General features: G+C 35.7%; 1 protein-coding gene and 3 non-coding genes across 4 annotated transcripts; all 4 read left to right on the top strand.

Annotated features, from left to right (window-relative positions):
- Positions 1–9,633: 9,633 nt before the first annotated feature.
- LOC120580770 (small nucleolar RNA R71) lies at positions 9,634–9,740 on the top strand. Its single transcript, XR_005646528.1, has one exon. It is a non-coding gene; the product is annotated as a small nucleolar RNA R71 (small nucleolar RNA).
- Positions 9,741–32,807: 23,067 nt separating this feature from the next.
- LOC25479861 (probable indole-3-acetic acid-amido synthetase GH3.1) lies at positions 32,808–35,990 on the top strand. The gene is made up of 3 exons (XM_013587709.3): positions 32,808–33,346; positions 33,583–33,684; positions 34,356–35,990. The coding sequence occupies exons 1-3, from the start codon at positions 33,027–33,029 to the stop codon at positions 35,698–35,700; spliced, it is 1,767 nt and encodes a 588-aa protein (XP_013443163.1). The 5' UTR covers positions 32,808–33,026; the 3' UTR covers positions 35,701–35,990.
- Positions 35,991–52,082: 16,092 nt separating this feature from the next.
- On the top strand, positions 52,083–52,188 carry LOC112418368 (small nucleolar RNA R71). The gene has a single exon (XR_003008596.2). It is a non-coding gene; the product is annotated as a small nucleolar RNA R71 (small nucleolar RNA).
- Positions 52,189–61,476: 9,288 nt separating this feature from the next.
- On the top strand, positions 61,477–61,583 carry LOC120580761 (small nucleolar RNA R71). The gene has a single exon (XR_005646519.1). It is a non-coding gene; the product is annotated as a small nucleolar RNA R71 (small nucleolar RNA).
- Positions 61,584–72,089: the final 10,506 nt, after the last annotated feature.

Raw genomic sequence — 72,089 nt, 5'->3', positions numbered from 1 at the left:
ACATAATCATTTTAAGCGAAGGGGGTTGTAGCCTGCTAAGTCGAATTACGACATTAGTGAAGAGAGCGTTATGCTCTGATGGTACCACATGCATATTGCATTTGTTGAGTCGTTGTTGTTGCATTGTCAAGTCATTGTTGTCGCGTTGTTGAGTGAAGTTTTGTTGATGAATTGTTGTTGAAGTTATGTGAAGTTATGTTGCTGATGTACTATTGTTGATTTATGTTGTTAAATTCTTTTAATGAATTTTATGCTTATTATTATTGAATATGAAATCTCACCCCTTCTGTTTGAATGTTGCCTCTACGTGGGTAACGTGCAGATAACCAGGAGTAACCGCTGATGTGAGTTGATTCCTCGTGTCGTCTTAGGAGTCGCTCTGATACGTAACAGGATGGGGATTAATCGTATTTTATTTTCCATTGTTACGTATTCTTTCTATGAATTTATTGTTGAACCATTTTTAGATGGAATTAATTATGTTGATGACTTTGAGGCTTTTAGTGCCAAGTTTTGTAAGATGAATAATTATTTCCGCTGGGATGTTGTTTTAATTATTTGAAAGAAGTTATTAGATAAATAGTGATTTAAACTCTATTTGTTTTAATTGGATATTTTGAAGAATGAAATGCGACATCCTGTTTATGATGCACTCTGCTTATTTTGTATTATTTATATGTTGGGAAAGTTGTCCGGTTGTTATGGTTGTCACAGTCAGTTCCAGCGAATGCACGCACACAAATACCAGATCCAACACTTGCTGAAGCGGAAACAACCACTTCTCCTGAATCAATCACAATGGGAGATATTGATCCACCACAACCAAGGCCTAAGCTGGGAGATTATGGGCTAGCAAACCATCGTGGTCGCCTAACTCATACCTTCCAACCTGCAAATCTGGTAGCTTTTGATATCAAGACTGTAACGCCCACTTTTATTTAATTAATTATTTAATCGAGTCTAGACGAGTTATATTATATTTATATAATATATGTGTGATTTATGATGATTTGTGACGATTTTTATGAGGTTATGAGACTTATTTTGTTGTTTAATAAAATAAGATTTGAAAATAAAATAAAATATTTCGTTAAGGGCTGTTTTGAGATTTTAGAGAGTTTTGGGGGAGAAAGTGAGATAAGATAAGATATTAGGAAGAGATATAAAAAGGAAAGACCTAGTGTTAGAAAACATTTTGTACGTACGATCAAACTTTGGAAAAAGGAGGAAAAAGCCTTAGAAGGGAGAAGACAAGGGAGAGCTGCGATTTCTTCAAACTAAGGTAAGAGTGAGACTAATGATTCAGTAGTATTAATCCTTATGATTCTGATCATCAAATTAACAAGTTAGGATTGAATTAGAAAGTTTATGAAATTAGGGTTAATAGGTGATTTTGATGATCCAATGATGTTAGGTTGTTAGATTGATGCTTAAAATGTCCCTTGACCTTAGATTATGAATAGGATGAATTCTGGAACCGAAATTTGGCTTTAAACCATGTGAGATGTTGAATTTTCTTGAAAAACTACATTCTGCCCGAGCCTATATTCATCACTCGCCCTCGCGAACGATGATCCTCGCCTCGCGAGGGATGAAGTTCATCGCTCGCCACGTGAGCCTTTTCCCTTCGCCTCGCGAGTTGCAAGTCGCAGCTCGCCACATCGAGCAACCTTACTCGCCATAGCGAGCATGACCAGAGAGCATGTTGAATTATGTATTTTTGACTTTTGAGTTGAACCTTAGATGCTTTTGAGTGCCTAAAGATGTTTATTAAAGATTAGATGATGACTTAGAGTGAGATTGAACTTGGTTTAGCTTAGAACAACTTTAGTTAGGAATCTGGCTTGTACTCGCCATGGTGACCAAATGCTCTCTCCTCGCGAGCACTTCCAGAACTGAGTGCAAGTTAGGATGTTGCGATCTGTGTCGCATAAATTGATTAGGGATGGACTCTTAGGTAGTAATGTGACCTATATAAGAAGTTAACTGCAATCTGTGAAGCTGTTATGAAATGCTAAGTTGATTATAATGTGATTTAATGATTAATTGCATTACTTGAAATATTATTGAATGATCATGATGTTGTGGAAATGAATTGATATTATGAAGTTATGCTATTGTTGTGATCTGCCTATGCTGCTATTGTTATGTAACTAAGTTGCATGAGTCATTATAAGACGAATAAGATGATGTTGAACATCCAAATTATTGGATATATATATGAGATGATGATTAAGATGTTTTATGAGATTGAGTCCATGCATTAGCATACATTTGTTAGGGGCTCATGCCCTGGAGCTTTGTACTCACCACGATGGAGCATTAGCTCAAAATAATGTTGAGGGCTTATGCCCTGAAAGTATATTAATACTAAAATGTTGGGGGCTTATGCCCTGTATTGGTACCACATGCATATAAGAGGTCTAAGTCGCATTGTTTCATTGTCGAGTCAAATGATGAAAGATGTTAAGATGTTATGTTATTTATGATGATTGAATGAAGTGATTACTTGATATTTTAATATCAATGATGCTATGATGTTTAAGATGCTTATGTTGAAGAAGTTTATGTTGTTAATTACGATTGTTGAATTATAATGATTAATATTAATGTTTTGTGAAATCTCACCCCTTCTGCTTGGAAATGTTGCTCTTCGTATGAGTAACTTGCAGGTGATCGAGCTTAGAGTGCCGTGTTTGCTGTCGTGAGTGACGTGTTCCTCACTGAGTCGTCTAGGTTGCTCTGATACGTAACGGGACGGGGTTTTCGATTGCATGCTTCCTTCCTTTACGTATTTGACTATGATTTTAAGTTGTTTAACTGAGATATTATGATGAGGCATGCGTGCCAAACTTGTTTACGATTGATGAGATAAATCCGCTGCTATTTTGTTAAAAGTTAAATTGTTATTTGACTATTTACGATTATGTTTAAATGTGATATCCCGTTTATGATGTTTACTCTGATAATTGTTAAGAAATTTTTATGTTGGGAAAACGAGATGTTACAAAGACGTCGGTTCATAATGGTTTGAAAGAGAGACAGTATGACGGGACTGAAGCTATGAGTCCTCACGAACACTTTAGCCATTATGCTGAAACTTGTGAGTTTTGTGTACCTCCAGCCACCGCGACTAAAGACTAAAAGAAGCTTAGGTTGTTTCCTTTCACCTTGACCGGTCGAGCCAAAGATTTGTTACTTTCTATACCCAATGGAACCATTCAAACATGGGAAGAGTTAGAGCTTAATTAAGTTCTTAGAGAAGTAATTTCCTATGTCCAAATATTGGGACAAGAAACAAGAGATTGCAAAGTTTAGGCAAGGAGAGAGTGAAACACTTTATGATGTTTGGGAGAGATTTAACTTGCTTCTGAAGAGATGACATAACCATGAGTTCACTGAAAAACAATACCTTCAAATCTTTACAGATGGGGTTGACACATAACAATAGGATGTTCTTAGATGCATCAGCTGGTGGTATTCTGAAAAGTAAAACGACCATGAGGACCAAGCCTTAATAGAGAACATGACTAGCAACGAATAGCGTGTTGAGGCCAAGAAGAGAGGTGTTTTTGGGGTGAGTGATACTACTTCTATACTAGCCAACCAAGCAGCCATGAACAAACAAATTGAAACTCTAACCAAGGAGGTACATGCTTATCAACTGTCAAACAAACAACAACAAGTAGCTGCAATAAGGTCTGACCTGTGTGGTGAGGGCCATGCTAATGGTGAGTGTGTACCTGAGGGATCTAGCGAGGAAGCCAACTATGTGAACTATCAAAGTCAAAACCCTTACTATAATTCAGGCTTTAACAAGAACCCTAACCTGAGTTACTCTAACAAAAACACCTTGAACCCTCTGCTACCTAATCCTCAACAACAACAACAACCAAGAAAGCCTTCAGCTCTTGAGGAGACTATGATCAATTTCATGAAATTGACTTAAGGTAACTTTGAGGAAATGAAGAAGAGTCAAGATGCTAAAAGAAAGAACAATGAAGCCTCAAGGAAGATGCTTGAAACACAACTTGGGCAATTAGCTAAGCAGTTGGCTGAACAGAACAAAGGGGGATTCTCAGGTAATACTAAAGAAAACTCTAAGAATGAATCTTACAATGCTATTGAGTTAAGGAGCAAAAAGGTTTTCACACCTTTAGTTCCAAAAGTTCCAAAGAAAGTTGATGAAGAAGTTGTGGAGGTAGAAATAGATGGAGAAGTTGAAAATAATGTTTAGGATGTAGTTGAAAAAGAAACTGAACTTGGTGTAGTTGAAAAATATAGTGATCAAGGCGTAGTTGAAAATGAAACGAAGAAAAAAATATAGGGAGAAAAAAGTGAGAAATTGATAGATGAGGACTCGATCTTAAGGAAGTCAAAAAGTCAAATTTAGAAGGATGGAGATAAACCACAAGTTGTTCCATCTTATGTTAAGCTTGCTTATCCTCGTTTAGCCAAGAAGAAGATGAAGGAAGAAGGACAATTCAAAAAGTTCATGGAACTTTTCTCTCAACTTCAGGTTAACATTCCTTTCGGTGAAGCTCTTAATCAAATGCCATTATATGCCAAATTCATGAAGGAGCTATTAACTGGAAGAAAAAGACTTAAAGATGATGAAAACATTGTTCTTCCTGAGAATTGTAGTGCTATTTGATGGGATAAAACCGCAAGTGCACGGTCTTACCGAAGTAGTAATAAAAGTATCGTTCCGACAGGGAGTTATGAATTCAATTAACTTTTAACAATGATTAGATAGAAAGTTTAGAAGGTAGAAAGTTGTATTTTTAATTGAAATAAAAGAAAATAAAAGATAAAAGCCTTGGGATTATTGGTTCATCTAAATGACAAGTCCTTCACAAACCAAACTATAAGCTTATAACTTTATGTTAGACCTAATTTGTCAAGACAGTTTCTCTTTTGTTCCTCTAGCAACCAAACCTATTTCGCTGACTTGATTACTATTAGATTTTGGTTCCTCTAACAACCAAACCTATTTCGCTGACTTGATCATTATTAGTTCCCTTGAAGATCGAAACTATATGTCTCAAAGATTTCAAAGACTATTTCGCTGCCTTTGAAATCCTTGTCTAAATTCACTTGTTCGAATATCAAAGCTCCACTTTCGTTTTATGAATTGATATTTGAGATGATGGATAAACAATTATCAAACCCTCCACTTTCGTTTCCACAGTTTGATAATGGTTGATCCATGTTAAAGCGGTGAATTTATATAAGAAATTAGGGTTACATAAGATTAAGGCTTAGAGCTTGGTTTGATTAGGATTATGTCATTTAGACTTATCCAACAATCCCAAGACAAAGAGAAGTATACTCACTAACGTTCATTGTAGACATAGAGAAGAAGAGAGAAAACATAAAAGTAAATAACAAGAAAGTAAAGGTGAACTTTTATTAGAAAGACAATTGTCACATATTGCATTCCAAGAAAAGATGAATATTTGTGATGGCTAGCTACTCTATTTATAGCATACATTCGACTTAAAATCTAAGCAATTACATTACTAGCATGTTCCACAAGAGACTGCGGGCTAAAATAGAGTAGCTTAAAATCTAAGCAAAAGCAACAAAAACAACTCTGGAGGGTGGCACGGCCGTGCCAATGCTAGCACGGGCCGTGCCAAGCTTCTGACTTTACGCGAGACATATTTTGTCTTCCAATCTTTGTATTTTCGTACCGAATCATCTCCAAGTCCCTTTCTTTTGCTCCAAGACTCAATCCATCCAATATTCATTCCTGAAATATAATAAAATGCAATTTGTAGTAAACTATCTTAAAAAGGAAATATTATTAATATAAAATAAACTAAAATCTAATTAAAACTAAACTAAATAATATCTAGAAATAGATAATAAATGACTCATCAAACTCCCCCACACTTGAATCTTTGCTTGTCCTCAAGCAAAAGGCATAAACATAGCAGCAACAAAAAGATTAATATATGACAATTCAAATAAAAGCTTATGTCTCATTCGAGGTTTCATTTCAATGTACACTAATCACAACTTCAAGTATTCCTTATTCAACCCAACAACAAGTCTTAAGTGAGTGTGTGTGTGTAGTCCAACCGTTTTCTTGCTCCTGTATAAGATAGATATTATGAGGAACAGGTTCTAACCTTAACACTAACGTGACCGAGAAAAATCATTTCTTCATTTCATATAAGAGAGATGGGAGTTAGCTTAGATAGATTTGACAATTTAGATACTTGGGGGCTTGTAGATGCCTAGGGGCTATCATTTCACATTGGAAGTCCGTGAGGGGGTATCCTTTCCTCCAAGTTTCCATGATCACCCTAAGTAGTGCTACAACTTATTCATCTTCACTTAGGAAGTTCCTCTTTTTAGAGGGTTTAATTTAAGCACAATTTGTTTGAGAAGTCATCACCACATTTAGGAAGTCAGTGAGGGGGTATCCTTTCCTCCACGTGCTGGTGATATTCTTCTGCCCCATTTTGGTTTACACGTTCTAGCACATTAGAATTATTCCCACACAAACTTATACTACTTTTACTCTGAAGATTTTTAAGGGTCCAAGTTACCATTAAAGTTAGAACGTGTTCCTTAAAATACCTATTCATACACTTACTCAAGGATTGCAACTAGGTGCTTTTCTCATTGGAGAATTTATTCACTTTAAAACAAGATGTGGGTATATCAAGAAAACTTAAAGCACAAGAGTTTACTTTCATGTACAAGAATTAACTAATTAAGAGGAGACAATAAGAATTTTATGTCATGATATTTTTCAATAAAAATAAGCTACTTAACCATGTCTTTCACAATAAAACAAAACAAAAGAATAAAGTTCAAGGGAGTTTGGTAACACTACGACTCAAGACACTTTATTAGGCTCCCCCCACACTTAGGAGAAGCATTGTCCTCAATGATTCAAAATAAGAATAAGAAGAATAAGAAGAAGAAGAAGAAGAAGAAGAAGAAGAAGAAGAAGAAGAAGAAGAAGAAGAAGATGATGATGAAGAAAGAAGAAAAGTATAGAAGAGTAGAGGAAGAAGAGAGCTCACAATTGTATTGAAGTCCATAAGGTGGACCTTGGAGGTGAAGGTGTTGCATCATGTATCGGAACATTTGATTGTTTTATTCATGTATTTTGATTGCCCCTTAGGACATCGTTTCTTAGCCCGATCATTTCAACACCTTGTCTTTGTTGCTCGGTGCATGTTCTTTGAACTTTGGTTTGCATCCATGCCCACCGTTCATCATTATAGTTTCCACCGGATTTTTGTTCATGGTGTTGTGCACCTACCTCCTCTTCATCACCATCATCTTGTACCTGTGGGTTAGTACCAACATAAAGCAAATTTTCCACCACCTCCGGAATAGTAATGTCCGAATTAGGTAGAATAGTCAAACAATTAGCTCTAATAATTCTCCATTCATATTGGTAATTGTGAGTAGGGTCATGGGTTCTAAGGAAGGACAAAGTAGTGAGAGTATATAAGTTTAGATAATAGTTTTCCTCTATCCTCTTGATCCCTTGATTCACACTCACCCTAAACCTCTTAGCAATAAAAGTGATGATTCCACCTACCATTATATCACCCTTATAATCTGGTTTCTTTTTATCAATTGAAACAAGAAAATCAAGCAAATAATAGCAAATGTTAACATGGTGGTTATAAAGCATGTCTCATAACATAAATAGCTCATCAGTCCTCATCATTCCCTACCTTTTTCCTAGTCTATCCATAGCATTATTATCAGTGTATCTACAAGCATAAATAGATTGAGAGATAAGATCTTTAGACCTACTCCTTTGTTTGTCATCTTTAAAATTGATGCCATGGTTCTTCACTATTGCTTTCTTTTTCTTTGCACCACTTCTAGAGCTTTCAATATCCTTACCTTTTTGATGCCATTGACCTAGTTGACTTGGTTTGGGTTTTAGGGAAGGTTAGGGTTTGGAAAGTTTGGTTTAGTGATGGGTCAGGGTTTAAGTGAGGTTGATGAGTTTAATGATGGAGATTGGTGAACAATTTTTTTTGGTTTTTGGGTTAGGGATTAATGGTTTAGAATTTGGTGTTTGGATGGATGAATGTTGGTTTTGATTGGTGGTAAATGGTTGGAATGATGAATGGAGATAGATATGGAGGTTTAAAGCTTGATGTTATGGAGGTTTAGAGAGAAGTTGAAGAATGAGGGAAGTTTGTGTTTGAGAATGAAGGAAGAAGAAGAAAAGTGAAAAAAAAATGGTAAAAGAGGGTCTGGGACCATGACACGGCCGTGCCAACTTCCTGGAAGTTGGTGAAGTATGGCTAGGTTACAGGCACGGCCGTGCCATCACTGGCACTGGCCGTGCCAAGCTTCTAGAGATGCAAGGCTCAATTTTCTTCATTTTTCGCATCATATTTGGACAAATACCTACAAAACAACTTAAAACAACAAAAAACAAACAAAATAAAAGCAATTAAACCCGTGGGTTGCCTCCCATGAAGCGCTCGTTTAAAGTCATTAGCTTGACAATCAAGAGGTTTCTCTACCCTATACCCAATCTTTCCCAAAGGGATAACGGCGTCAACCTGACATTCTCTCCCAAATCACACATGGCTTTCTCAATGCTTTCGGATCCTATGACACAAGGTATGGGAAAACTTTCTGGATTCTTAAGTTTAGATGGCAATTTGTTTGGAAGTATTTCAATAAAAATTCTAAATTGGTCATCGAACTTGGATTTGACAAAACCTTGTGCTAATGGATTTTTAGGCTCATGAGGTGGTAAACCAAATGGCTTTTCATTCTCTCCTATAATTTTCTCACTTTGAGGCTCATCACTTCCTATCTCTCCCTCATTGTTCTTAATTTTCACAATGGGGTCCTTTAATTGGTAACCATCCCTAAGAGTAATAGAACTTATATGGCCTTTGGGGTTGGTTTCAATTTGACCTGGGAAGATCCCGGTGGTTTGAGAGGAAGCAGTCACATGTTAGGCCACTTGAGAGATTTGGGTTTCAAGTATCTTATTGTGAGTTGCTATGGAGTCTACCTTGGATGTGATTTTGGCAAGAGAGTCAGTCAAAAATCCAGTTTGGTTTTTAAGCTCTTGGAGTTGCTCGGATTGATTTATAACATAATTTTCCATTAAAACTTCCAAGCTGGATTTTTGAGGGACTCTTTGGTTGTTTGCATAACTGGGTGGTGTTGTTTGTTGTCCAAAAAGATTTTGAGGGGTTTGATAAAAAAAATTGGTTCTTTCTAAACCCTCGATTATATTGAGCATAGTTTACACTACCTAGTTGGCAATCAATGCCAATATGGCCAAATACTCCACAAACTTCACAAGGAGGTGATACAGGAGCAGGTGTGACAACACTAGTATTCATTGTATCAAATTTTTGTGTTAGTGCGTCAACCTTAGCAGTTAGATGATCAAGGGAGGAAATTTTGTACATACCTGCTTCTTTTTTAGAGGGTGAAGAAGTAGTGATGAGTCTCTCACTTGTCCACTGATAGTGGTTTTGTGCCATGCACTCAATCAAATAATATGCTGCTCTGTAAGTTTTATTCATCAAAGCTCCACCTGCAGCTGCATCAACATAAATTTTTGTGGTATACGAAAGACCATTATAAAAGGTGTGGATAATAAGCCACTTCCCTAAACCATGATGGGGGCAAAGCCTAAGCATTTCTTTGAAACGCTCCCACGCATCGTAAAGAGATTCACCATCTTTTTGACTGTATTGAAAAAGCTTCGCCCTTAATTGAGCGGTTTGAGAAAGGGGAAAGAATTGGGCAAGGAAAGATCGCCTCATTTGGTCCCATGAAGTGATAGAACCAATTGTCAATGAATGAAACCAAGCACTAGCTCTATCCCTTAAGGAAAAAGGAAAGAGGTGCAGCCTTACGGCCTCTTGGTTTGCCTTCAAAGTTCCACTAAGTCTTAGAAAAGTTGAAATATGAAAATTCGGATCCTCAGTGGGTGATCCGAAAAATTGATTCTGCTGCACTAAGGAAATAAGTGCAGGTTTTATTTCAAAATTATTACCCTCAACCGTTGGGTACACAATAGCATCGTATGGCACATCAGAAGATGTGATTGCATACTCTTTGAGAGCACGTTCCTCAACCATATCGTTATTATTATGTGTTTGTCATCTTCTTTTATGTAAGAATCTTTCGATCTCGGGAACGAATTCACCAAGACTTTTGTTTCTTCGCATAAAAGAATGAGAACCCAAGAAGTTAACGGTAAAATATAAGAAATAAAAAGAGGAAGAAAGAATAAAAATATAGAGAAAGATTTTTTTTTTTCAGTCTAATCGTTTAAAAAAAATTAATCAAATTGCAATAACTCCTCGGCAGCGGCGCCAAAAACTTGATGGGATAAAACCGCAAGTGCACGGTCTTACCGAAGTAGTAATAAAAGTATCGTTCTGACAGGGAGTTATGAATTCAATTAACTTTTAACAATGATTAGATAGAAAGTTTAGAAGGTAGAAAGTTGTATTTTTAATTGAAATAAAAGAAAATAAAAGATAAAAGCCTTGGGATTATTGGTTCATCTAAATGACAAGTCCTTCACAAACCAAACTATAAGCTTATAACTTTATGTTAGACCTCATTTCGCAAGACAGTTTCTCTTTTGTTCCTCTAGCAACCAAGCCTATTTCGCTGACTTGATTACTATTAGATTTTGGTTCCTCTAACAACCAAGCTTATTTCGCTGACTTGATCATTATTAGTTCCCTTGAAGATCGAAACTATATGTCTCAAAGATTTCAAAGACTATTTCGCTGCCTTTGAAATCCTTGTCTAAATTCACTTGTTCGAATATCAAAGCTCCACTTTCGTTTTATGAATTGATATTTGAGATGATGGATAAACAATTATCAAACCCTCCACTTTCGTTTCCACAGTTTGATAATGGTTGATCCATGTTAAAGCGGTGAATTTATATAAGAAATTAGGGTTACATAAGATTAAGGCTTAGAGCTTGGTTTGATTAGGATTATGTCATTTAGACTTATCCAACAATCCCAAGACAAAGAGAAGTATACTCACTAACGTTCATTGTAGACATAGAGAAGAAGAGAGAAAACATAAAAGTAAATAACAAGAAAGTAAAGGTGAACTTTTATTAGAAAGACAATTGTCACATATTGCATTCCAAGAAAAGATGAATATTTGTGATGACTAGCTACTCTATTTATAGCATACATTCGACTTAAAATCTAAGCAATTACATTACTAGAATGTTCCACAAGAGACTACGGGCTAAAATAGAGTAGCTTAAAATCTAAGCAAAAGCAGCAAAAGCAACTCTGGAGGGTGGCACAGCCGTGCCAATGCTAGCACGGGCCGTGCCAAGCTTCTGACTTTAGGGGAGACATATTTTGTCTTCCAATCTTTGTATTTCCGTACCGAATCAGCTCCAAGTCCCTTTCTTTTGCTCCAAGACTCAATCCATCCAATATTCATTCCTGAAATATAATAAGATGCAATTTGTAGTAAACTATCTTAAAAAGGAAATAATAAGGATGTCATTCCTAGTAAGGATGCCTCTAAACCAGCAATCATCAGCAGTACCTTGACACCTTTAGAAGAAGAAAAATTGATGAGGGTCTTAAGGGATAAAAAAGGAACTTTGGGGTGAAAAATTTCAGATTTAAAGGGTATTAGTCCGGCTTATTGCATGCATAAAATTCACATGGAGGCTGAATACAAACCTGTTGTTCAACCTCAACGAAGACTAAACCCAACAATGAAAGAAGTGATTAAGAAAGAAGTTCTCAAGTTGCTGGATGCATGTATGATTTACCCTATCTCTGATAGTTCTTAGGTGAGTCATGTTCATGTGGTGCCTAAGAAAGGTGGAATGACGGTGGTGGCTAATGAAAAAAAGGAATTAATACCCACCCGTACCGTCACTGGTTGGAGGATGTGTATAGACTACCGGAGGTTGAATACCGCAACAAGGAAGGATCACTCTCCGTTACCGTTCAAGGATCAAATCATTGAGAGGTTGGCTGGCCAAGCCTTTTACTGTTTCTTGGATGGGTATTCGAGGTATAATCAGATAGCGGTAGCCCCGGAAGATCAAGAGAAGACTGCCTTTTGGGCTATGTGGTGCACCGACAACCTTTCAACGGTGTATGCTCTCTATCTTCTCTGACATGATATAGAAGAACATCGAGGTATTTATGGACGACTTCTCTGTGTTTGGTAACTCTTTTGATCAATGCTTGTTTAATCTAGCTAGATGTTGTCCTTAAAAGATGCACCGAAACTAACCTTTTTTTAAATTGGGAAAAATGTCATTTTATGGTAACTGAAGGTATAGTTTTGGGGCATAAAATAAGTGCTAAAGGCATACAAGATAGAGTTTCTTGGGATTTACACTTTGAACTTATGTGTGATGCAAGTGATTATGTTGTTGGTGCAGTCCTAGGCCAACACAAGAACAAATTTTTCCATGCAATTTACTATGCAAGCAAGGTTTTAAACAAAAATCAAGTGAACTATTCCACAACTGAAAAGGAATTACTTGCAGTAATCTTCGCATTGGAAAAGTTTCGTTCTTATCTAATAGGCTCCAAAGTCATTGTTTTTTAGATAATGCAGCTCTAAGTATCTCTTGACAAAAGGGGATTCAAAACCTCAACTGTTGAGGTGGATCCTCTTTTTGCAAGAGTTTGATCTTCAGATTCGTGACAAAAACGGAGTAAAGAACGTGGTGGCTGATCACCTCTCAAGGTTGGAAAACAACGAGGTGACAAAGAAAGAATGAGCCATCATGGCTGAATTTCCTGACGAAAAGTTGTTTGTTGTTGGAGAACAGCCATGGTTTGATGACATGGAGAACTTTAAGGCTGGTAACATAGTTCCTGATGACCTTCAGTATCATCAGAGGAAAAAGTTCTTCAACGATGCAAACCACTATATGTGGGATGATCCTTATCTGTTTAAGGTAAGCACTGACGATTTGATAAGACGTTGTGTTGCAGGTGAGGACGCTAACAGTATCATGTGGCCCTGCCATAGCTCAGCTTATGGGGCCCACCATAGTGGAGATACAACCGCTACAAAAGTTTTGCCAAGTGTTTTCTGGTGGCCAACCCTTTTCAAGGATTGTCAAGAATTTGTTCAGCGGTGTGATAAAGGCCAAAGGACAAGTAACATTTCTAAGAGGAATGAGATGCCCTTAACAGGAATCATTGAAATTTAACCCTTTGATTGTTGGGGCATTTATTTTATGGGACCGTTCCCTTCCTCTTAATCTTTTCTCCATATACTTGTTTGTGTTGAATATGTCACAAAATGGGTTGAAGCGACACCTTGTGGTTCTAATGATGCCAAGACTGTTGTCAACTTCTTGCAGAAGAACATTTTCACTAGGTTTGGAACACCTAGAGTCTTGATCAGTGATGGGGGGAAGCACTTTTGCAATAATTTTCTTGAAATGGTGCTCAAAAAGTATAACATAAGGCACAAAGTTGCAACTCCCTATCACCCACAAACTAGTGGTCAAGTAGAGGTTTCAAACCGTCAGCTGAAATAGATACTAGAAAAGACAGTTGCGTCAAATAGGAAGGATTGGTCTAAGGATTGGTCAAAGTGGTCTGGACCGTTCTTGGTCAAAAGTGTGTCACCTCATGGAGCCGTTGAATTGATGACACCTGAAGGTGACAGAAGTTTCAAGGTGAATACGCAGAGTTAAGCCATATCTGGGTGGCGACCTACCAAATGCAAGGGTAAGACTTATTGTGACGGACCTCTAAGGTCCTTGGCAGTTAAGCTAGTGACGGTAAAAGAGCGTTTTGTGGGAGGCAACCCCCCATTTTATTGCAAGTAGTATTCTTAACTTTTATTGCTTTCAAAAAAAAATCAATAACACAAATATTTTAGCTAAAACAAGCAGAGGAAGAAAAAATTTCATCTCCAATACTGTGCAAAATAGTGAAACGTTTTGGGCAAAACGTGACACGATTTTCACTCCCTCTGAACTTCTCAAAAAAATTTCTAAGTTAGAAATTGGTGTCTCTCTGCAAGCTAAATTGTGTCACGTTGGCCAAATCGTGACACAATTTCTAGGAAGAAAATTTTTCAAAATTTTAAATCGTGACGTGTTTAAGCCCAAACGTGAGAAGATTTTTGTGGTTTTCCAATTCTGACCGTTTCAAAACCAAATCGTGACACGTTTTTGGCCAAACCTGACACGATTTTTCCAGCCTATAAATACACCAAACACGATTTTCATTCCATCCACTTCCAAAAGTAGGCAAACTCTGCCAAAATTTTCCCAGAACCTTAACCTATGAAAATTCAACCTTTTTCCATAAAAAATCTTCATCTTTTCATCTCCAATTCACCAAACCATCACCATATACCATCATCATCATCAACAACCAACCCAAATTCATCATCTTCACCACAAATCCTAACCCTAACCTTCAAAAAATTTCCAAACCCTAACCATGGTTGAAACAAGGAAGTAACGCCCAACCCTGAGTTCTTCCAAGTTGTCACTGAGAGAGGGTGGGAGTCCCTGATTAGCATGATCTTCCCTCAAGCCAACAAGACATTGGCACTTGAGTTCTATGCAAATGCAAGGTTCATGGGGATTAAGTATGTTTCTTATGTGAGGGGTGTAACGCCCTATTTTATTATTAGATTATTTTACTGAGTTTGGAGTGTATTTATATGATTTATGTGATTTAGATGATTATGTGGTGTGTTGTTATTTTATTAAGTGGTGTTATTTTATTATTCATTAGAATAAGATTTGAAAATAAAATAATATTGAAATGAAGGGCTGTTTTGGAATTTAGAAGAGTTTAGTGGAATAAGTGGGAATAAGATAAAGAGGGTTGAGGAAATAAATAGGAGAAACATAGGTCAGAAAAACATTTCACGTGAAAACAAGCCTTTGGGGGAGAAAAAGGGAGAAGAGCCAAGGTAGCCAAGTGAAGAACCGGAGAGATCGTAGAGCTTCGTTCATCTAAATTAAGGTAACGAGATGAGATTTTATTGTTGCTTTCTATTCCTTACGTATTATTTTATGAATTATCATGAACATTTTTTGGAATGACTTTAAGGTTGAGGCATTGGCGCCAAAGATGTTTTAAAAGTTGAATAATTTCCGCTGCGAAGTATTAAATATTATGTTATTGAATTTTGAAGGATAAATAATTATTTTATTCCGTTTATGATTTTATGAAAAGAAGTGTGACATTCTGTTTATGTTGAAATACTCTGATTTATATGTGAAATTTTTAAGTTAGGAAAACGGGGTGTTACAAGGAGAAGGAGATTGACTATAGCCCTGCGAAGATCAATGATTTGTTGGAGATCATTCCACCTGAGGAGTGTGATGTTCAGAGGAGGATTGTTGAGTGCAAGGATTAGAATGATGAGAAGTGGGAGGAGCTTAAGGCTCAATTGTGTATGGAGGGTGCTCGGTGGCATGGAAGGTCACATATTCTCTTGAGGGCTGACTTCAAGCCTTATGCTAAGGCTTGGGCATCTTTTGTGGTGCAAACTTTGGAAGGCACCACCTGTACTTCAGAGATTCCACTGCCTCGCCTGCTTACTCTCTATGATATTCTGGATGGGGCACCCATCAATGTTGGTGAGTTGATTGCCAACAATATTTACATGTTTGCTTCAGGTACAAATAAAGACATCCCTCACTTAAGACATCCCTCACTTTGTGAGGAAGAGGAGTGAGACATATTTTCTAATGATCTCAGTGCACCGGTGATGAAGCCACTGAATGATACATATATGGATAGCTTTGTCAAGGACTACCAGGAGCACATGCAGGAGATTATGGAAGCAGTCGGACGGCCACAGCCACAACATCAACCACAGCCACCGCCGCCTCAGTATGTACTAGGAGAGGGGAGCAGCCAGCAGAGTTCCTATGATGTTGGACTACATATTTGGCCATGTTAACTGGATGAATGCGGTGTCCGACTAGAAGATGTGGAACAGACCTAGGTTTGGGCAGGAGTTTTCTGAGGCTGTCTGCCTCAACAGGAGGGCTATGACTGGCTCTTTTGAGAGATTTTATAGGTCCAAGGAGGCTATGGACCACTACTTTGATGTCACTAGAGGTCGAGCTCAGGATAGAGAGCAGGAGATCAGAGCCGACTTTGCTGCTGGTGGTGCTAGGTCGAGGCATTACTTTGGTGAGGACTCTTATGCTGGGGAGAACCCTAGCACTTGGATTCCCGAGGACGAGATGGAGCATTGAGTGGACAACTGATGGTCCAACTCATTTTATTTTTCTGCTTTTGTTTCAGCACTTTTATTGATGTACTTTCATTTTTATGTTCGAACAATTTCATTGCTTTGTTTAAGTTTAAATCAATTTACTCCCCCGTTGTAATTGTTCTTTCACTTGTCTATTGATGAATTTTCCTGTTTAATTGACTTTTTCCAGTTTAGTAACAAATGTTTGTTCAAGTGGTATTCCAAAAGTTCAAAAGGAGGGGTGAATTGTTATTCAAAGGCGAAGTGTACGGTAGTAAAGATAGGTAGTCACAACTCCCAGATATCATAATTGTAAGTTTCATGGCGAAATTTATTTTTCAATTTACTTCTAAGAGTGTTCCATGCATTTACATTTATAGAACTTGCAATTTTTCTCTACCGTCGATTGATCTTTGTCATTAGCACACCGAGGCAAAAGTGTATGGTCCTGTGAGCCTTCTTGAAGCCTACCCTATTTATATTTGTATAATTATCCTTTCTTTAGCCAAACTGAGCCGGTAGGTTTAGAACTTTTTGTTCGGTGACAAACTACATTACAAGCTTAGAGACTTTTAGGATTTATCCCTCATTGTTTTTCTGAGTTAGGCATTGTAGAATGTTGATAAATGATGACAGTCAGTCATTCACTGTTTTTAGTGTCATTTTCATGATATTTTGAGTTCACAAGCAAGCTTAAACAACAAAGAAATCAAGAGAAATAGAAGATTTTCAAGAACGCAAAATCGTGTCACGATTGTCGAAAACGTGTCACGATTTGAAACACAAGATGAGGTTCATTCGACATTGGTTAAAACGTGTCACGATGGCTATTTCGTGACACGATTTTAGGAACCTATATGATTAATACAAAACAGCCACGTTAACAATGGAGTGTAATTCATAGGTGGTGTAAATATAAAAAAATAAAAATAAAAATGAGATATGCATGGGCCTATGTGACGTGACCTAAAAGGAAGAATTAAGGGAGTTGCTGCTATAAAAGAAAAGAAAAATCACTGCTTTGAGGCATTCACGTTCTCGGCATAGTGAATCACGTTTTGGAAAAAGAAAAGGAGCCGCTCATTCATGCGACAGGGAGAAAAAGAAATATGAGCACATGATATGGAGAAACAATAAGAACAGTAGCGATTGAAAAGTAACCGGGAGCAAGGTCGGCGGCAACGACGGAACTCTATCGGGTTATTTTCTTTACCATGTTGTTTATTATTTTAATCATGTCTAGCTAATTTCCTTTGATTAGGTCTGAGATGATTCTTTGTAAACCCTAATTGAACCATGTTGCTGTGAAACTCTATTTATTGTGAATGACAATCTAGTTTTTATTCAATTCAATTGTTCTTAATGCTTTTTATATCCTGATCAAATATAAACATGATTTAGTGAGAATGAATGACTACTGACCATAGCTTTCTACTTAGACAGAATTGAATTGTTCTAATAAACAGGGTTAGTCTAGGAATGGATAATCGTTTGTTAGTGATATTAGGTTAACGTGCTTAAACCTTCAAAGATTATTAGACCACCTAAGGAATTAGGGGCTGTAGTTTGAGAAGAGGGTCCTAACTCAAGGGATTGATTAGGACTATTTTGTTAACTATCGTGGAACTAGAAAATCATTCATAAGAATAGGTGCAGTATACCAATTAGGGGAACATAGATGATTCGAAAGACCTGATCTCTCTCTCTTTTTCTTTCCAAAACTATCTTTATTTTCTGTTATTTACTTTTATTGCAATCAAACCAATCAACTGCCTAGTGGCAATTCAAAAGAACTTTTATACATCTTAAATATTTACTTTATTGCTAAATTGAGATTAACACAGTCCTCGTGGGAATGATAGATATTTTTACTACTTCGATAGTATTTAGTACACTTGCTAAAAAATCTATCAGTAAATATTAAGTTTGGGGTTGCTATTGGAATTTGCAACCAATTAAGTTTGGGGTGGGGGTACTAGAGATTAGAAAAGAAAAAGAACACTATCATGAAAACAAATATGCCAAAATGGTGTATTAAAAGAAACATAATGAAAAAGGAACAAAACATTGAAATCAAAGGTGAATGAAGGATGAATTGAAATTTTTTTGTTTAACTTCCGTAGAAATGCCTAACTCAAATGTTGTGTAGCCTACTTATCCAAATATTATTCCACCTTCACCTGATCCCCGTTATAACCTTTAAGACCTCAAAGTGTGCATTGACATTGAAAGGGGTTGTGATGAGCTAGGTTGGGGTTGTTATGACATCTTGTCATTATGTAATTTTCTGTGTAAACTGATCAGATTTTGGAGTTCACAAGGCAACTTTTGCAGCAAAAAGAACAGAAAAATTGAAGAAAATGCAAAGAAGCAAAATGTGTCATGATTTGGTAAAAACGTGACACGATTTTAGAAGACCAAAAACATGCTTTTTGTTAGGAAAAACGTGTCACGATGGCAAATTTAAGCTGAAGTCTATTCCAAAGATAAGGGTTACGAATGGAGAAGAGCAAAGTGCGATTTTGAGACTACAAGACTGCTAGAAAGGCGATTTCTTCATCCTTTTACCTGTTCATGTATGTATTGATTCCTCTAATGATTATGTTATTTGTAGTCTAAGATGATTCTTTGTAACCCTAATTGAAACATGTTGCTGTGAAACTCTATTTATTGTGAATGACATTCTAGTTTTTATTCAATTCAATTGTTCTTAATGCTCCTGATCAAATATAAACATGATTTAGTGAGAACGAATGACTACTGACCCTAGCTTTCGATTAGACCTAATTGTATTGTTTTAATAAACATGGTTAGTCTAGGAATGGATAATCCTTTATTAGTGATATTAGGTTAACGTGCTTAAACCTTCGAAGGTTATTATACCACCTAAGGAATTAGGGGCTATAACCCTATAAGAGGGTCCTAACTCAAGGGATTGATTCAGACTATTTTGTTAACTATTGTGGAACTAGAAAAGCATTCACAAGAATAGGTGCAGTATACCAATTAGGGGAACATAGATGATTCGAAAGACCTGATCTCTCTCTCTTTTTCTTTCCAAAACTATCTTTATTTTCTGTTATTTACTTTTATTGCAATCAAACCAATCAACTGCCTAGTGGCAATTCAAAAGAACTTTTATACATCTTAAATATTTACTTTATTGCTAAATTGAGATTAACACAGTCCTCGTGGGAATGATAGATATTTTTACTACTTCGATAGTATTTAGTACACTTGCTAAAAAATCTATCAGTAAATATTAAGTTTGGGGTTGCTATTGGAATTTGCAACCAATTAAGTTTGGGGTGGGGGTACTAGAGATTAGAAAAGAAAAAGAACACTATCATGAAAACAAATATGCCAAAATGGTGTATTAAAAGAAACATAATGAAAAAGGAACAAAACATTGAAATCAAAGGTGAATGAAGGATGAATTGAAATTTTTTTGTTTAACTTCCGTAGAAATGCCTAACTCAAATGTTGTGTAGCCTACTTATCCAAATATTATTCCACCTTCACCTGATCCCCGTTATAACCTTTAAGACCTCAAAGTGTGCATTGACATTGAAAGGGGTTGTGATGAGCTAGGTTGGGGTTGTTATGACATCTTGTCATTATGTAATTTTCTGTGTAAACTGATCAGATTTTGGAGTTCACAAGGCAACTTTTGCAGCAAAAAGAACAGAAAAATTGAAGAAAATGCAAAGAAGCAAAATGTGTCATGATTTGGTAAAAACGTGACACGATTTTAGAAGACCAAAAACATGCTTTTTGTTAGGAAAAACGTGTCACGATGGCAAATTTAAGCTGAAGTCTATTCCAAAGATAAGGGTTACGAATGGAGAAGAGCAAAGTGCGATTTTGAGACTACAAGACTGCTAGAAAGGCGATTTCTTCATCCTTTTACCTGTTCATGTATGTATTGATTCCTCTAATGATTATGTTATTTGTAGTCTAAGATGATTCTTTGTAACCCTAATTGAAACATGTTGCTGTGAAACTCTATTTATTGTGAATGACATTCTAGTTTTTATTCAATTCAATTGTTCTTAATGCTCCTGATCAAATATAAACATGATTTAGTGAGAACGAATGACTACTGACCCTAGCTTTCGATTAGACCTAATTGTATTGTTTTAATAAACATGGTTAGTCTAGGAATGGATAATCCTTTATTAGTGATATTAGGTTAACGTGCTTAAACCTTCGAAGGTTATTATACCACCTAAGGAATTAGGGGCTATAACCCTATAAGAGGGTCCTAACTCAAGGGATTGATTCAGACTATTTTGTTAACTATTGTGGAACTAGAAAAGCATTCACAAGAATAGGTGCAGTATACCGATTAGGGGAACATAGATGATTCGAAAGACCTAAACTCATCTCTCTCTTATTCTAAAAATCAATCCTTACTTTTTGTCGTTACTTTTATGCAAACATACCAATCAACTGCCTAGTGGCAAATCAAAATAACTTTTATACATCCTTACTTACAACGTAATTGAATTATTGAGATTAAAACCAGTCCTTGTGGGAACGATATTTTTACTACTTTGATAGTATTTGGTACACTTGCCAAACGTCTATCAACATGATTAATGTTGGAACTGGGGTAATATATATGTGATGGTAGTATTCTTGGAATGTTGAGTATGTATATGTGTTGTGCATGAATCCTTGAATGTTTAAGCTTGTTTATGCTTGATTATGATGTTGTGAAGCTAACCGCAGTGGTCGTTTGGTTGACCGCCTACCTATTTGTATGAATGGGTAGACAGCGTGCAGGAATAGTGTATTGCTTGCTTGGTGAGTGCTTGAGGATAGCGGGAGCTACCTCAATTATCTTTTTTTGAAGTCATAGTATAAGGTTCTGATTTAGGATGTCGATCTTTTATTTTATTGACTATGTTGTTGAGATTGGAGATTTATTTTGGTGTTGTATTTTTGAGGTATATGACATGGCTATGGGAGATTTATGAAATTTATCCGCTGCGACGTTTTTCTAAAATTTTTAGTAAACATGTTTTGAGGATTATTGAAGATGTGACGTCTATTTCTTGAATATTTGTATTATTCGGGTGTTTTATTGCTTTAATAGAAGTTGGGCTTTACATTTGTCGCATCACTTCACAAATTTGGCGCAGTCGTTCAATAGTGTAGGCAAATAATACCCTGCCCTGAGTAGTTTTGTAGTAGGAGCTCACCCACCGATGGACTCCTGCATACCCCTTCGTGTACTTCTAATAAAACCAAATGAGTCTCATCCTCTCCCAAACATCTCCACATTGGCCTTGATCGGCCCCGTTTTCAAAGCTTACATGCTACCATGTTGTATTTTGCTGCTTGCTTCTTAACTAAGGCGACTTCTTCTTAACTAGAGGGTCTGAAAGCGCCTATTAGATACTTAAGAAAGGGATCCATTCAACCGTCCTTTTGATCCTCCACGGCGGCCAGAAGGATGGCGTATGTACTATTAGATACTTAAAGTATAGGTGGAGCTTTCTTGCTGTCGTCACGACTGCCAGTGACGACCATTTGGACACTATGGACGACCTCGATGAGAGGGCGCTTCTAGCTTTTCTGTAGTCTGAGGTTGTTGTGGTAGCATTCTCTGGCTACCTTCTGGTCACCTCTGATAGTTTTGGTGCTCCCGTTTTCTAGAGGGTATTTTATGATGAGGTACTTGGTGGAAAGTGTAACGCCCACTTTCGTTTAATCGTTTATTTAATCGAGTTTAGGCGATTATATTATAATTATATAGTATAAGCATGATTTTGATGATTTACGATGATTTTAGTGATTTGATTGATGACGTGATAAGTTACGAGTTTTGAAAGATTTGATAAGGTTATGAGATTTATTTTTATTGTTAAATAGAATAAAGATTTGAAAATAATATAAAATATTTAGTTGAGGGCTGTTTTGATATTTTAGATAGTTTTGGGGGAGAAAGTGAGATAAGATAAGTATTTAAGAGGAGGTATAAAAGGTTAGACCTAGTTTAGAAAAACATAACGTATGTACGACTGTTTTTGGAGAAAAGGGAGAAAAAGCCAAGTCTAGAGGAACCAAGGTAGAGTGCTGCGATTTTCTTCATACAAGGTAAGTGTGAGACTAATAATTCAATAATGTTAATTGCTGTGATTCTGATGATTAGTTGACAAAGTTAGGATTGATTTAGAAAAGTTTTGGAATTAGGTCAAAACCCTAAAAATTGATGATCAAACGGTAAAACTTGTTTAGATTGATGAAAGAACCGTCCTTTAACCTTAGAATATGTTTAGGATGAATTCTGGGATCAAAACCAAGCTTTGAACCATGTTGTATGATGGATTTTTGAGAAAAACCCTAGTCTGCCCGAGCTTCTGTTCATCGCTCGCCTTGGCGAGTGATGATCCTCGCCTCGCGAGTGATGAACTTCATCGCTCGCCACGCGAGCCCTTCCTTTTTGCCTCGCGAGTTGTTTGGTTCAACTCGCCATGGCGAGCAATCCCCTTCGCCTCGCGAGTTGTGTGACGCAGCTCGCCACTACGAGCCACCTTACTCGCCATAGCGAGCTAAGGCAGAGTGTATGTTAGATTTCGTGTTTCGACCTGTTTAGTTGAACCTCGCATGCCTTTGAGTGCCTGAACATACCTAGTAATGATTAGGAATGAATGTAGGATCAGAGGAAACCCAGAACAAGCTTAATTTGGGAGTTGAGTGATACTCGCCATGGCGAGTAAGAACTCTCGCCTCGCGAGTACAACCAGAATGAAATTGTTATGTGTTTTGTGCGATCTGTGTCGCACCTGCTGATCATGAGTGAACCCCTAACTGGTAATGAGACCTAGTGATGCCGTTTAATGCAGACTGTAGAGCTGTTTAAGTTATATTAATATTAATTGAATATGAACTATTGTATTGTATATTCATGTAAGATAAGAAGATGTGATAATGATACAAATTATGTGCTTTGATATAATGATATCATCTTGTTATGTGACCTGTTTATGCTGCTTCCGTTATTTAACTAAGTGCATAATTATATGATGACGTTTAGCTCCAAATTATTGGATGCATGTTGATAAGTTAATTACGATGTTTTGTTCATATGTGTCCATGCATAGCATATCATTGAGCTTAGTCCTCACCACGAATATTAGGAGCTTTGTCCTCCGCACGTTTTATAGGAGCTTTGTCCTCCGCACGATTAAAGTATATTAATACTTATGATGACGATTGGTACCACATGCATATAAGGAGTCTAAGAGCATTGTCACATTGTCATGATTAAGATGCCTTGTTGATAATGATTGGATATGTGATTACGTGATAAGTGCTTATTGATTATGTTATGTTGTTGATAATGATTGGATATATGATTACGTGATAACTGTTTAGCATTTATGCAAAGTTAATAAAGGAATGATTATGAGGTTAATTTATGATTCGCAATTACATTGATTAATGTTATTTTGTTATGAAATCTCACACCTTCTGCTTGAAAATGTTGCCCTTCGTATGGGTAACTTGCAGGTGATCGTGCTTAGTGTGTAGTTGCCGTCGTGAGTGGCCTTGCCTTCACTGTGTCGTCTAGGTCGCTCTGATACGTAACGGGATGGGGTTATATGCTATAACATGTTTCATTCTTTTACGTGAACTGCTTATGCTTTGATAAACTCTTTTGAGATATTTGTTGGGCCTGCGTGCCAAGACGTTTTACGAATTATGATTATGATTTTCCGCTGCAATGTTTAAGATATTGGTTAAATTATTATTTAACTGTTGGATTACGTTATATGTGATATCCCATTGTTTTGATGCTTACTCTGATAAATGTTATGTTCTTAAAGAAATTTTGATATTGGGAAAACGGGGTGTTACAGAAAGGAAAGCACCGAGCAAATTAAAAGAAGGACACCCTATTATGATATTGTAAAAATTTGGAAAATTCACCACTAGATACTTGACCGAGATAGTTTTGGCGTCCTTTCCTGTGCCGAAAGTTCTCTTGAGAGTGATATGCCCCCTCACGTGCACCTGTTATCCTGTGAAGCTTGGTAGGGTTCCTTGAAGTGCCTGATGTAACACTCCGTTTTCCCAACTTAAAAATTTCATAAATATTTATCAGAGTAAACAACATTTAACGGAATGCTACACTTCTAAAATATAATAAATGAGATAATTAACAAATCATCCTTCCAAAAATCATCAACATATTATTTCAAACTTTGCAGCGGATTAAATTCATTAACATAGATAAGTCTCTGGCACTCAGGCCTTATTAAAACATAAACAATACGTAAAGAAATAGAAAATAGCCACAAAAGATCTTATCCCGTTACGTATCAGAGCATCCTAAGACTCAGTGAGGAATAAGTCACTCACGACAGCATCAGACATACTAAAATTACAGATTTTCTGTCGAAATCGCCTCATGATCACTAGAATCACCTCATGATTTCGACAACATCAGATTTTCACCCTTCACGTTTTCGCGCCTAAAAATTAAACCGTTAACCCGTTTTCGATGCCGTTTTCGCCTACGCGCTCCTGACAAATAGCTCTATCACAATCTACAGAAAAATTCCAGTTTCAACCACCCAAAAATCGGTTTCCAAAACCTCACATAATCACTCATTTGCAAAAACATTTAGACACCGACTCTTCAAGCGAAAATCCCAATTTTCATCAATCCAAACTCAAAAATTGATTAGGAATTTAACCTATGATTATTCTACAACATGAACACCACTTATTACTTTAATTCATCAGATTATCTACTCTTTCTACATCAATCTAACAATTTTTCATCAATTCCTCACTCTAACCCTAATTCTCAAATCCTCCAAAACTAATCCCACCCTTGTTAAATTTAATCATCAGAATTACAGACTTAATAAGATTGAATGTTAGTCTCACCCTTACCTTATAAGATGAAATCGCAGCCCCTCTAGGTCTTCTCCCTTCTCTTGGCTTTTTCTCCCTTTTCTCCAAAATTGATCGTACGTTATGTTTTTCTAAACTAGGTCTTTCCTATTTATATCTCCACCATCTATATTATCTTATTTCTCTCTCCCCCCCCCCCCCCCCCCCCCAAACTTTCTAAAATCTCATAACAACCCCTAAACCCAATATTATTTTATTTTCAAATCTTATTCTATTAAATAATATAATAAGCCACTTAATAAATTACATAATCATATAAATATATTCTAAACTCTTCTTAATAAATTCTAGACTCAATTAAATAATTAAATAAAACAAATAATTGAAAGAGGGTGTTGCACTTGAAGCTGCTCTACATCGAGGTCCAACTCACGTGCACCAGGACTCTTTTCACGATCTAGTTGAACATATGTAAGGTAATCACCATGGCATCATCTGCATGAGGTCAAACACGCTCCTTGTCTCTGGATGTGAAGGTGATTTCAGGTTCGTCCTTTTGAGTTGCGTCGGGAGTGTAATCCAGGAACATCACATGTCTGACATATTTTTTCCTTGAAGAGTTGGACTCGCCGTCTCCTGCAAACTCGCCAGATATGGTGTTTAAAGTGTGGCGTTCGTCGGGAGGTTCTTCATCGTCGCCTTTCTTTTGTTTTGAGTCTTTGGGTTCGTTATTGCATCTCTTACTGCCTTCGCCTTGATCTTTAACATATCTTCTTAGTCGCCCATTATGTATAAGACTTTCAATTTCATTTTTTCAGTGAATGCAGTCATCGGTCATATGTCCCTTCATCTTGTGGTACTTGCACCAGGCGTCAGGATCTTCGCCCATGACCTTGGATTGCGGCTGAGGGGGATCACTTAGGATTTTAGAATGGTAAACTTCCTGAAAAATTTGTTCCCTCTTGGCTTTGAGAGTAGTGTAGTTTTCTTGTTGGAGGTTATCTCGGCATTAACCCTCTTGACGTGCAATAATATTTTTTGAAAGCCCCCGGTCTCAGTTGGTGGGTGGGTAATAGCCTTTCTTCATCCCACCCTGGTCTCATTCCTTGGCGTTTCTTGCCTTCTTTTCTGCGTTGCTCTCTTCTCCTTTGATGTAACATTCGGCCAGCGACATGATCTCTTCCAACGAGTCCGCCTTTTTTTTGCTAAAGACTCATTAAGTTCGCCATACCTTAGACCGTTCTATAAAGCACAAATGAACAGCTCCTGATTAGGGTTGGTAACTTTGATGGTTACATTGTTGAATCGGACGAGGTACTCTTGGAGGTGCTTGTTAGGTCCTTGATGGATGTTGAAGATGCTAGTGGAGGAAACTTTGCGGTGCTTACAGGAGGCGAACTGGCGGATGTGTTTGTGCGTCATGTCCTGGTAACCCACCATCGAGAAATATGGGAAGTTCATGTACCATCTGAGGGAGGCTTCTTTTAGGGTTCTAGGTAACAATTTGCACTTCAGGGATTCCGAGGCAAGTGTACCAAATCATTTACCAAGTAATAAAGTGACAAGTAAAGTATCGTATACACAAGGATTGTCGTTTCGTCCAAACAATTCTCGTTACTTATTTTTGTATGTTGATGATATAAAAGATAAAGGTTAGAAAGGTTGCAATTTTTATTTGTTTGCAATAGAGCAAGTTTACCTGTTTTTGGTTGTAGAAAAGTAAGCAGCAGTTAGGATTCTTCCTCCTGTCTATATTGTTTGATATTAAATGACAATAATGTAGTGTTTATTTATCTTAGGTAGACTATACAAGTTATGAAGCCGTTGTGACGTTACTAACCTACTTTGGTATATCCCTCCAATGGCTAAGTGCACCTGCTGATCGCATAGTGATCCTTATGTGCGGGGTCTTGCTAATTCAAATGCAATTGAAGCGTAAACTTAAATTGGCTTTCCAGTGTTTCCTAAGGCAATGAAGGCCAAGGTTCCCTTAAGTCTGTCCATCTATGAACTTAGGACACTCATAACACATTCTCTCTAAGCTTATTTAGTAGTTCTACAAACGAGCAACCCTAATCTACGCCTACTTTACTAATGGTTTCAAGATAATGGTTCTATTAGGCAACAACTGATTTCCTTTAGCTAGGCACTTATTTCTCTAATTACCAACCAATTACATCCTAGGTTCGGTAGAGCACAACCTAGAAAATAATCAAGGAGAAGATAGAAACTCTCTAAAAGCTCCAAGTTGCCTTTGTCTTGAACTTCCACAGTTCTGAACAAGAAATTATGAATGGGGAAGATCGGTACTTATAGTGAGAGTTTCTACCTGGATTTGAGCTAAAAGTGCGAGCTTCGCCCAAAGTAAAAGTAGGAAAAGATGCTTGTGCCCCGCATTTTCAGATACTTGATGATGAATAGTTAGATATGATTAAGTGTTTGATAATTGTGATGTGAGGATGTATTGTTTGATAATGCAATGTGGTGAAAATATAGAGTCAATACTTGGCATCCATGCATTCATAAGTCTTATATGTAGAGAATAAGTGGATATATGTAGAGAATATGTAGTGGGATAAATCGGTAAAATTACCTCCGACGTCTAAATTGTATCACATGCATGTAGAGTCGAGTCTAGAGCATTACATGCACATGAGATGTGTGAAACATGTCATATTTGATTGTGTGATTGGTGGATAATGTGATTTATGTCAAGTTGTGTACCTGAACACGCTTGCTTGTTGATACTAGTACACTTGAGATAATGTTTTAAAAATAATAAATTATTGATGATGATTTGATTAAAGAATGAGATATGCTTGAACTTATATTGTAATTGAGTTTAGGATAATATTCGCATGATGTTAGTATTCTAGGATGATGAATATGTATGTATGTAATACTTGAAATTCTTGAATGCTTCTTTGATTATATCTTATTATGTGGAATATTATCTAACCCTCACTGGTCGTTTGGTTGACCGCCTACCCATTTGTATAAATGTTGTAGACGGTGTGCATGATCAAGTTCTTATTGCTTGTGAGTGCTTGAGGATTAGCTTGGAGCTACCTCCTTATCTTTTGCTTTGGAGAGGGCTTTGATTAAGAGTGTCGGGACCTTTTACTTTTTATGCATTTATCTCTTGTTGGATTTATTTGCTGAGACAATTGTTATGTATATGAGATTTGAGAAATGCCGTTGAGATTTTATTATTCATGTACTTGAAGATGATTACATGTTGTTTAAATATTTATGTATGAAGATTTTGCGCTACAAGTTTTTATGAAAATCAGTTTATGCATGTTTTGAGAAAATAATGACGTAGTATCTAAACTCTTTTGAATAATTGATTTATTGCATTTAGTATTTAGGGTGTTATAGATACCCCGACCAATGGCTCGATGACTACTTCTTTAATTTGTGTGAATTGTCCTATAAATTTTGGTGGGGTGGACTTTGGGTTGGATTTAGTTTGTTTGCCTTTCAAACACATAGATGTGATTTTTGAAAGGAATTGGCTGTTGTCTTTTGGTGTTAATATTAACTAGAGGAGTGTTATTTGAACAACCTTTAATTGACAACTTATGGGGACAATCATAATTTATAAAGAAAAAATAGGTATTTACACTAAAATCAAAGCAATAGAAAGATAAAGTAAAAAATAATACTGGTATAGGAGAGAAAGTTGTAGCAAAAATTGTCACAAAATGGATATTCAAATATCATTTCTCTATTAACTGGTTATACTCGCTCAGCTACTTATGTGTAGCATAAGTTGGTTCTTATAAATTAGGGTTAATAATGTTTTTCACCCCTGTAATATATGTCATTTCCGATTTTCGCCCCTATAAAATTTTCGGTTTGATTTGCACCATCGTAAAAAATTTATTTTCCGGAAAACACCCTTAATAGGCCATTTAAAAACCAAAATTTCTTGAAAAAAATTCTGAAAATGGCCTATTAGGGGTGTTTTTCGGAAAATAAAATTTTTACGAGGGTGCAAATCAAACCGAAAATTTTATAGAGACGAAAACCGGAAATGACATATATTACAAGGGTGAAAAACACTATTAACCCTATAAATTAAAATGCTTGGTACGGAATAAATGGTAAGATATAATTTAATATATGGGCAAATCTTTTTTACAATGCTTGGTACGGAATAAATGGTACAATATAATTAAATTCTATCGTTTATTTTATCAAAGAATAAATAAATTCTACAAAATCATTTTCTTAAGCGACTACAAAATCATTTCCATGTTTCTCTAATTCTCTTTATTCACGTACTCTATTTTTTATATTCTAATATTTATTGATTGACGTACTCTTGGCAGAAGGAACAACGAATATCGAATAATTTGTCATGGTCCTTATCCAAATTAGAAAGCTAATTATGACGCCAACAATGTATCGATGATGATAGGAACAACACAAAGACCTCCTAAAATAAAAGAAACACAACACGATGCCCTACAAGTGTCTTTTAAATTATTTGCAACGCTAAAAAATAAATAAACAATAAAGTGTTAGAATTTTATATTTTTTTTTTTTTTTAAATTTTCGCTGTTAATATAAAGCTTAATTGCATTTTTCCCCTTTATCTTTTGCTAATTGTGCAATTTTGCACCGCCTCTTTTTTTTAAGTGATTTTGCACTCCATCTTTTGCCGCCATTCTGGTTAGATGGACCATCTTATGTTTAATTGCACTTTTGTCCCCTATCTTTTTGTCAACTGTGCGATTTTGCACCCCCTGTTCTTTTTTGGGCGATTTTGCACCTCATCTTTTGCTCCATCTCCCCTCTTTTAGATAGATAGGGGGAAAGTGCAATTAAACCTTAACACATATACTCCCTCAATTCTTTTTTAACGATCTAATTTATAATAGCTCTCAAAAAAACTATCTGATTTAGATAATGTTGTATCGCTTGTAATTTTACAACAAAATTACACTATAACATTCGGAAGCACCTTAAAAAAAACATTTGGTAGCAATTTGTTGATAAAATGCAACAAAATTTATTCATTGCATAAATTGTTCAACAGAGATACCTTAAAGGTTCCACTTAAGCAATCCTAAAATGCACTTTAAATTGTATGATGAAGATTACATATTTTTTTATGGTGGTCGGAGTTTGAACCCCGGACATTGCATACACTATGCATTGTCAATACTAACCGAGTTAAGCTCACGAGGACAATGAAGATTACATATTGATCCGTCAACAATTGTCTTCACGAACAACCATTCAATTGGTGTTCACAAATAAAACCCTACTTTTTTTTTTCTTTCTATAATCTATTATGACACGACTTTCTCTGAACCCTAAAACCCCGTATTCACAACACTTAATTGACTTAATAACCCTTCTTCGGAGCGGTTTAAATTCAGCCACTCAACCGTCTCTGAGACCGTCGATCTTGGTTCACTCTGAATCAGAACTTAAAAGAAGAGGGATAGTACTTAGTAGTGGGAATGGATCCCCTCGAGCGATGTTTTCATTGGACTCTCTCCAGTTTTAATCCCCACCCTTAAATACATCTTTTCTCTTTTTTCTCTTTCCCTCTCATTGCAAATCTAAGAGATGGAAATTCACTGCACTCGACTATCACCGGAGACAATCCTCTCCCCTTAGTAGTATCATATCACATACTCATAGGAATGAATTTGGCAACAACATTGTCATCTCCATCCATCACGTGCAAATTCTTTTTGTCAAAACAAAAGAGCCAGCCAAGTGAAGGGTATGCCGACAACCCATCACTTTCGACGCCCAACATTAAAGCCAGAATTGGGTTTCATGGTTGGGCTACGCGTATTTACTCCAAAACGAAAACCACCTCTATGTTTCCTTCGTTGACATCCTTGGTCCCTCAATCACATTACCTTGCCTCTTTTTCAGCCATTGTCTACGTGACATGGACCCCACTTTGTCCCCTCCTTCCCCTAAATCATCGTGTTCAACCCTTTCTATTGACCCCATTTTTGTACCTTTTGTTTATACTTTTAAAAATAGTACAAAAAAAACATAGGTAGGTTTCACTTTCACTACTACTACACAAGCCAAACGAAACTGTATAATGTATATTTGTTTGTTTTCCTTCAGTTGCGTGTGCAAAGCGTGCATTATAAGTCATTTTGGTTACTATCATCATATCATTTGTTCTAGTCAACTATGTTTCTTTGAATGGTTAAGATTTATTTACTATAGCAAAGTTGAATAATTCATTTGTTCTAGTGTAACACTTAACAATCAAATTTCACACATTACAATAGAATTATTTCTAGAAGTTACTAGAAAAAAGTTGAATAATGAGCTGTTATGAACAATACTAGAAAAGGCAAAATTAGCAAGGGAAATTAGTGACGGAAAAAATGAAATTTCTCACAAATTCTCTGGTCGTAAAATTTAGTGACAGAATTAGAGAGGGATTTCATGTTTTTCCCTCACTAAATATCCTTCACTAATTTTTGTTTTTTTAGTAGTGGAATATGTGAAATTAGTTTTCAATTTTGTGTCAAAGACTTGGCAACCAAATTTTACACATTGCAAGAGAATGAATTCTGGAAGAAAGCTTTTTATGATGTACAACATATACTCATATGACTTTGTACAATCGTTATCTAAACGAACACTTTTTAATAATTGGTATATTTAATGGGACACTTACAACGTATAGAAAAGGGACTGAAAATCCTTGTCGATTTCTTTTTCTAATGTCTTTTTCAATATTTCTTAAAGTTAGAGATAATATTTTAAATATGGTTATTAGTGTTAAATAATTTATCACCTTTATTGAACTAAACATAGAAAACAATATTTAAATGTATTAGAAATAACGTGAATCATAAAAGGTGACAACTAGGTTACCAATGGAAGAATGGTGAATAATTTACCCCAACCAATACACATTAGCCACATAAACACATTTTTAAGTGGTATGCATGAACTATCTTGACCCCACCAACAAATTGCTCATTTTCATTGGTTGGTGGGTAAATTACCCACCATTCTTCAAAGGTAATCTAGAAAAAACCATCATAAAATACTATTCACAAATTTATTTTTGATAAAAAATTACATGTTTGAAACATACATTTGGATTTTTTTTTAAGGATGAAAACATACATTTGGATTAATATTTTATGAAATCCACTCCTAAAATGTCAAAACTTAAACAAATTTTTTCCAATAAAAAAATAGTAATAGAAATAAAAGTAACTAGAATACACTCCTCTTGAAGTGGATGAAAAAAAAAGTGCAACAAAAAGAAAATGGAAGTGTGAAGAATTCAACGGCTGCAGTTATGGTGCACAAGGATTTCTTTATGCACCCTGCATAAATCTAAAAATGGTTTCTGTAAGTTGTATTCCAAAACCATTAGATGTAGTTTCCAACACCCTACATAAATCATAGTATGTTTTGTATAAAATTATGCTAAAACTATTTTGCTGTGGAAATAATATCTATAAATTGTACTCCAAAACCATTTCTAAATTTATTCAAGGTGGATAAGGAACCGAACCCGAATTCAAAATTGAAAACGTTGAAGCTGATACGAGTCCACAAAATACAAAGACTTTTATTAGTCGTTTGATACCACATGGGTCCTACATAAATGACATGGCATAGCCTACTCTTTGAACATTAGACTCCTTAGGGGTCCCTACTTTTTCTTCTATATAAACTACCCAACGTGCACTCGTCTTTCTCACTTCAACCTCACAACACAAAACAACCTTCACCATCTCTTGCAATTCAATTAGAGAGAAACATACTCTCTTCAACCCTTTCATTTCTTTTCTCCCTCTCTATATCCTTTTTGTTCCATTACTAGCTCTCTTTAATTATCATAAACAAAAGCAACAAAACCTTACCTTACAACCCACTATAGAAAAATTAAATTTCTTTGAACTAAGATGGCTGTTGACTCAACAATTTCATCACCATTAGGTCCACCTGCGTGTGAGAAAGACGCCAAGGCACTTCGATTCATCGAAGAGATGACTCGAAATGCCGATGCCGTTCAAGAAAGAGTGTTAGCTGAGATTCTAAGCAGAAACGCAGAGACAGAATACCTTAAACGCTTCAAACTTAACGGCGCCATCGACCGTGAAACATTCAAGACAAAGATTCCTGTCATCACGTACGATGATGTTCAACCAGAGATTCAGCGTATCGCCAATGGTGATCGCTCTCCAATTCTCTCTGCTCATCCCATCTCTGAATTCCTAACAAGGTACCCAATTTTTTCATCTTTTTTTTGTGGTGGTCGGGGTTTGAACAGACCTTATATATATATTACGCATTGTCTTTGACGGACCAATTTTTTCTTCTTTTCTTTAGTCGTTAATTGGTCTAAAATTTTATCTAAAACTTCTTTTGACCTACTTTTTATTTTTTATATATAATATTTTTAGATGGCTCTGTTAATTATTAATTATTTTTTTAAATTGTGAACTCTTGAATTTGCAGTTCTGGTACTTCAGCTGGTGAAAGAAAACTGATGCCAACAATTAAGGAAGAGTTGGATCGTCGCCAGCTTCTATACAGCCTTCTCATGCCAGTTATGAACCTGTAAGTTTCATCCTTCAAATAATTGAGTTTCTCACATATACCATGTGCTTAATTAATGTGTTTTTGTCTTTACTCAGCAAAACCTTCAACTATTTCTTAGGATAATATAGATAGTTTTCTTGGTCAAACATCCTTGAATTTTTTATTTATAAATGAAATTTTCAAATTATTATTGTAATTTTTTTGAAGGAAATTATTGTAACAAAAACGGAATTTTTAATATTCTTTTATCTTTATTTTATTAAAAAATATTCTTTTACTTTTTTGTACTTTCTTTATTTTTTTTAGGTCATTAATTAAAAAATACATCAAATTTTTAATTGATAAAACATCAAAAAAAAATATTATAAAGTATTTCATTTGATGTGACCATTACTAGTATATTAAATTTGTCTTATTTTATTTTATTTTTAAAAAAAGGAGGATTCAAAGGCCCAACATTATTTATCTCTATAAAAGGAAAATCGATCTGACATTTTTAATAAATTTCATACTAATATTTCCATATTTCTAAAGTATAAACAATACTTAATTTTTTTTTATTTTTTGTATAAAGATAGTTAAAATTAATTAGTATTTAGTAAAGGGATTTAAAAAAATATTATTTAAAATTGATAAGGTACAGTATTTGTGCTAAGTGCTAAAAAGGGTTATTATTTTGAATGGAACAGTTATGTACCAGGCTTGGACAAAGGAAAAGGTTTATACTTTTTGTTTGTGAAGTCAGAAACAAGGACACCAGGTGGTTTATTGGCCCGCCCGGTTCTCACAAGTTACTACAAAAGTGAACATTTCAAAACCCGACCCTTTGACCCGTACAATGTCTACACAAGTCCAAATGAAGCCATTCTCTGCCCCGACTCATTCCAAAGCATGTATACTCAAATGCTATGTGGACTCATAGAACGCAACCAAGTCCTCCGCCTCGGCGCTGTCTTTGCCTCTGGTCTCCTCCGAGCAATTAGGTTCCTTCAGCTCAATTGGGCCGAACTAGCCCACGACATTCAAACCGGGACCTTAAATCCTAAAATCACTGACCAAAAGATAAAAGATCACATGAAACATTTTATCAAACCCGACCCAAAATTGGCATCATTTGTGGTGCAAGAATGCTCAAATGAAAATTGGGAAGGAATAATCATAAAGATTTGGCCTAACACCAAATATTTAGATGTCATTGTAACTGGTGCTATGGCTCAATACATTCCAACACTTAATTACTACAGTGGTGGGTTACCTCTTTCATGTACTATGTATGCTTCCTCAGAATGCTACTTTGGACTTAACCTTAATCCAATGTGCAAACCATCTGAGGTTTCATACACCATCATGCCAAACATGGCCTACTTTGAATTCCTACATCATGAATCAGGGTCAACTAGAACTGTTGGCCTTACTGAGGTGGAAGTTGGAAAAGAGTATGAGCTTGTGATCACAACCTACGCCGGATTGAACCGTTACAGAGTTGGTGACATTCTCCGTGTCACCGGGTTTCATAACTCAACACCACAATTCCATTTTGTGCGTCGAAAGAATGTGTTGCTTAGTATTGATTCGGATAAAACAGATGAGTCAGAGCTACAAAAAGCCGTGGAGAATGCTTCAAAGTTACTATCCGAGTTTAACACGAGTGTGGTTGAGTACACGAGTTACGCAGACACGGAGACCATACCGGGTCATTATGTGATATATTGGGAGTTGTTGACAAAAGCAGACTCCCCGAGTCATGAGGTGTTGAATATGTGTTGTTTGGAAATGGAGCAATCGTTGAATTCTGTTTATAGGCAATGTAGGGTTGCTGATCATTCAATTGGACCATTGGAGATAAGGGTTGTGAAGAGTGGAACTTTTGAGGAGCTTATGGATTATGCAATCTCAAGAGGTGCTTCAATAAATCAATATAAAGTTCCAAGGTGTGTTAATTTTACTCCTATAATGGAGCTTTTGGACTCTAGGGTGGTCTCTGTTCACTTTAGCCAAGATTTGCCACATTGGACCCCTGAAAGGATACGTTGATTTAATAGATTAATTTTGACATTTGAGCTTATTGGGTAGCTTTAGATTTTGTTCTTTTGCAATTTGTATCTTCTTTTGGTTGATGAAATGTGTAGGAAGGAGTATTTGAGGAGAGTCTTATGTGAGATGATGGATTAGGAGGTCTTTTGGTTAGATTAATTACTATGTATTTTGGTTTAATTAGTTTACTTGTGCAAAAGATGGGCAACTCTGTTTAGCAAATTTGTCTAATGTAATTTGTATGTATTGGTCATTTCAGTTGGTAAAGGAAGACATTTTCTATTTTATAAGTGTCTCAAAATGTCATTATCAATGATTTGACTCCTCCAAAGAACTTTGGTATGAGACGAAAGTAACCATGATAATTAGGTATAAACTATTGAATTATAACTAGTGTGGTGCCCGCGCGACGCACGGGTGAAAAACGGTCGACATTTAACTACACGTCGTTCAAATTATACACGACACATGATTACAATATTATGTGCATTATAGTCGACGACATGCTACATAATGAATGATGTGTACACGATACAAATACAAAGTGTAGAATACTAAAACTTAAAAAATTTCTACATAATATTTTTGCATCGATTCTCTATTTCAATCGTGTAATCGAATGGTAAATTTTCTCCTAGAACATATTCATTTTTCTGGGTTAAATAAATATTTAGTCCCTAAAAAGCATAGTCAGTTTTGTTTAGTTCAAAGTAACATATTTTGGTCCCTATAATTTTCTTTTTTCCATGACGTAGTTTTAATCCATATTAATGGGTTTCACGGGTGAGATTGACATTGGTTAATTAATATAAAGTGATACAATTTTAACGTGTTTATCAAATGCACATGTTCTGGCATAAAAAATGTGTTTTGAAATATATTGCATGAAACATAAAAACTAATATTATAAAAATCAAACACTAACATCTAAAATTAACTTAATAATATTTTTTTAAGAAATAACAAATAATCAATTATGATAAAAACATACAAAAAGATGTAACATTTTATTTCCTACCTTTTGAAGTTGTTTTTGGAATATCTTCTATATTTTTTTGGGTGAGGCCTAGGTTGCCTTTGAAAACTCATGGGCAATTTACCCAAACCAATCAAAAGTTTTCATGTGTACTCCATTAGAATAATAACATTTATTATTTTATTTTGCAAAAATTTAGCAAGTATTTTATTATTTGCATATTCACCCCATCTTAAATTAATGATTTTTTACAATTTAAACCATCACAATAATTAAATTTCACCTCTAATCCAATCACTCTCCAATTTAGTTGAAATGTTTGACAAAAATCATTAAAAATTAAAATTATCACCCCTGGGAATCGAACCAAGGTGCTCCCACCTATTTACAATGTACTCTCAAACCACTTGATCAATACATTTTTTTATGAAATAATTTGGAATTCAAAATTATGTTATTAGTGAGCAAATTATTTTATTTTTATTTGCAGTGCCTTTATAACCTAGCTTTAGTAAAAAAAAAAATCATTTTATATGTGTATAATTATGAAGTAGTAAATTTTTCTTAAGAAAAATGAATTCATTCAATTGATTTTTTATATTTTAAATATCATTCTTTTTTATAAATTCATACTTTTATATAGATTCGATGACCTACAACAATGTTTCATTTGTGATCCACCGAATTATGATTTATTTTAGGTACTATCTTTCATTTGGATCAGATAAATTGTTTAAAGGTAATAATTTTTTTTTGCAAGGTCTTATAAGTTATAACCTAGCTTTAGTAAAAAAAATCATTTTATATGTGTATATTTATGAAAGAGTAAATCTTTCTTAAAAAAAATGAATTCATTCAATTGATTTTTTATATTTTAAATATCATTCTTTTATATAAATATATACTTTTATATAGATTCGCTGAACTACAACATTGTTTCATTTATGATCAAACGAATTATGATTTATTTTAGGTACTATCTTTCATTTTGATCATATAAATTGTTCAAAGGTATTAATTTTTTTTTTCTTGCAGTGTCTTATAAGTTATAACCTAGCTTTAGTAAAAAAAAAAAATAATATTTATATGTGTATATTTATGAAATAGTAAATCTTTCATAAAAAAAATAAAATGAATTCATTCAATTGATTTTTTTATATTTTAAATATCATTCTTTTATATAGATTCGATGACTGATGGTATAAAACCGCAAGTGCACGGTTCAACCAGAATTCAGGGCATTACAAAGGCAACATGTGGCATAAAAACATTACTTTATATGTATATACTATTGATTTTACTGTTCATTTAAAATATTTTATTTTATTTACTATTTTATCCTTTAATAATATTATATTAAATTTGAATTAGAAAAATGAAATCTCATTAAAATAGGAAATATACCACTACAACAGGAACAATACTATATATACTTTTTTTTTTGACAAAATATTGTATATACTATATATGAAGAGAATAGAGACTTTGGGCTGAATTTTTTTATAATTTCAATTATACCCTTAAACAAATTTTCCTATATTAATGTTACATTCTTGGTGGTATTAAAAAAAGATAAGAATTTGTATTATATTTGTTAAACTACTGTGTTGTTGTGGTAAAAGATAAACATGATTTATTTGGGTTTGTTACAATTTTAATTTCACAAATATTTGTACTTATAATTTTAATCAAAATCAAAATTTCATATAAAATACCGTTCATATATAAAGAAAATACCCTTAACTCAATTCATCTATATATAAAGAAAATTATCTCTTTCAGCACTTTTGGGCAGGATTTTTCTTTCCAAAAATACCCTTAACTTTTAATACAAACAACACAGGTAACAAATAAATAAGAATAAATTTAAATATTAAAACAAATGTAACAAACACGATATGTATGTCTCGTTTTTTTCCTTTATCATTTAAAAAGTGTAACAAACTATATGAGTATATTTAATATTTGTTTTTTTATTATCCCAATTATACAATTAAAACAAAATCCATAATCATCAATCAACAACAAGAAGATCTAACATTTTAAAAAATAAATAGATAAATTTAAAGGAATTTTTTTAAGATTCTTATGTTGTTACATAATTCTTTTCTCCCACGTCAAGAATATCTCTTTGCTTCTTCTGATTCATATTCATTCATTCCTTATTATTCCAATTTTTAACTCAATTCATCTTCCTATAGATTTGCATCGTTTTTGTTGAACCAAGAAGGACTATTAAGCAGAAGAATTCCAGAATCATAGATGTAATCACAATAGTTCTCAATGACAATGCTTAAAAAAATTGATTTTTTTTTTCCAATCTATCTCTCTCAATCCCGATCCACTCTCTATCCCCTTAAACCCTTTTTTCCTAAACTATTCCTTACCTCTCATGCTCTCTCTTCTCCATCGGATACCATTTCCCTTTCTATCATCTTCATTGCATTCTCCTCCTTCTCTTTCATTTTTGACTTCTCAATAAAAAATCAATCCCAGCTTCAATTTTTTATTATCGAATTCGAATTCAGATTCGGGGTACGTGGGTTCGATTGAGAGAGAGAGAGGGATTGAGATGATGGATATATAAACAACGGTGTTGATGGTGGTTTTGAAAAAGAGGTTTTGATGGTGGTTATCTGGATTTTTTTTATGAAGGTGATGAATGAGAGGAAGGAAGAAGATGAAGTATGGGATATAATGCTAGATGTTGTTGGTTCACAGTAAGATACAGTGGACATGCATGATCTAACAATCCTTCTTTATTAAAAAAGATCAAACGGTTTATATTAAAAAAAAAAATAGGATCTATAGTGGACCAGTGGGTTCACCATAGATATTTGAGGTTAAAGTTAATTTATTTGGCAAACTGTGGGAAAAGTGAAGGACTAAAACGTGAGTTTTATTAATTGTGAGACCAAAATAAAACCAAAGAATTAAATAAGCCTTTTTTTTACTAAAGCTAAGTTATAACTTATAAGACATTGCAAAAAAAATTAATACCTTTAAACAATTTATCTGATCCAAATGAAAGATATTATCTAAAATAAATCATAATTTGGTTGATCACAAATGAAACATTGTTGTAGTTCATCGAATCTATATAAAAGTATGAATTTATATAAAAGAAAGATATTTATATAAAAAATCAAATGAATGATTCATATTTTTTTTTTAAGAAAGATTTACTATTTCATAAATATACACATAAAATGTTTTTTTTTTTTTACTAAAGCTAGGTTATAACTTATAAGACTCTGCAAAAAAATAATTAATACCTTTAAACAATTTATCCGATCCAAATGAAAGATAGTACCTAAAATAAGTCAAAATTCAGTTGATCACAAATGAAACAATGTTGTAGTTCATCGAATCTATATAAAAGTATGAATTTATATAAAGAATGATATTTACGATATAAAAAATCAATTGAATGAATTTATTATTATTTTTTAAGAAAGATTTACTATTTCATAAATATACACATATAAAATGATTATTATTATTTTTACTAAAGCTAGGTTATAAGTCACTCCAAAAAAAAAAAAAAAATTGCTCGCTAATAACATATTTTGGCATTCCAATTTAATTCATAAAAAATGTATTGGTCAAGTGGTTTGGGAAAACATTTCAAATAAGTGGGTGCATTCAAGTTCGATTCCCACGAGTGATAATTTTAATTTTTAATGATTTTTGCAAAATCGTTCAACTAAATTTGAATGAATGCATGATCTTTGGCATTAAATTCCCTGGATTTACATGCTAAAATTTTGCAAAATAAAATAATAAATGTTATTATTCTAATGGAGTACACATGGAAAATTTTGATTGGTTTGGGTAAATTGCCCATGAGTTTTCAAAGGTAATTTAGAAAAAACTATTTTTTTGGGTCGATAATTAGAAGAGTATTATTAAATAGCGTCAACACAACCCCGCACCACTTATTTCTCCAAAACTTGATAAAAAGCTCATCATACCTCACAACACAACACCGCAAAAATCATTGAAACCAACCACAAACCATCATGACCATCCACATGAGATTCCCCAGACTGTGCTAGACAGGAGAAAACTAAACACTGCTAAAAACTTCCATGGCTTGTGCCACAATCAGGCCATCAAAACAGTTGCGCATTCAAGCTCGCAACTCCTCCGGCTGATGTAGTGGCAAACTGATATTTCTTCTTTCCTGCAGCGCAATAGATATACAAAATAGGTATAACAGGTGCACTGCTACAGATGCAGACCAAAACGCCCGAGAATAAGGCATAATCAAATATGCATAATACAAAAATCTGCAAACACAACACAATTTCACAACCACCGCAGCAGAATTTAATAGCCAAACATAACAAACTGAATTTAATAGTACAAAAACAATAAATCTATTCACCAGACACCCTTAAGTTAATGAAATCCACTTTTCCACTAAACAGTCATAAAAAACAGACCATGCCACCACTGCAGAATTTAATAGCCAAATATACCAAGCCAAAGCAAAGGCTCCTTTATGATTTGATGTAGGTTTCCTAGCAAATTTGGAAAAAATCATAATATAGAATAGGCTCCTCCAAAGAACTTTGGTATGAGACGAAAGTAACCATGATAATCAGGTATAAACTATTGAATTATAATGCAATTGCTATAGGCTCTTTAACTCTCCATTTATTTTATTTTTTGGTAGAAATAATCTACGAAGTTAAAAGGCATAAACACCTTTTTGGTCTCTTATCTTTATTTCGGGGTTTATATTGGTCCCTTATTAAAAAAAAGGTGTAGATAAACCCTTTAATTTGTTTAATTGGTACCATATTAATCATTTTCATCCATCAAAGACTAACGACATTAACCGTAGTATATGTGGCATGTAAGTTGGTATCCTCTTTTTCCCACTTAACCAATTCCTTTATAAATCAAAATTAGGATTCATTGGAACCCATTTTTCTTTAAATTCTTCACCCAAAAAACATTAAAACAATTACAATCTTTTTAGCTTTCTATATTTAATTTATCATTTATGCACTAGTTGAAAATAAATTTTAGATAATTTCTTTTTTGACACTATCGACTGATGATGAGAAAAACACAAGAAGGAATGAGGTTGAAATGTGTTGCCTTTTTCAAAACTTTTTCCAAGTGTTTTTAAAAACAATTCAGAGTCAGAAATAGAACAAAGTCCTTTTCAAAGTCTGAAACAACGTTATGTATAACAACCCGATTTTCGCTAGAATTATTTTAATGAATTATTATGTGTTTGTATGTGATTAATTTTCTCTACGTTTTTTATATTTGGGATTAATGGATTTTGGCTTAAGAAGGGTAATTTAGTCATTTTAGACTCAGGTGTAATTTAGTTATTTAGTGAGCAAGGGAAAAATAGTCTTTTGGTTACGAGAATTATTAAGTTACTAGTGAGTTGTAGTAATTAATTAGAGACAATAACAATTGGTAAGAATATTGAGCCCATTAAGACAACTAGAGGTTGTGCCCAATTGAGTAGTGACTATATAAACACTAGTCTTATGAGAAATTAGGTTATTACCATCATTCACACTTTTACAAAACATTTTAAGATAGACGTAGAGAGAGAAATGAGATCTTGAAGAGCAAAGAAGAACTAGAGAGAGAGTTGTTGGTCTATATGGCCAATAAGGTTGTAAACTAGAGGGAGTGTATATCTTTTTGAATAGTTTTTCCGGAGTTTAATGAAAAGTGAGTTTAACAAAATGAAACTATTTGGAATCGTGCGCGAACAATCACAACAATATACAAAAAGATAAATATATGTGCAATAAGATTTAATCAAGAATTGATAGATTCACGATACAAATCTTATATACAATCAAACTTTAATAAACCTTGAACAATATATAAAACTTTTAGACAATTTCAAACAAAACCTATATGAGCAAAATTACTAAACTATCTATTGAAAACAAAATGCATGTGAAATTGAAAAATTGAATAGATTTTGCAATCGATCAATTGATCTAAGCAACTTATTTGAAACCTAATTCAATGAATTAGATTATCTTTTATCGAAAAACAACTTAGATCAATACTAGCAATTATCCTAACAATTATTCAATTAATCACATGCAATAGTAAAAAGTAAAGAGGATAGCGAAGAGAGATAACACCGATATTTTTATAGTAGTTCGCTCTTTCTTGTCCTCGCTAGAGCTACGTCTACTCTTCTTGATGAAATACTCCTTCACCAAGGTCATCCACTAAGTAACAAATGTTGATTACAATGTGTTTACAAAAATTCCTTAAAATTAAACCTAATTCTTAAACTCCTATGCAAACACTCCCCCAAACTTCAAATAACCTCTGAATTTGGTGCTCCATGAATCTTCGAATCCTTGAATACCCGTGCACCCCTTCAAACTCTTCACTCGAGCCTTCGATGCTTGATAGGTCCGCAAGTGCATGGAAATATTGGTTTTAGTATAAAAGATTGTCGAACCCACATAGACCAATGTCAAGTACCGTAATTAATTGTTACGTTGTTTATCTAAGGCGATGCAGATTAATTTGGTTGCAAATTGGGAAAATAACTTGTTTTTAATTACTTTTAAATGACGAGAGCCCGGAATATAATTTGTGTCGTCCGTTGATGCTTGCTAAATTGTATTTTATTATTGTAACATGACAATATTTTCACGTGTAAAAAGAACAAATCTAAAGGCACCGTCGACTTTCGTACGTCAGATACCGTATTTTAAACTCACAAGCGTCAACTTTCGCATGTACGATCGCAAGTTTAAAATAGCCTTTTTGAAAATTTGAAACTTCTAAATTAATTAAAGAAAATGCTTTTGCTGTATTTCAAAATCAATTCCTAAATATTCTACGGTCAGATACAGGTATCACTCTTTCGATCTGAAACTGGTATCACTGTATTTCAACTTTCATTGTAAATGTTAATTGTTTAAAATCAGAATTTTTAGACTTTAAAAATAATAATTCCTGTTACAATTTCTAATCATACAAATTAACAGAGCACCATTGGTACGACATTCATCACATTCCGGACTCTATGAAAATCTACTCAGACATGGTATATATAATAAATACACTTTTATTCATAACATTCATCATCATTGAAACAGAGAAATTTAAAAGAACAAAATGAATGAATGAGCAGAAACTAACCTGTTGATGATGGGTGCTTTCAATTGTAAAAAAAAAAAAAAAAGGAAGGAAATAAAAAGAGAACGCTGCAACAAAGAACAACAGCAATCCGTTTACGCCAGCAGAAATGAAATATTGCTAGCAGGGAATGAAATAACAACGACAACAACAACAGAGAATGAAAATAAGCTAATTTAACGAACACCCATTCCAAACCGCAGCAACAGAGAAATAAATAACACGGCAGCAGCTTAATTCGGAATTAGAACAGCGATGACTGGATAGTAATAATAGTAATAATATATAGATAATAATTGAAATAAAATAGTACAATTGTATCAAACTGTGAATGAAAAGGAAAACTTGAAACTTAGGATTACAATCAGCTATGAATTTCTAATGTTTGCCTAAAAACTTCTCCCCCTTTTCCTTTCCTTTTCTGGACCTATGTGTTCTGGTCGTGCTTCTGCAGGTGGAGGAAGTGGGAGAGAAAACTGAAAACCGTTCCTGGGAGTGGGCAAGACTGATTCTCCCGAACCCGTGACGGGCGTCACAGGGTGTGACAGTTTGCTTGTCACGGGGTGGTGACGGTCTGGGGTGCTGGTGACAGCCAGGTCGAGTTGAAGGGTGACGGTCAACCTGTCACAGGGTGTGACGGTTGTCACCCTGAAGCTGAATTCTTTAGGACTTCTTTCTTTCTTTGTTTTCTCGCTGAATTTCGTCATTTTTGCGCATGGAGGCCTTTATTGCTGTGTACCTGAAACATAGCCATACAACCCAGCATAACATAGACAAAACAAGAGAATTTAGGCCTAAACTACACGCAAAACGAGCTGAAATGATGTTGTATTTTGCATGTTATCAAACTCCCCTACACTTGAACCATTGCTTGTCCTCAAGCAATTTTTAGCTTGCATTAACAAATAAATTGCAGCAATTCATTCAGACAAAATTTAAGAAGAAATAGCATCACAAGTGGTTGCAAGTGGTTTTTAAAAATCGGATTGATTGAGTGTTAATTCTCTTGGTACTAAAATCAACTCTAAAGACATTGTAGCAACACATACCACATTAAGCGGGAAAAAGTCTCCCTCCTAACATACAAATTCAGATCATGCCATTGTACCTTAGTCTCTCATCTATGTTTCATTCATCCTTTTTCATTCTAGACAATCACATTAAGACCCTTTATCTTATACACGCATGGTAGGAAAATCGGTTCGCGTCTTTTTAACACATCTTTCTTTGAATTTGCACATTTTGCGCATAGATGCATTTATGAATAGATATTCAAGGTTAACTAGGTTGCCCCTTTATTCAAGGTTAACCATTATTGGTCCCTTTATTAAGTTCGCGCTTATATTCATCGACCAACCTACTTAATGTGTGATTTATTAGATGGTGTCTGACTGGCTAAATGAACTACTTGAGGATTATGAAACAACAGTTTGAGACTATGGCACAATAGGTATCTGAATTTGCATCCATATTCGGGAGACCAAGGGTGTTGGGACAATACCAATTTAGCCAAAGTTTTCCCAAAATCCTTAACACACAATCTCTCTAACTCCGCAAACCCATTACTTCCTATGTGAACTAAACACTTCTTAAAACTTTGGAAAAATTTGCATTGGTTCAAGAGTGGGAGAAACGAATAATCATAGAAAATACATAAAGATAGTGACTCGACAGTGCATGCAGTTGACAACAACCCTACTTATTACCAAAGGAAATCCTAAAACTAGAAAGTAAATAAATTAACTGAAACAAAACAAGAAAGCAAGTAAAATAACTGAAATAGCTAAAGAAAAGAAAGTAAGTTTCCTCCCCCACACTAAAACCAGACATTGTCCCCAATGGTCCGATAATACTGTGAAAAAGAAAACAAAACCTGCTCAATCGTCCCCGGGGCTGTTCGGAGGCATACCCTGCTGTGTCATCCAGGTAAACATCTGGCGTATCACGGTCATAAGATGATCCCGTTCTGCATCACGGTCATTCCTTTCCTGTTGGGATGCCCGTAGGTTTGCTACCTCATCACGTAGAGCGTTAAGCTCATATTCAATCCTGCTCTGGGAAGTAGAAGTACCTGCAAAAAAATCAGAGTCGATATGGGGGGAAGGGGGTGGGTCAGAGTGTGTGTGTGTATGTGAGGTGCACCGGACATGTGAGGATGAGGTGCATGTGTGCGCGGGGGAGAAAGCCTAGTCAGACGCTCGATCTCCGCATCGGTATCCTCTCCTTCCTCATCCGGGAAAACATAAATCCAATTTTCCTCATCCTTAACATCAGTAATGGTGGGATTTGGAAGCTTAATACGGCTCTCGATCTCATTACGAATCATTAAACAGAACACCTCACCCTCTCTCTTGACGAGCTTTTGTGCTAAGCACGAGCTCAAGTCAATCAACATATCACTGAAACCTAACGCATAAGCGATCGAGGTGATGAGGCCACAGAAAGCAATGGGTCCATTATCGGAGGTGGACATCCTGAACATGTGAGCGAGCATAAAAGCCGCTGAATTAACCTACTTGCGAGCAAAAACATAATGAACAATGTAAAGTTCTCTTAAATTAACTACCCCCGTGCTATCCCCTCTCCCAAAAATAGTGTGCGCGAGGACTCTATGAAAATAGCGAATGGCGGGGTTATGGATGCGGGACGCTTTATTACCGTCCGCAGAACTGGCCAATGCACCCGTCAGTTTCTTCCAAAACTGTCCGTATTCGGTAGTCCAAGGTCCCTGAGATGGAACTCCATCAACGGATTGAAGGGAAGTCTGGAAGTGAAGCAAATTTCCTATTTCATTATGGCTAAGCAAGAAATCCTGGCCAAACAGTCTAAAACTAGTACCTCCGAAACCGTTACGGACTCTCTGAGCATACGTGTACGTGAGGGAACTAAGAGACTCTAGAGTGATGCGCTTGTACGTCGGGTGCCGCAGAGTCAAAAAGTGACCCCACCCAATTTGGTTAAACATCCAATTTACATTATCAAATAATCCTAAAGTTCTGAGACAAGTTTCATCAGCATACCTTGTCGCCGTGATTGTGCGTTGGGACAGTTTTTCGAACTGTGTTCGCTGCACGTCATCCCTAAACTCAATTCCCATGTAGTCAACACGCGGATTTCGACCAGCCATGTCCTGAACAACGTGAATCCGAACCCAACATAGATCTTTTGCAAACGGAACCTCAGAGAACCAGATGATTTGCAACGGAACCAGATGTTTTGCAATCCACGCTCACCGCACCACCCTAGAGATAAATTTTGCGAAAAAGGAAACAAAGAAACTGGGTCAATTGTGTTTATGTGTTATGAATCTGATAAGAGGTGAATGAATTTGATAATGGGTGCTGTAGTAGTTTGATATGAAATGAGGAAAAGAAAGAAAAAGGGTTCGATTGTGGGAGAAAGGGGGAAGAAGAGAAAATGAAAGGGTGTTAAGTGAATAATAGATGGGGGGAAATGTGTGGGACCCACGGTCTGTTCAGATTCTCTAGCAGGGTGACGGGCGGCACGAAGGGCGACGGTCGAATTGTCAAACTGATTGACGGGCGTCACCAAAAATGACCAGCAGACCGTCGGAAAGGATGACGGTCGTCACAAATGATGACGGTCAACCCGACATTGACTTCTGGAATAAAAACTCTAAACCTCCTTCGAACGATTGAAACTTATTGAACTAAAAACTTGCTGAAAGAAAAAAAATGAAACAATGGGTTGCCTCCCATGCAGCGCTTCGTTTGATGTCGGTAGCTCGACAGTTCAGAGTGGCAACATTCAAGGAGGACACATAACAAGAGTAGCGACATCTCTTACTTTCTCTGCTGGGTGGTAGTGCTTTAATCTTTGGCCAGTCACTAGGAATTTACCAGTGGATTCGCTCCAGACCTCAATGGCACCAAATTGATTTACTTTAGTGACTTCGAATGGTCCACTCCATCGAGAGCGAAGCTTTCCAGGAAATAGCCTTAACCTAGAATGAAACAGCAACACTATCTCACCTTCATTAAATTCTCGTCTTATAATGCGTCTGTCATGCCATTTCTTTGTTCATTCTTTATAGATCATGGAATTTTCATACGCATCGAGCCGCAACTCCTCTAACTCATGAAGATCCAGCATCCTTTTTCCCCCAGCTTCACTATGATTTATGTCTAGGGCTTTGATAGCCCAATAAGCCTTATGCTCGAGCTCAACCGGGAGATGGCATGATTTTCCATAAACGAGCTTGAAAGGGGTGGTGCCAATGGGTGTTTTAAAGGTGGTCCGATAAGCCCATAATGCATCGTTCAGCTTCAAGGACCAGTCCTTTCTTGAGACAGAGACAATTTTCTCTAGGATTTGCTTAATTTCTCGATTAGAGATTTCTGCCTGCCCATTTGTTTGAGGATGATAGGGAGTAACTGCTTTGTGACGTAAGCCATACTTTGTTAGGAGATTCTTAAATATTTTTGAAATAAAATGAGATCCTCCGTCACTGATGACTAGTCTGGGGACACCAAATCTTGGGAATATAATGTTTTTAAACATCTTTACCACTACTTTTGTATCACAGGTAGGAGAGGCAATGGCCTCGACCCATTTTGACACGTAATCCACAACAATGAGTATGTATTTATTTCCCATAGATGAAGGAAAAGGACCCATAAAGTCAATTCCCCAGACATCGAAAACTTCCACCTCTAGGATAAACTTTTGTGGCATTTCATTCCTGCTAGAAATGTGTCCGGATCGTTGGCACCAGTCACATTCTGAAACGAAATTATGAACATCTCGAAAGATGGTCGGCCAATATAGCCCAGCTTGAAGAATTTTTGATGCAGTTTTTGATTTACTCATGTGTCCTCCAATGGGAGAGGAGTGACAGTGTGTGATGACACTCTCAATTTCCTCTTATGGGATACATCGACGGAAAATACCGTCCACTCCTCTTTTGAATAAGAGGGGATCATCCTAGTAGTATTGCTTAAGATCGTGGAAGAATTTCTTCTTTTGCTGATAGGTCATGTCGGGAGGTAGAATTCCAGCAACCAAATAGTTTATGATATCAGCGTACCATGGGGTAGCTGTATTGCTTAGAGCACTTGCCTTTTTTGGTATCTTTTTAATGCCTGAACTCCCCTCTTCTAGAAAATCTACGAGGTGACCGTATCTAGGTGACTCCGCTTTCACAAAAGACACCAATCTTTCGTAGGGAAAACAATCATTTATGGGTACCTCCTCCAACTGACCATCTTGAATTCTTGACAAGTGATCTGCGACTACATTCTCCGTCCCTTTTTTATCGCGGATCTCCATGTCGAATTCTTGCAGTAGCAATATCCACCGAATCAGCCTTGGCTTTGCATCCTTTTTGCTAAGCAGGTACCTGATAGCCGCATGGTCTGTGTATATGATTATCTTTGATCCCACTAGATAGGAATGAAATTTATCAATTGCAAAGACGATGTCTAGAAGCTCCTTTTCGGTTGTCGCATAGTTTATTTGAGCTTCATCGAGGGTCCTACAGCGCCTACTGCGTAGTCACTAGTATCACACATGATCTCAAAAGGTTGACTCCAGTCTGGAGGTTGCATTATTGGGGCTGAGATCAATGCGTGTTTTAACTGTTTAAAGGACTCAAGGCATTGTTCAGTAAAAATGAACTCAGCGTCCTTCATCAAAAGGCCAGTCAATGGTTTGGTAATTTTTTAGAAGTCTTTGATGAACCGTCGATAAAAACCGGCGTGTCCAAGAAAACTCCTAACTTCTCTTACAGTCTTGGGAGGGTGTAAATTCTCAATAACTTTGATTTTTGCTTTGTCATCCTCAATTCCTCTATTGGACACCACATGTCCAAGTACTATGCCTTCCCTGACCATAAAGTGTCACTTTTCCCAATTAATTACTAGATTGACCTTCACACACCTCTCTAGAACTTTCTCAAGATTACCAAGACAGTCTTTAAAACTAGACCCACACACAGAAAAATCGTCCATGAAAACTCCCAGAATATCTTCTAGGAAATCGGCGAAGATCGCCATCACGCATCTTTGGAATGTGGCGGGTGCATTGCATAATCCGAATGGCATTCACCGATAAGTAAATGTTCCATAGGGACATGTGAATGTGGTCTTTTCTTGGTCATCTGGGTGGATGGGGATTTGAAAGAATCCCGAATAGTCATCTGGGTGGATGGGGATTTGAAAGAATCCTGAATAGCCATCAAGGTAACAGAAATATGAGTGCCTTGCAAGACGCTCGAGCATTTAATCAATAAACGGGAGAGGAAAGTGATCCTTTCTAGTAGCTGTGTTCAACTTTCTGTAGTCGATGCACATCCTCCATCCCGTAACTGTTCGCTTGGCGACTGAATCACCTTTCTCATTTTGAACTACAGTCATCCCACCTTTCTTTGGCACTACGTGCACTGGACTTTCCCACTTGCTATCAGATATAGGATATATGATCCCAGCATCAAGGAGTTTCATAACTTCCTTTTTGACCACTTTGCTCATATTGGAGTTTAGCCTCCGTTGATGCTCTCTAGAGGTCTTAGAGTCTTCTTCGAGCAAAATTATGTGCGTGCACACAGATGGGCTGAACCCGGTGAGATAATTTATCTTATACCCTATAGCATCAGGATATCTCTTTAAAACATCGAGGAGTTTACCCGTCTCTTCCTTCCCTAACTCTGCGCTAACTATCACGGGGCGATTACGCTCTATATCTAGGAACTCATACCTGAGGTTCTTAGGAAGTTGCTTTAGTTCGATAGGAGTAAGAGAGTCTTCACTAACATCCATGACTACAAAATCAGTGGGGATGTATAGTTGACCGATTCTAAGAGGGACATCTTCAATTATCCCGACCGGATGTTTAATCGAACGGTCAGCTAATTTCAGAGACATTCTAGTTGGTTTCAAATCTCCTAGGTTTAGCTTTTTACAGATGGATAATGGTATCAGGCTCACACTAGCTTCTAAATCACACAAGGCTTTATCAATGATGTGGCTGCCTATAACGCAAGGAATTGAAAAACTCCCTGGATCTTTTAACTTGGGTGGCATCTTATTTTGAATAATAGCGCTGCACTCCTCAGTAAGTGCTACGGTCTCATTATCATCAATCTTCCTTTTGTTAGTCAGAATTTCCTTTAAGAATTTGGCATACGAAGGCATTTGAGTAATCGCCTCTGAAAATGGAATACTGAGATGAAGAGATTTTAGAAGTTCTACAAACTTCTTAAATTGGCCCACAGTTTTAGACTTCGCGAGTATTTGAGGGTAAGGGATTGAAGGTTTATAAGGTGGGGGAGGTACATAAGGTTTTTCTTTTTCTTTTTCTATTACCTCCTGAGACTTAGATGTCTCTCCAATGTCAACTGGCTCACTCACAGGGTCTTTAGCCTTTCCTTCGTCTCGACTCCTAACTCTCACAGCAGCAGGACTGTTGTCTAACTCTGTTCCGCTTCGTAGTGTTACTGCATTAACATGTCCCTTAGGATTTGGTTGCGGTTGGCCTGGAAATGTTCCGGCTGGGGCAGCTGTTGCTGCTTGTTGTTGGGCCACTTGGGATATCTGCGTCTCAAGCATTTTATTATGAGTGGCCATGGAGTCAACTTTGTGCGCCAACTGCTTAATCAATTCATTCGTATGAACGTTTTGATTCATAAACTCCTTGTTTTGCTGAGCTTGAGTTAAAACAAAGTTTTCCATCATGAGCTCCAGGTTAGACTTTTTTGGAGCGACGGGGGCTCCTCTTTGTCCTTGGAAATCGGGGGGGTTCTGCAGGTGCAGGACTTGGCGCAAAGGTAGGATTGTTATTTTTGTAAGAGAAATTAGGGTGGTTTCTCAATCCTGGATTGTACGTGTTAGCGTACGGGTTTCCTTGCGTGTAATTCACTTGATCAGTTTCTGCTAACAACAGACACTCGGCAGCAACATGTCCTGGGGTTCCGCATATTTCACAATTGGGAGTTACGGCAGCAACAGTAGCTGGTGGAGCGATTTTCAAGTTATCCAACTTATGGAACAACGCATCCACTTTGGCGTTCATATGGTCAAGGTTGCTGACTTCATGCATACCTTCCTTGGATTGAGATTTCTCTATAGGAGTGCGTTCGCTCCCCCATTGATAATGGTTCTGCGCCATATTCTCAATAAGCTCGTATGCCTCCTTGAAAGGCTTGTCCATTAGGGCTCCGCCAGCTGCGGCATCAATGGTCATCCTCGTATTATAGAGAACGCCATTATAAAATGTGTGAATAATCAGCCATTGTTCTAATCCATGGTGGGGACAAGCTCTCATTAATTCTTTGTACCTTTCCCACGCATCAAAAAGCGATTCTCCGTCTGTCTTCCTGAAGCAGGTAATTTGGTTCCTGAGCTGGGCAGTTTTACTAGGAGGGAAATATCTTGCTAGGAACGCCTTTTTCAATTCATTGCATGTCGTAATGGAATTTGACGGCAGAGACTGCAGCCAAGCTATGGCTCTGTCTCTGAGGGAGAAAGGGAATAAACGCAGGCGAATGGCTTCAGGATCGACTCCATTGCACTTAAGCGTATCAGCGAATTGCACGAACACGGATAGGTGCAAATTCGGGTCTTCCGTAGAATTACCGGAAGACTGGTTTTGTTGCACGATTTGCTGAAGAGAAGGTTTCAAGTCAAAGTTGTTAGCCTGAATCGTCGAGGTAACAATACTCGAGTGAGGCTCGTCCTGGGATGGGACGGCAAAGTCCTTAAGAGGACGGTTTGGGTTATGAGCTAGTGCCATTTGAACGTGTATTCGTTCAACTTGGCGTCTAATATGTAAAAAACATTCGATTTCGTCGATTGGTTGCTCTAGATTGTCCTCAGAGGATCGAGTACTTGGCATATAATCGACGAAAAGAGATAAAGAGAAAATAAATGCCTTAGTCTATACGGTGTAAAAACGGTGTTACGATATTGCCAATTTGGTCCCCAGCAGCGGCGCCAAAAACTTGATAGGTCCGCAAGTGCACGGAAATATCGGTTTTAGAATAAAAGATTGTCGAACCCACAGAGACCAGTGTCAAGTACCATAATTAATTGTTACGTTGTTTATCTAAGGCGATGCAGATTAATTTGGTTGCAAATTGGGAAAATAACTTGTTTTTAATTACTTTTAAATGACGAGAGCTCGGAATATAATTTGTGTCGTCCGTTGATGCTTGCTAAATTGTATTTTATTATTGTAACATGACAATATTTTCACGTGTAAAAAGAACAAATCTAAAGGCACCGTCGACTTTCGTACGTCCGATACCGTATTTTAAACTCACAAGCATCAGCTTTCGCATGTACGACCGCAAGTTTAAAATAGCCTTTTTGAAAATTTGAAACTTCTAAATTAATTAAAGAAAATGCTTTCGCTGTATTTCAAAATCAATTCCTAAACATTCTACGGTCAGATACAGGTATCACTCTTTCGATATGAAACCGGTATCACTGTATTTCAACTTTCATTGTAAAGGTTAATTGTTTAAAATCAGAATTTTTGGACTTTAAAAAAAATAATTCCTGTTACAATTTCTAATTATACAAATTAACAGAGCACCATTGGTACGACATTCATCACATTTCGAACTCTATGAAAATCTACTCAGACATGGTATATATAATAAATACACTTTTATTCATAACATTCATCATCATTGAAACAGAGAAATTTAAAAGAACAAAATGAATGAATGAGCAGAAACTAACCTGTTGATGATGGGTGCTTTCAATTGTAAAAAAAAAGAAGGAAGGAAATAAAAAGAGAACGCTGCAACATAGAACAACAGCAATCCATTTACGCAAGCAGAAATGAAATATCGCTAGCAGGGAATGAAATAACACGACAGCAACAACAGAGAATGAAAATAAGCTAATTTAACGAACACCCATTCCAAACCGCAGCAACAGAGAAATAAATAACACGACAGCAGCTTAATTCGGAATTAGAACAACGATGACTGGATAGTAATAATAGTAATAATATATAGATAATAATTGAAATAAAATAGTACGATTGTATCAAACTGTGAATGAAAAGGAAAACTTGAAACTTAGGATTACAATCAGCTATGAATTTCTAATGCTTGCCTAAAAACTTCTCCCCCTTTTCCTTTCCTTTTCTAGACCTATTTATAGGCCAAGCTTTCTTAAAAACGTGTTCTGGTCGTGCTTCTGCAGGTGGAGGAAGTGGGAGAGAAAACTGGAAACCGTTCCTGGGAGTGGGGAAGACTGATTCTCCCGAACCCGTGACGGGCGTCACGGGGTGTGACGGTCTGCTCGTCACGGGGTGGTGACGGTCTGGGGTGCTGGTGACAGCCAGGTCGAGTTGAAGGGTGACGGTCAACCCGTCACAGGGTGTGACGGTCGTCACCCTGAAGCTGAATTCTTTAGGACTTCTTTCTTTCTTTGTTTTCTCGCCGAATTTCGCCATTTTTGCGCATGGAGGCCTTTATTGCTGTGTACCTGAAACATAGCCATACAACCCAGCATAACATAGACAAAACAAGAGAATTTAGGCCTAAACTACACGCAAAACGAGCTGAAATGATGTTGTATTTTGCATGTTATCAATGCTATGCCTGGTAAGCAAATCCCCTTCGACTTCAAGGACAGTTAGAAAGACCCCCAAGTCCTTTGGAGGTGGAATGAGATTATTCACTTCACTTTAGAGCCTTAATTAAGTCCAACCAATCTCATTGTAAGAAACAACTTACAATACCTACTAGCATCCTAGCAAATCAATGTGACTCAAAAAACAAAGTGATTATAAGAAAAAGTGTTTAATCTTGAAGAATTTATGTGCAATGATTTTTTGAGACCTAGAGAGAATAGTTTCAAATGATTCAATGAATTAAAAGTTACGAGGGGAAGAGTTTATATAGTAATGGTAATAAAGAGCAAGAATTTGAGCCAAAACAACTAAATGAATCGATTCATTAAATGAGTGAATGGATTCAGGCCTCTATAAGACACCCTGAAGAAGGCAGAATGCTATGAAGATTGATATGCATCAAATGATATTTGAATCGATTCAGACTTCCTAGAATAAATGTTGATACGATTCAAACCAGTGTGAATCGACTTAGAATAGGTTAGAGACATGATGATACGACTCATGCATTTTTGAGATAAAACAGAATGAATCGATTTAGTCATGTCATGAATCGATTCACATGGATTGTCCTTTCGTCCGAATAAATCTTGTTACTTATTTTTGTAGTTTGACGATATAAAAGTGGTTGCAATTTTTATCTGTTTACAATAGAGTGTTGGAACAAAATGTGTTTAGCAATAATAACCGTTAAGAGTTTTGATGATAACAAAGTATTAAAAATTGTCAATTGGATATGCTAATATTTGTTCAAGTGTACAGGACTATGGAAAAAAATTTGACATCTTAAAAAGGTCTTGGAAGAACAAGTAAAGAGCAAATACATCGACAAAAAGTGAAGCTTAAAGCTTCTGAAGAAAACTGCTCCTAAAGTTAAAGCGCTCCTGAAGACAAAGTGCTCCTGAAGTAATGACGTCATCAGAAGCAAGGTCATCAAAAGTAAGTTCATCAGAAGCAAGTTTATCAGAAGCTGAAGATCACCAGAAGTTGTAGTTCATCAGGAAGTGCAACTTAAAGCTTCAAAAGCTGTTTAACGGATTCAAACTCGTCTAAAGTTGCAGATGACCGGAAAAGTATAGCAACGACTATTTTGGAAGGATTACAAGGCATTGGATGCTTATTCTTCAAAGCGCTGACATAGTACGTTTGTACGAAGTGTACAACCACTATCTCCACTACTCTGTTTTTGTCTCTGCTACAAGACAAGAAAAACAGCTCTACCTGAAACATTGTTTCTTCTCAATCGGAATACATTTGAAATTGATCCTTCGTAGGACAATAACCATATCAGGCAAAGAATCATTGGTGATTGATCAAAAGCTTCAAACGACTCTATTTTGAATGTGCTGGCAATTCAACGTCTCTTTCACACGTATATATAAAGGAGTGAAGACTCAGAGTTTCAAAAAAGAACAATACCAAGAATTAACTAAACCAAAAAACTGCTGAAATTGTTCTGCATTCAAAGTTCTCTTAGAATGTCTTATCAAAGCTCATATCTTAGAAATTCTAGAGTCTTTAGAGTCTGTATCTGATTTGTATTGTGAACACCATTGATTGTATATCAAGTGTTCAACTTCAAACAATTTTCTTTGTAATTCTGTTTGAATTCAGAAGTCTATTGCATTTGTGCTTGAGCAATAGAAGTCTCTTGCAATTGTGCTTGAGCAATAGAAGTCTCTTGCCGTTGTGCTTGAGCAATAGAAGTCTCTTGATTGTGTTCAGGAGCATAGGAAATCTCTTGCAGTTGTGCTTGAGCATTTAAAGTCTCTTACCAAGTTTAGTAGTCAGCAATTATAATAAGATATTACATAGTGAACTCTCCGTGGAAGTGCAAGGGGGACAACATGATGGGATAAAACCGCAAGTGCACGGTCTTACCGAAGTAGTATGAAAAGAGTATCGTTCCGACATGGAGTTATGAATTCAATCAACTTTAGATTATGATTAGACTAAAGGTTTATAAGATAGAAAAGTTCGGGTTTTTAATTAAAAGAAAATAAAAGAAAAGATAAAAGTCTTGGAATCATTGGTTCATCCTAATGACAAGTCCTTCACAAACCAAACTATTAAACTTATAACCTTATGTTAGACCTAATTTCTCAAGACAGTTTCTCTTTTGTTCCTCTAGCAACCAAGCCTATTTCGCTGACTTGATTACTATTAGATTTTGGTTCCTCTAACAACCAAGCCTATTTCGCTGACTTGATCATTATTAGTTCCCTTGAAGATCGAAACTATATGTCTCAAAGATTGTAAAGATTATTTCACTGCCTTTACAATCTTTGTCTAAATTCACTTGTTCGAATATCAAAACTCCACTTTCGTTTTATGAATTGATATTTGAGATGATGGATAAACAATTTTCAAACCCTCCACTTTCGTTTCCACAGTTTGATAATGGTTGATCCATGTTAAAGCGGTGAATTTAGATAAGGAATTAGGGTTACATAAGATTAAGGTTTAAAGCTTGGTTTGATTAGGATTATGTCATTAGACTTATCCAACAATCCCAAGACAAGAGAAGTCTACTCACTGACGTTCATCGTAGACAAGGAGAAGAAGAGAGAAAGCATAAAGATAAATAACAAGAAAGTAAAATGACTTTTATTAGAAAGACAATTGTCACATATTGTATTCCAAGAAAAGATGAATATTTGTGATGGCTAGCTATTCTATTTATAGCACACATTTGACTTAAAATCTAAGCAAGTATATTCTAAGAATATTCCACGAGAGATTGCGCGCTAAAATAGAATAGCTCAGAATCCAAGCAAAAGCAGCAAAAGGTGTGGAGACGTATTTTGTCTCTCAATCTTCATATTTTCGTGTCCAATTGGGTCCAAATCCCTTTCTTTTGCTCCAAGACTCAATCCATCCAATATTCTTTCCTGAAATATAATAAATTGCAATTTAAAGTAAACTATCCTAAAAAGGAAATAATACTAATATAAAATTATATAAAATCTAAATAAAACTAAACTAAAAAGCATATTAAAATAGTATATAAATGACTCATCAAACTCCCCCACACTTGAATCTTTGCTTGTCCTCAAGCAAAAGGCATAAACATAGTAGCACCAACAGTTATATCAAATGACAATTCAATTAAAGCACATGTCTCCTCAAGGGATTAAATCCCAAATGTACACTAATCACAAACTCAAGCATTTCTTGTAATTTTTATTCAACCCAACGATCAAGTTTCAAGTGAGTGTGTGTGTGAAGTCCAACCCTTTTCTTGCTCCTGTATAAGATAGGCATTATGAGGAAACATGGTCTAATCCTAGCACTAAACCAACCAAGAAATATTCCTTCTATAATTCATATAAGAGAGATGGGAGTATTTGAGAATCTTTGTTCTTTGCCATTTGCACATTTTAAGTTCTTTATTTAAGGAACAACATCTTCACGTAGGAGGTCGGAGGGCCTACCCCCTTCCCCAATCTAGATTCAATGGTATCCCTTAAAACATCATCTTCACGTAGGAAGTCGGAGGGCCTACCCCCTTCCCCAATCTAGATTCAATGATGCGTTTTAAAGTTTTTCCTCAAGATAACAATCATCTTCACGTAGGAAGTCGGAGGGCCTACCTCCTTCCCCAATCTAGATTCAATGATGAGATCTTGGAATTTATTTGGCTTTTTGGCTTTTTATGAACTCCCTTATACTAACTTATACTACTGGCACTTTGAGAATCTTTAAAGGTTAATGCACCACTAAGATTAAAACGTGTTTCCTTAAAATACCTATTCATACATTTACTCAAGGGAAGCAACTTTGTGTTTTTCTCATTGGAGAATTTTATTCACTTTAAAACAAGATGTGGGTATATCAAGAAGACTTAAAACACAAGAGTTTGCTTTTATGTACAAGAATCAATCAAATAAGAGGAGACAATGAAAATTTTGTGCCATGATATTTTCAATAAAAATTAGCTACTTAACCATGCCTTTTACAATAAAACAAAACTAAAGAATAAAGTTCAAGGGAGTTTGGAAACACTACGACTAAAGACACTTTATTAGGCTCCCCCCACACTTAGGAGAAGCATTGTCCTTAATGATTAAAAATAAGAAAACTAAAGAAGAAGAAGAAGAAGAAGAAGAAGAAGAAGAAGAAGAAGAAGAAGAAGAGGAGGAAAGCTCACATTTTTCATTGAGTTCTATAGGGAGGAACTTGGAGGTGAAAATGGTGCATCATGTTCCGAAACATTTGGTTATTTTCTTCGGATATGCGGTCGCCCGTTAGGACATTATTCCTTAGTCCCGACAATTCAACACCTTACCTTAGTTGCTTGGTGCTTATCCCCTCGGCCTCGGTATGCATCCATGCCCATCTTGCATTTTCGTTTGTTTCTCTGGTATCATGGTCATGGTGCTCCTCATCCTGGTGCAATTGTGCACCTTCCTCTTCTTGGTGCATCTTCCTCACCTTCATTATCGTGTTCTTCATGTACCTGTGGATCATCAACAACATACAACAAATTTTCTTCCACCTCGGTGTTAGTCCGAGATGGGTTAGAAAGTATAATCAATATAGGCACATTGAGTTTGAGTGTGTAAGACATGGGTGGACGGGGCTTAATGAGGTTCATAAAGATAAGGGTCTCTATGTTAAGCCTATTGTTTCCCTTAATTTTGGTAATCCCTTGGTCCTCACCCACTCCCAATTGCCGAGCTATGTATGTGATTATACCACCCACAACTATCGCTCCCCTACTATCAAACCTATTACCGACATGGAAAAGGTAATCAAGCATGTAAAAGCATGTGTTAACGGGGTGGTTGTTAAGCATGGCCCACGACATGAAGAGTTCATCCGTCCTAGTGTTCCCCAATTCGGTCCTACCCCAAATAGTGCAAGTCATTACCCTTTGAAGGTACCTAAGCACCGGGTTGTGAATATGGCTAGCTTTGTTTGAATGTGTGTTAAATTGCCTAAGGTCGATGATATGTTCCCAAAAGGTGGCGGGTTGATAGTCAACCGGCTTAAGACTTTGATCCCAAGAGTCGTGGATGAACCCCGCGTTAGCGAAGCTCATCTCATCACAAAAGTGTTGGAGAGACATCTCGTAATCAATGTTCATAAGCCGGAAAGAGATTCTATGATTAGGGTTATCAAAATTCATCCTATCCTTTGTAAAAATGATAGAACTTAAAAACTCATAGGTGAAATTTTCATAACCCCGCATAGGTCTTAACATAGCAACCCACCCTAATCGTCTTAGAAATTTAAACACATTGTCACTAAGGCCTAATGTAACCAAGTCATAATTATCAGGGTACCTGCAAGGATGTAAAGGTTTAGAGATGAGATTTTTATACCTATCCTTTTGCTTGTTGTCCTTGAATATGATGCCATGATTATTTGCCAGTACTTGCTTCTTTGGGGGAAGTCCTCTTGAAGATGTTGCAACTTCTTTTCCACTTCTTTTGGAAGCCATAGCCTTGACCGTGGTTGGAGTTGGTGTGGTTTTGGTGAAGGTTTAGTGAATGTTTTTGGTGGAAGAGGTTGGTTTAGTGATGGGGAGAGGGTTTCAGTCAGTTTTAGGGGTTGGGTTGTGGAAATCGGTGATGAATTTGTGGGTTTTTGGTGAGGTTAATGGGGGCTACGAATTTGGATGATTTTTGGATTGGGTGGATGAACGTTGTTTTTGAATGAAGGGTTGTGGTTGGAATGGTTTTTGTGGTTTATGGAGGTTTTAGAGAGAAGGTGGAAGGATGAGAGATGTTTGGTTTGGTGAATGAGGGAAGAAGAGGATGAAGAATGAGGTTTAACCTTACCTGAGGTCGGGCACGGCCGTGCTTAGGTTGGCACGGGCCGTGCCAAGGTTCTGGGTTCTGGGGCTGCAAAATTTTTCTTTTTTTCTTGAATCATTCTTGGACAATTACCTAAAAAATAGCTTAAAACAACAAAAAAAACAAATAATAACAAAAGCAATTAAATGCGTGGGTTGCCTCCCACGAAGCGCTCCTTTATAGTCATTAGCTTGACATTAAGAAAGGTTTTCCTATCCTATACCCAATCTTTCACAAAGGGATAGTGGCATCAACCTGAGATTCTCTCCCAAATCACACATAGCTTTGTCAATGGTTTCACTCTCAATCACACAAGGGGTGGAAAAACTCTCAATCACTATGAAGTTAGGCTTAGCAAGCCTTTGTGGGACATGGATTTTAAGTTTATAAGGTGGTGAAACGATTGGCTTATCACTCTCTCCTATGACTTTCTCACCTTGTTGCTTTTCACTCTCTATCTCACCCTTAATTGTCTTAGTTTTCATAATGGTGTCCTCGAACTGCTTACCGTCCCTAAGTTGAATAGCATTTATAACGCTTTTGGGGTTGGCTTCAGTTAGACCTGGAAAGACTTCGAGGGTTTGAGAGGAAGTAGCTACTTTTTGGGCTACTTGAGAGATTTGAGTTTCTAGCATTCTAGTGTGAGTAGCAATGGAGTCCACTTTAGATGTAAGCTGGAGAAAAAAGTCATTCAAAGATCCAGTTTGATTTTTAAGTTCTTGAAATTGCTTGGATTGCTCCATAGCATGTTTTTCTAGTAAAATTTCCAAGCTGGATTTCTGAGGGACTCGTTCGTTGTTTGCATACACGGGTGGTGTTGTGTGTTGTCCAAAGGTATAAGAATTTTGCTCGGGACTTTTAGCAACACTACCTAGTTTGCATTCAACACCAGTATGGTCAAGTATTCCACAAAATTCACAAGGTGGTGAAACAAGAGCAGGTGTGACGACACTTACAGTTAATTTATCAAATTTTTGAAGAAGTGTGTCCACCTTAGTAGATAGATGATCAAGGGTAGAAACCTGGTACATACCTGCCTCTTTTTTAGAGGGTGGAGGAGTAACATCAGCGATAACTCTCTCACTTGTCCACTGATAGTGGTTTTGTGCCATGTCCTCAATCAAATCATATGCTCCTGTGAAAGTTTTATTCATTAAAGCTCCACCTGCAGCTGCATCAACATTCATTTTTGTGGAAAACAAAAGACCATTATAAAAAGTGTGGATAATAAGCCAATTCTCAAAACCATGATGGGGGCAAAGCCTAAGCATTTTTTTGAAACGCTCCCACGCATCGTAAAGAGATTCACCATCTTTTTGAGTGAATTGTGTGATTTGACTTCTCAATTGAGCAGTTTTACTATGGGGAAAGAATTGGGAAAGAAATGCCTTCTTCATTTGGTTCCATGAAGTGATAGAACCAATTTGCAGTGAATGAAACCAAGCACTAGCTCTATCCCTCAAAGAGAAAGGAAAGAGGTGCAGCCTTACGGCCTATTGGTTTACCTTCAAAGTTCCACTGAGTCTTAGAAAAGTTGAAATATGAAAATTCGGATCCTCAGTGGGTGATCCGAAAAATTGATTTTGCTGCACCAGGTAAATAAGTGCAGGCTTTATTTCAAATTTAATATCCTCAACTGTTGGGTACACAATAACATCGTATGGCTCATCTAAAGATGTGATTGCATACTCTTTGAGAGCACGTTTCTCATCCATATCGTTATTATCTTCTTTGAGCCATGCCTGAAATCAAAACGGTTAAAGATAGAAAATAAAAAATAATAAAAAATAAAATAAAATAAAATAAAATAAAATAAGGAGAAAGGGAGGGAGAGATATTATATATATATATATATATATATATATATATATATATATATATATATATATAAAGATAAGAAAAAGAAATAAATTTTTTTTATATTTTATATATAAATATATTTTATTTAGTTATATAAATTTTTTTTTATTTTTTTTTTATTTTTTATTTTTTAGACTAAACACTATTGAAAAGTTAATCAAATTACAATAACTCCCCGGCAGCGGCGCCAAAAACTTGATGGGATAAAACCGCAAGTGCACGGTCTTACCGAAGTAGTATGAAAAGAGTATCGTTCCGACAGGGAGTTATGAATTCAATCAACTTTAGATTATGATTAGACTAAAGGTTTATAAGATAGAAAAGTTCGGGTTTTTAATTAAAAGAAAATAAAAGAAAAGATAAAAGCCTTGGAATCATTGGTTCATCCTAATGACAAGTCCTTCACAAACCAAACTATTAAACTTATAACCTTATGTTAGACCTAATTTCTCAAGACAGTTTCTCTTTTGTTCCTCTAGCAACCAAGCCTATTTCGCTGACTTGATTACTATTAGATTTTGGTTCCTCTAACAACCAAGCCTATTTCGCTGACTTGATCATTATTAGTTCCCTTGAAGATCGAAACTATATGTCTCAAAGATTGTAAAGACTATTTCGCTGCCTTTACAATCTTTGTCTAAATTCACTTGTTCGAATATCAAAACTCCACTTTCGATTTATGAATTGATATTTGAGATGATGGATAAACAATTATCAAACCCTCCACTTTCGTTTCCACAGTTTGATAATGGTTGATCCATGTTAAAGCGGTGAATTTAGATAAGGAATTAGGGTTACATAAGATTAAGGTTTAAAGCTTGGTTTGATTAGGATTATGTCATTAGACTTATCCAACAATCCCAAGACAAGAGAAGTCTACTCACTGACGTTCATCGTAGACAAGGAGAAGAAGAGAGAAAGCATAAAGATAAATAACATGAAAGTAAAATGAACTTTTATTAGAAAGACAATTGTCACATATTGTATTCCAAGAAAAGATGTATATTTGTGATGGCTAGCTATTCTATTTATAGCACACATTTGACTTAAAATCTAAGCAAGTATATTCTAAGAATATTCCATGAGAGATTGCGCGCTAAAATAGAATAGCTCAGAATCCAAGCAAAAGCAGCAAAAGGTGTGGAGACGTATTTTGTCTCTCAATCTTCATATTTTCGTGTCCAATTGGGTCCAAATCCCTTTCTTTTGCTCCAAGACTCAATCCATCCAATATTCTTTCCTGAAATATAATAAATTGCAATTTAAAGTAAACTATCCTAAAAAGGAAATAATACTAATATAAAATTATATAAAATCTAAATAAAACTAAACTAAAAAGCATATTAAAATAGTATATAAATGACTCATCACAACACTGACTTCCGGTTTGTGGAAGGAACCTGTATAAATTGCTAGTGTCTTCTCTCTCTCTCTCTCTGTTTTATCCACTGCAATTAGTTTGAACATCTCTTCAGAAGTAGAACTCTATCTGCTTCTGATCTGTATTTTCAGTTAGGAGAAAACGAAGAAAAAACCAACACAATTCAACCCCCCCTCCTTCTTGTGTTTTTCTCACCTTCAATTGGTATCAGAGGCTTGGTCTGTTGTCAAACACTTAACAGTGTAACAGAGAAAGATCTGAGAAAAACATGTATGGTGCAAGTGCAGAACCTGAATCCAATACGAGAAGTAGTGCTATTCCATATGACTATGGTAGCAACAAGAAATCAGACTATGGAAAAGTTCCAAAGTTCAATGGAGATCCTGAAGAATTTTTCTGGTGGAAAACCAACTTATACAGTCATGTCATGGGTTTGGATGAAGAGCTATGGGACATACTAGAAGATGGTATTGGTGACTTGGTCGTTGATGAAGAAGGAGCTGCCATTGATAGGAGAAAGCATACTCCTGATCAAAAGAAACTCTACAAGAAGCATCACATAATCAGATGAGCACTTGTCAAAGCTATACCTAAAGCAGAGTATATGAAGATGAGTGACAAATCCACTGCTAGATCAATGTTTGCTTCTCTCTGTGCTAACTATGAAGGCAGTAAGAAAGTCAGAGAAGCAAAGGCTCTTATGCTTGTTCATCAGTATGAGCTGTTCAAAATGAAAGATGATGACAATATTGAGCAAATGTACTCAAGATTTCAGACTCTAGTTTATGGACTTCAAATACTGAAGAAAATCTATGTAGCTTCTGATCATGTGAACAAGATACTTAGAAGCTTACCTGCTAGATGAAGACCAAAGGTGACTGCTATTGAGGAACCTAAAGATTTAAACACTTTAAGTGTTGAGGATATTGTCAGCTCTCTCAAAGTTCATGAGATAAGTCTTAATGAACATGAATCTTTCAAGAAAAGTAAATACATTGCTCTACCATCAAGAGGAAAGTCATCAAAAGTTTTAAAGGTTGTGGAATCTGAAGAAGAATCACCTGATGGGGATTCTGACGAAGATCCTACTGAGAAGATGGCTATGCTCTGAAACAAGCTGGTGTATCTAGCAAAGAAGAAAAGGAAGTTTCTGTTGAAGAAAAATGGCTACAAGAACTTCAAGAAGGAAGATCAGAAGGGATGCTTCAACTGCAAGAAGCCTGGACACTTCATTGCAGATTGTCCTGATCTTCAGAAGGAAAAATCCAAGGAGAAGCCAAAGAAATCTAGCTTCAATACAACGAAATTCAGGAAGCAGATTAAAAAGAGTTTAATGGCAACAAGGGAGGATTTAGACAGTGAATCAGACTCTGAAAAGGAGGATTCTGAAGAAGATGCTAAAGTAGTTGTTGGGTTAGTGGCTACAGTGACTTCAAAAGCAGACGCTGATTCAGACTCTGAAGATGAAAATGAGGTATATTCTAAATTTCCCAAAGAATAATTAATTAAATCTCTTAAAGAACTTCTTACACACTTTGAATACAGAACCAATATTTGTTCAAAAAAAAAAAAATACAGAACCAATAAGTTGAAAAATTTAAAAGAAAAATATGTTGCTTTGATGAAGCAACAAGAATCAACTCTATTGGATCTGAAAGCTTCTGAAGAAGGGCTTAAAGGGTTTGACTTAATCTGTAGAACTTATGAAGAAAAACTCAAGCACCTTTGTCAGAAGCTACAAGAGAAGTGTAGTGGAAAGTCTTTAAGCAAAGAGGAAATTGCTCTTGAGGAGTACATTATATCTAGTATTGATAGAAGCGAAGTTGGTTTTATGATATACAACATTTACATAAACAATGGCAGAGGGATTGGTTTTTCAGAAGGGAAACCTAATGAAATCAGTCTCAAAGCTTGCTGTGAATGTATTAAGGAAGGTTTGAAAACCACTTTTGTATCTGAGAGTGCTGTTCAGTCAGAACCAGAAGCTTCTAGTTCTAAGGTTGTGATTAATTCAAAGCCAAAGAACTCTAAGCCTAAGGCAATGACAGCTTCTGTATCAAAGACTCCAAAGATTAAGCATCTGAAGAGATCAGAACCTATTCCTCAGGGTATGATGAAACCAGAAGCTGGCATCTTAAAGTCTGGGGTTCGGAAGAAGAAAGCAGTTAATGCCATTGAGAACTCAGAACCTAAAGGTTCTAAACCTAAGGTAATGAGTAACCAAAAGCAGTCAAACTCACAGCACAAAGTACAAGGTGTGAAGAGTAAAACTTCTAGAACTAACCCCAAAGGACCCATAAAACAATGGGTACCTAAATCTAAAAATGTCAATACTGCAGATATGTCTAAGAGCAAAAGTAAAGCAAAAATCATGGTACCTAGACAACGGTTGCTCAAGGCACATGAGAGGAGAGAAGTCTATGTTCCTTACCCTTACAATGAAAGAAGGAGGCAATGTGAAGTTTGGTGGCAGCCAACCTGGCAAGATCATTGGTACAGGAACTATTGGTAACTTCTTTACCTCAATTAATAATGTGTGGCTGCTAGATGGTCTTCAAGATAACCTATTAAGTATCAGTCAGTTCTGTGAAAATGGTTATGATGTGATGTTTGATAAGATTAGTTGCACTGTAGTAAAAAAGGATGACAAAGCCATAATATTCAATGGAAAGAGAGTTGGGAATGTCTATAAAATCAATTTTTCTGAACTGGCTGATCAGAAGGTATTCTGCCTTCTTTCAGTGAATGATAAGAAATGGATGTGGCACAGAAGGTTGGGACATGCTAACTGGAGGTTAATCTATAAGCTTAGCAAGTTACAACTGGTTAAAGGTCTACCTAACATTCATTATCATTCAGATGCACTTTGTGGTGCATGCCAGAAAGGGAAAATTGTGAAATCATCTTTTAAAACAAAAGACATTGTTTCAACCTCCAGACCCTTAGAATTACTTCATATTGATTTACTTGGACCAGTTAACACTACCTCCTTATATGGAAGTAAATATGGGTTAGTCATTGTTGATGATTACAGCGGATGGACTTGGGTAAAATTCCTAAAAAGTAAGGATTGTGCATGTGAAGTATTCAGTAGCTTCTGCACTCAAATACAATTTGAAAAAGAAATGAAAATCTTGAAAGTCAGAAGTGATCATGGTGGTGAATTTGAAAATGAGCCATTTGAACTTTTTTGTGAAAAACATGGAATTGTCCATGAATTCTCTTCTCCTAGAACTCCACAACAAAATAGGATTGTAGAGAGAAAGATTAGAACTTTACAAGAAATGCCTAGAACCATGATTCATGAAAACAATTTGACTAAACATTTCTGGGCAGAAGCAGTGAATGTAACACCCAGTTTTCCCAACGTAAAAATTTCATTTAATTAATCAGAGTAATTCACATAAACGGAATGTCACACTTCTTTTCTTAAAATCATAAACGGAATAATTAACTAATTATCCTTCAAAATTCAATAACATAATATTTAATACTTCGCAGCGGAATTTATTCAAACGTCTAAAATAATTTTGGCACGAAGGCCTCATCAAAGTATCTCATAAAAAAATCCAATTAACAACTTAATCATGTAAATTGATAAGCAATACGTAAGGAATAGAAAGACATGCAACAAAGTTTTCATCCCGTTACATATTAGAGCACCTAAAGACACACATGAGAGATAATCCACTCACGACAGCAATCTAGTAGCAACTTAAACCCGATCACCTGCAAGTTACTCATACGAAGAGCAACATTTCCAAGCAGAAGGGGTGAGATTTCACAAAACAATAATATCAAGCATATAATTCATTAATTATATTTAACAACATAAATAACTTCATCTATTAGTAATAATAATCCTTTATGTAATGATTCTCAATAACTCAACCAACTTCTAATTATCATTAACTTCATATTCATCACATTATAAACTTCATCATATAGCACATAATAACCAAATCATAACCAATATAGATCATCACATCATAAATATCATCTTTAACACACAACATAATCATCATCTCATGTTAACTTAGACCACACAACATAATCATCACTTAATAATAATAATCATATCCAACACAACATTATCATCATCTTATAATGATATAAACAACACATGTTCATCATCTTATAATAATATAGCAACACATATTCATCATCTCATAATAACTTAACAACAACGTATTTATCATCTCATAATAACTTAAACAACAACAATTAATAAATATTAATACTTCACTTAGTTCTTTATTAACAACTCATTGACAAATGAAAACTTAACGACAACAACGACGCAACTTCAACTTCTTAATCATGCATGTGGTACCAACCAGGGCATCAAGCCCCCAACATATTGAGCGTAAATAGGCTCATAGAGCATCAAGCTCTCTCCCTTCACATATTATGTATAAATATACATTACAGAGCATCAAACTCTCACCTAACGTAAATGAGTATGCAATGGACTCAACATCTTAACAACTTAACAACTTAGACATCTCTTATGACTCCAATAACTTGGATCAACATCTTACAACTTAAACAACTTAAACCAACATTAGCATCTTAATGATATTAATACATCACATCAACAAGACAACACCATCAAATAATTTACAGCAAGTCAACATCAACAATAATCATCTAATACAACCATTACAACTTCATATCAACATCTTTCACAATATATAAATATTCTCACATTAAACATCAAAGTAAATCAACATCTTAAAACATCATATATACATATAACACTTCATCAATCATGGACAATATCGTATTCACAAACATATACATATATATACTAATTCATCAATCATAAACAACATCATACTCATAAACATATACATTCATATAACACTTCATCAATCATGAACAATATCGCACTCACAAACATATACATACATATACTAATTCATCAATCATATTCAATTATTCACTGTGACCTACGTGCAGTAATTTGACCATAACTCAAGTTCTATAAATCCTTTTGAAGTCAAACCAATGACATTAGAAAGCCAACATCCATACCTACAACTTTCGTGTTTACACCTAAGACCAATTCTGGACTTATCAATACTAGATTTCATTTCAAATTCGGGGCAGAGATGAAAAGAAAAATCAGAAAAAGCAACCTATATTATTCAATTTCACTTTCATTCAAAATCACCACAATCATCACTCTTAACCCTAATTCTCAAATTCTCAAAAACTAAACCTACAACATGTTAAATACAATTTTCAGAATCATAGACTCAAGATTATTGAATGTTAGTCCCACCCTTACCTTATGAAATCGATTGCAAGGTTCTCTTCTCGTTCCTCCTCTTCTCTAGGTTTTCTCCATTTTTTTCCAAAAACTGGTTGTACGTGAAAAAATATTCTGACTTCTCACTTTTCTCTTTTTATAACCTTAACCTACCTATTTTCTCTTTACTCCACTTATTCCCTTAAACTCTTCTAAATTCCCAAATCAGCTCCCAAAGTCTCAATATTCTATTTTAATATACATATATAAAATACTTCTACACCAAATAACAAATATATTTTTATAACAAATATATTTCTACACTAGATAATATAATATAATATATTTCTACACCAAATAACATATATATTATACTAACAAGTAACATAATATCTCTACACCAAATAATATATATTATATTATAATATAATATGCTACTAAAACACCAACCTATAACACAAAAATAACACACATCATCATAAATCAAATAAATTATTCAAAAAGACTCTAAACTCAATAAAATAATCAAATAAAACAAATAATTCAAAGAGGGCGTTACAGTGAATACAGCATGTTATGTCCAAAATAGAATCTATATCAGACCTATCTTGGAGAAAACAACATATGAACTCTTTAAGGGAAGAAGACCCAATATCTCTTACTTTTATCAATTTGGATGTACCTGTTACATTCTAAATAACAAACTCTACCTAAATAAATTTGATGCCAAGGCCCAAAGAGGAATCTTTCTAGGTTACTCTGAAAGGTCAAAGGCATATAGATTGGATAATTCAGAGACACTCTGTGTTGAAGAATCAATGCACGTTAAATTTGATGACAAGGAGCCTGGAAGTGAAACTCCAGAGCAAGATGAATGTTCTGTAAATATACAGATCACTAAGGACACTTCAGAATCTGACCAGAAAAATGAATCTGAAGAAAGTCCAGAAGCTCAACCCACTTCAGAAGCTGAAACAACCTCAGAAGCACAAAATGAAAATGCTTCTGAAGAAATTCAAGATGAATCTTAGCAAGTTGTTCAATCCAAATTCAAGCACAAGTCTTCACATCCTGAGGAGTTAATCATTGGAAACAAAAAATAGTCCTAGAAGAACAAAATCATATTTCAGACAAGAAGAATCTATGATAGGATTGTTGTCAGTGATTGAACCTAAAACAGTTGATGAAGCACTTTCAGATGATGGATGGATATTAGCTATGCAAGAAGAGCTAAATCAGTTTCAAAGGAATGATGTGTGGGATCTGGTACCCAAACCTCAGTAGAAGAACATTATTAGAACAAAATGGGTATTCAGAAACAAGTTGAATGAACAAGGTGAAGTAACCAAAAACAAAGCCAGACTTGTTGCACAAGGTTACAGTCAACAAGAAGGCATTGATTACACTGAAACATTTGCTCCAGTTGCAAGATTGGAAGCAATCAGGTTACTTCTATCCTATGCAGTTAATCATGACATAATATTATATCAAATGAATTTTGTAACAGCCCAATTTTTCGCTAGATATATTTTAATTACTTTTATTGTGTGTTTATATGTGCTTGTGTGTGATTATTCATCATTGGGTGCATTTTCATGGGTTTCCGTGTTAGAAGGGTAATTTAGTCATTTTGGACTTAGGGGTATTTTGGTCATTTTGTGAGAGCGGGTAAATTATAAGTTTTGGTGAGAATTAATTTTAGTGATTAGTGAGAACCGTTTTTTTACTAAGTTACTAGAGTAATAATTAAGGTTTTATCGTTTAGTGACAGTTGGTGATATTTTACCGTTATTGACCGTTATTAGTGAATTACTGTTGTGTGGGTAGAAACATTTTGATTTGAATAGAAATGGGTTAAGTCCATTAAGTTGAGAGTTAGACCCATTTATGAGACTTACTATAAAAACCTAGTCTTATGAGAAATTTCCACACACTTTCATTCATAAGATATTTTGTGAGAGTTGGAGAGAGAAAGTGGGAGCAAGAGGAGAAAAGGATTAGAGAGAAGAGGACTTGAAGAATCAAGGGGTGAAGAGAGCTAGGAGAAAAATTGATGCCTAAGGTAGGGAGATTAATCTAACTAAGGTAAGGGGGTTAGAATTCATCATAATCATTATTGCAATTTTTTTCAATTATTGTATGAAAAGTGCTTAATTGGCTGAATTGATTAATTGTTCATAAATGATGAAATTTGTGCTCTAATTATGATGACATGTTTAGATGTATGAAGTTATGGATAATTGAATTGTTGTTAGTTGAATTACATGTTCAAAGTATGAGAAGTTGGTATATGTTGAAAATATGTTCAATTGGTGAATTATGCTATGTTGTTGATGAATTGTGATAAGTTTCATGATCAGTTGATGTTGTTGTTGCTAAGTCATGTTGTTGATGATAATTCATGGCTTGGGGTTGCATGATTCATGATTTGTTGTTGAGAAATGAGATGTTGTTGGTGGTTTGGTGAAAATTGGTGAATTGATCCAGTTGTTTTCATGTTTGTTAAGTCTTTGTGAGTCCTTTTAAGTCATATTGACCTGTAAACAACATCTGGAAACACATTTGGGCATTGAGAGATCAAAATTTGAGTTTTGGGGTGAAAAATGGTTTAAACTGGTGAAAAATTCTGCAGAACTGATGACTGTTCGTTTAAGAGAGCCGGAAGCGAGCTGTAAGCGAACAACTACTGTAAGTAGTTCGCTTAAGCGAAGAACCCTTCGCTTAAGCGAAATGCTCTCTGACAGCATTTCTTATTTCGCGTTCTTGTCTTTTTCACACGTTTCTGTTTTGAATTGGCCTTTGGTGTAAACATGAAAGTTTTAGATAATTACGTTAGCTTTCTAATGGCTTTGATTTGACATCCAAATGATTTTTAGAACTTGAGTTATGATCAAATTACTACACTTGGGTCATGTGGCTTTTTGTGATAACTTATCATAACTTTTTCTATGAGCCGTGGAACTTTTCCAAACTTGATATTGGGCGTAATTAAGTACTTAGAGTGAATAATTGAGTATGCATTTATGTATTTGGGAATGTGAATGTGTTGATGGTTTGAGAAATATTTTGGGTGGAATTGAATCGGTGAAAACGGGTTTTGAGCTAAAATGTCGTCTTAAGTGATCACGTGAAATAAGCTATGTTTTGGCAATTGAACTTGAGATCTTAGAGTTGAAAATGATGTGTTATTTTGCTGTTTTGATTCATATTTTTGCTGGAACATATTTTACATGGTAAAAAATTGGATTTTCTAAATGGTTTGAAACTTGAGTTTGTGTCGTTTCGGTCGGAAATTGGAATTTTGTGAACAAAAAGGATTTCAAGCATGATCTACAGTTCATATAGACTTAGACAAGGCTT

Source organism: Medicago truncatula, chromosome 5 (assembly GCF_003473485.1).
Source record: "Medicago truncatula cultivar Jemalong A17 chromosome 5, MtrunA17r5.0-ANR, whole genome shotgun sequence".
NCBI classification, from domain to species: Eukaryota; Viridiplantae; Streptophyta; class Magnoliopsida; order Fabales; family Fabaceae; genus Medicago; species Medicago truncatula.
Note: the sequence above shows the minus strand (reverse complement) of the source record. Positions and strands in the feature narration are given on the sequence as shown.

Bases quoted from the DNA above. Each gene is read 5' to 3' on its own strand.
- LOC25479861 (XM_013587709.3), top strand. From the start codon at position 33,027: ATGGCTGTTGACTCAACAATTTCATCACCATTAGGTCCACCTGCGTGT. The intron at 33,347-33,582 runs GTACCCAATTTT...TTGAATTTGCAG, and splicing joins ATCTCTGAATTCCTAACAAG to TTCTGGTACTTCAGCTGGTG. The intron at 33,685-34,355 runs GTAAGTTTCATC...TGAATGGAACAG, and splicing joins CTCATGCCAGTTATGAACCT to TTATGTACCAGGCTTGGACA.